Here is a 72,089-nt window from a genome sequence, read left to right on the forward strand (position 1 = left end):
GCTCATAGGTCCTGGAGGGCACACAGCATGCCCAGGGCTGCACTGCAAAGTCACCAGTAGAGAAGAGAGAGACTGTGGAACTGAGGTCCTGTTTTTATTGGGGTCCAGTGTGAGATACCTAGGGCTTCAAGGGTTCACTCTTTCCTGGCAATTTAAAAATATAAAAGCAACAATTAAAGGGTGGGAAGGGAAAAGCAGGGTCGCTCAAGCGGTCAGTTATCTAGGTCACCAGGGCTTTCTAAAGGTGGAACTGGTCGGGCAGGGCAGCCTGGCCCTTTATCTAGTTGTGTAGCCGCAGTGTATGTATTCAAGATGGGAGTCTGGAATGGATACCTTGACAATCAAGCTTACTGTCAGACACTTATATTACCATTAAAAATGCTAATTGTCAGACTTAACAGAACACCAACCCTTCCCCTTTCCCTTGGAGGGGCATGAGGACTCGTAAGTTCTCCTCTCTCAGCAAATTTCAGTTGTAACAGTACAGTGTTATCAACTATAGTCACTATGTATACATTAGATCCTCATACCTTATTCATCTTATAACTGAAAGTTTGTACCTTTTACCAATATCTCATGATTCTCCCCACCCCCAGCCCCCAGTAATAATTTTTCTGCTCTCTGTTTCTATGAGTTTGACTTTTTTGTTCGTTTCCACATGTAAGGGATACCATAGAGTACTTGACTTTCTGTGTCTGGTTTATATCACTTAGCATAATGCCCCATAGTTTTCTCCTCGTTGTCACAAATGTTGGGATTTCCTTCTTTCTCATAGCTGAGTAATATTCCATTTTATATGCACACCACATCTTCTTTATCCATCCATTGAACACTTAGGCTGTTTTCGTATCTTGGCTATTGTGAATAGTGCTGCAATAAACATAGGGGTGCAGATATCTGTGTGATAGCCTGTTTACATTTCCTTTGGATTTATATCCAGAAGTGGGACTGCTAGATCATACGGTAATTCTATTTTTAATTTTTGGATGAACCTCCATATTGCTTTCCAATATGTATTTAAATATGTTAAATACATCATTTTTCTGAAGACATCCCAAATCTCAGCATTTCATTTCAGATTTTTCAGTTCCAACCTATTCTTTATTGCAAATCCTTTTGAAGTCACTTTGTGTCTAATAAATACTTTGGCACTTTTAGGGCTTAGGTTTTGCCGTGTGAATAATAACTAAATTTTCCAAATGAAGAAAAAATAAGTCTTTTAACTATTTAGAAGTTCTATAGCAATTAGGATGGCATGGAATATTTGTAATGGTTTTCATGGATTTGGGTATTTTTGCCTTCTATTGAGGCATAACATGGACTCAGCAAAATGCAGACATGCTGGAGATGCATTGCTCAGTGAATTTTAACATATGTATATGCCTGTGTAACATGCTCAAGATGTTTATAGAACATTTCCAGCACCCAGAAAGCCCCCTGCATGCACCCTCTTTCCAGTTCATTATCCTCCAGACCTCTCTCTGACCTCTATTATGACCTCTCTCTGGCCCCTGTAGCCATAGATTAGCTTTGTCTTTTCACACAGCTTTAAAAAGAATGTCCAGTTTGCATCTGTCCCTAATCCCTGCTGCCTCAGCTGCTGGAATCTGGGCAAAGGGGAAGAAAGACTGAGGCTGCCAGCGCCAGGAAGGGGAGCTTGAGGACTGAGGCAGGGAAAGAGCACGCATCCCTCAGACCCCTGAGCCAGGCTCCTAGATCCTGCCAGTCCAGCCAAAGTTAAGTATTAGAGGCCTTATAAACAATTAAAATAATCCATTTTTGATAAATGCATAATGTGGAAAGTTGATCATTGGATGAATTGATTGTTTAGTGTGTTGCCTCGTGGTGAATTATTCACTGGCTGCAGACTCAGGTGAGACATTCTGCATCCATCGCAGCCTCTCTTATAACAGCCAAGCCATGATACCCACTGATACCCATTAAAGGCTGGCTTTGGAACTGGGAGGGAAGCAAGAGGTGAGCTGCACAGGCTTGCAGAACTGCACCCCAGGACAGCTCTCAGTTGTGCTTCATCCACCAGAGAGACTGACAGCAGAATCAAACTCAGGGGCTTCACGGGGAGAGGAAGCTAACGGCTCCTGACTAAGGAGGGAGGGGACCTGCAGGGACAGACCAGGGGCTAAACTACAGTCCCGAATGCCAAGGTGAGGGCGGCCTTGATAACTCCAGGTAAAAAGCCACAGTTTGATATCAGAACCCATTTGTCACAATGATGACGATAATCAGCTCAGACTCCGTGTAGAATTGGTAAAACCTTATCACACATTGTTTGTGTATGTGAACTGAGCAAAACAGAGGGAAACAAGGACAACCCGAAGTTTTCAGGCTTGAGCAGCTGAATTCAAGGTAGTGTCATCTGCTAACTGGGAAGATCTGTGGGAAAAATAAAGATCTCAGTTTTCATGAGGCTACATTTGATTTTCTCACAAGATGGCCAAATGGATATGGCAAGGAGGCAGTCAGATTTGCACGGCTGGAAGTGAGAGGAGAGAGATAAATTTAGATTCTTCTTCAGCATATAGATGATATTTAAAGTCATGGGGTAAGAAGTGTTTTTAGAACTGTGAGTCACAAACCATTAGTGTTATTGAATCAATTTAGTGGGTTAAAACCAACATTAAAAAAAATGAAATAGAAAAGGTTATAGTGTATGGAACAGAAACATATCAGAAAGAGTCATATAGACGCATAAACTATTATTTTGTGAAACTAATTGGAGTATATGTATTACAGAAGTTATACACATGCACATACACGTACATATATTGCTGACATACTTGTCATTAAGAAGCGAGTGAAGAAAAGAGTCCAGAACTCAGTCCTGACTGACACAACACTTAGAGATTTTGCAAGTGAGAAACTGGGAAATAATACTGAGATGAAATAGCATGTGCTGGCATAAGGAAAACGAACTAGAAGGAGCAGAGAATTCGGGAGAGAATGTTTCAAGAAGCACAGCATGCAATTATGTCTAGTAATTCTGGGAGGAAGGAGAGATGAGGGCAGAACTCTGCCCATTGATTTGGTCCCCTGGAGATTGCTGGGTCCTTGGAAGAAGTCCCTTGAGTGGAACTAGGGAAAGAAGCCATACTAATGTGGGCTGATGAGAGAAGGGGGGTGAGGAAGTGGAGACAAGGTGTATATAGAAGTCTTCCCCAGATTTGACTCCAGAGGGGCTGAAACTGAAAGGGTAGGATGGTACAAGCTGGTTTTATTTTAAATCAAATAATAATCTAAGTAAAATTATTTTTAGAGATGAGAGAATATAGGGCATATTTGTATCTCTACTCCATTCATTCTAGCTCTGATACTAGTTTTTTGGCTTAGACCAAAGACGGCAGTATAGATGGGTGGGTGGAACCCCTGGGTGGGTGGGAACCCGGGTGGGTGGGAACCCCTGGGGCAGTATTGAGAAAGATTATGGGGCTGTTAGGCAATACATTGCTATCCTGGACTTAGATTGAGATGCTGGAAGACAGGTAAATGGAAAATGATTTTAAAGAGGTATGACAGTGTTTAGTGGTTAGAGTTTGCTCAGTAGACTTAACAACAAAAAAAAACAGAACAATCTCATTCATTGAACAAAAATGTTGAATAACTGTGTGTCAGGGATGTACCAGGCAGTGTTAAGAAATGAACAGAAGGAAATAAAGCTATGGAGGAACTTACAGTAAAAGCAGGGAGGCAAGGCAGGCGCACAAAACTGATAAGTAGCTCATAATTTCATGCCTAAATGACAGTAGAGAAAGTAAATGCTACAAAATGGGATGGGATGATTAAAGTGTGCTTCAGGAGTTAAGGAAAGGCTCAGAGGGCGGTGTTTTTTGAACTGTGAATCTCAACCCATTAAAGCATTGTGTTAGTTTTCTAGCGCTGCCTTGACAAAGTGCTATACCCTGGTTGACTTAAACGTTTAACAGACATTTATTTTCTCATAGTTCTGGAAGCTAGAAGTCCAAGGTCCAAGGTGTCAGCAGGGCTGATTTCTTCTGGAGCCTCTCTCCTTGGCTTGTATGGCTGTCTTCTTTTGGTGTCTTCACATGGTGTCCCCTTTATGTGTGTCTGTGTACTAACCTGTTCTTATAAGGACAGCAGTCATTGGATTAGGGCCCACTTCATTATACCTGAATTACCTCATTAAAATCTTATCTCCAAATACAGTCACATCTTAAGGTGCTGGGGATTAGAACTTCAACATATAAATTTTAGGGGACACAATTCAGACTGTAACATAGCATCATGAGATCAATTTAGTGATTTAAGACCAGCACTTAAAAAGAAGTAGAATAGATTAAGAGATAGAAAAGGAAATGATCAGTGTGTATCCTATAGAATCATGTTAAGTAATTTCTTTTTATAAGTTCTAGTAAAAACAGTAGTTGAAAAGTCACTATCATAGAGAACCCTGGAGTATAGTAATCTGTGTTAATAGGTGGAGGGAAAGAGGGAAGATTATTTGAGAACAGCATGAGTAGAAGATAAGAGGATACCAAAGAGACTAATAAGATATCTTCTTGGGAGAGAAAACACTCACCTGCTTAGAAGTGAACTCTTAAGCCAACATGTAGTTAGACCTTAAGGTTGGATCATAGTACAATCTTGAAAGATAAGAACATGATTTTTATCCTATTGGCAAAGGAGGATATAAAGCAGTAATGAATCTGGTACTCTATCAAGATTGTCAGGTGAATTAGAAGGGGGAGGGACCAAAGCAAGAAAATTATTTGGAAGCTGTTGGGTTCCTCCTGCATAGATTGAGAAAGGCCTAAAATAAGCTGGTGACTCTGGCAATAGAAAAAAGAAAGATAGCCACTGGATATATGTCAAAATATTTATACATATATCAGTAGGATTTGTGGACTGAATTAATGTAGGAGATAGAGGAAGACAACTAGTGAAGGTGGTGGTGGGGGGATTATTTCTTCATTTTCTTGGTTTTAAGGAATTACATAGAAATGTGTTGTCCAAGATAGTAGCCACTGGCCACATGTGGATATTTAAATTAAAGTAATTAAAATTAAAAAAATGTTCAGTTCCTCAGTCACATTAACCACATTTCAAATACTCAACAGTCCTGATGTGATTATCGGCTTCTGTACTGGATAGTGTACATACAGAACATCTATCTGCACAGAAAGTTCTATTGCATAGCCCAAAAGAGTGCTTCCTTGTGGAGAACTTTATTCAGAACATGCTAGCTGGACATCCATGCTTTCTATATTCAGAGGCATTTTCAACTATAACTCTGATAAAATTATTTTATGGTCACTAAAACAATCCATCTGATCTTTTTTTAAATTTTTATTTTGGTATCATTAACCTACAATTACAGAAAGAACATTATGTTTGCTAGGTTCCTCTCTTCACCAAGTCCCCACCACATACCCCTTCACAGTCACTGTCCATCTGCATAGTAAGATGCTGTAAAATCACTACTTGTCTTCTCTGTGTTGCGCAGCCCTCCCCGTGCCCCCCACGCACTATACATGCTAATTGTAATGCCCTCTTTATTTTTCCCTGCTCTTATCCCTCTGTTCCCTCCCATCGTCCCCAGTCCCTTTCCCTTTGGTAACTGTTAATCCATTCTTGGGTTCTGTGATTCTGCTGCTGTTTTGTTCCTTCAGTTTTTCTTTGTTCTTATACTCCACATATGAGTGAAATCATTTGGTACTTGTCTTTCTCCGCCTGGCTTATTTCACTGAGCATAATACCCTCTAGCTTCATCCATGTTGTTGCAAACGGTAGGATTTGTTTTTTTCTTATGGCTGAGTAATATTCCATTGTGTATATGTACCACATCTTTATCCATTCATCTACTGATGGACATTTAGGTTGCTTCCATTTCTTGGCTATTGTAAATAGTGCTGTGATAAACATAGGGGTGCACCTGTCTTTTTCAAACTGGGCTGCTGCATTCTTAGGGTAAATTCCTAGAAGTGGAATTCCTGGGTCAAATGGTATTTCTATTTTGAGCTTTTTGAGGAACCTCCATACTGCTTTCCACAATGGTTGGACTAGTTTACCTTCCCACCAGCAGTGTAGGAGGGTTCCCCTTTCTCCACAACCTCGCCAACATTTGTTTTTGTTTGTCTTTTCGATGAGGCGATCCTTACTGGTGTGAGGTGATATCTCATTGTGGTTTTAATTTGCATTTCTCTGATGATTAGCGATGTGGAGCATCTTTTCATGTGCCTGTTGGCCATCTGGATTTCTTCTTTAGAGAACTGTCTATTCAGCTCCTCTGCCCATTTTTTAATTGGATTATTTGCTTTTTGTTTGTTGAGGCATGTGAGCTCTTTATATATTTTGGATGTCAATCCTTTATCGGATCTGTCATTTATGAATATGTTCTCCCATACTGTAGGATACCTTTTTGTTCTATTGATGGTGTCCTTTTTAGCTTGATATAGTCCCACTTGTTCATTTTTGCCTTTGTTTCCCTTGCCCAGGGAGATATGTTCATGAAGAAGTCACTCATGTTTATGTTCATGAGATTTTTGCCTATGATTTTTTCTAAGAGTTTTATGGTTTCATGACTTACATTCAGATCTTTGATCCATTTGTAGTTTACTTTTGTGTATGGGGTTAGACAGTGATCCAGTTTCATTCTCTTACATGTAGCTGTCCAGTTTTGCCAAAACCAGCTATTGAAGAGACTGTCATTTCCCCATTGTATGTCCATGGCTCCTTTATCATATATTAATTGTCCATATATGTTTGGGTTAATGTCTGGAGTCTCTATGCTGTTCCACTGGTCTGTGGCTCTGTTCTTGTGCCAGTACCAAATTGTCCTGATTACTGTGGCTTTGTAGTAGAGCTTGAACTTGGGGAGTGAGATCCCCCCCCACTTTATTCTTCCTTCTCAGGACAATCCATCTGATCTTAAATCATTAGCTCATTAGTCTATTATAAATCCTACCCTTAGTTTTCATTGTATGGAATTAAGCCCCGTACAGATCTAATTAAGTTCCCAATACTCTAAAAGAGGCAAGAGGAAACAATCATGAGGCTGTTTTAAAACTATTATTATTTTTTCCATTTTATAGCAGGAGGTGTATGGTTGTATGGAGAAGTTCACTAATTTGCTCAAGGCCATTTAGCTAGTAAGCGACAGAGGCAGGACTTGCACTCAGGTCTTTTGACTAATTCCACTGTTCTTACGAGTTTTAGCCACCTCTTCACAGGAATATGCATCTCAGGTTGCTAGCTGACTGAGTGATAGGCTATATCAATTAACTCAATTGTTACTGAGAAACTAATATGCCCTAAGGATATACTTTCCTTTTTTTTTTTTTTTAACCTGCTTTGAAGGTGGCTGGTATTCAAAAGTTTGGTGTGTAATCAACACTTGGGAAAACTGGTAATGTTCAAACATTTCACTTTATTACACTAGCTTAGTCCTATCTAATATCTACCATAGAACAGCTATCTGACGGAGTTTGTCATTATCACCTACTGAGATGTATTTTATTGGTAGGACCATTTCCACCTTTATGGACTCACCAAACACCTCAAATTTAATTCACCAAATATACCCCAAAATACAGAAAAATCACATGTTGGGCCACTTCACTCATGAAGTGGACCTGTATGCCAACTTTTTGCAATTTTTTTTTCAGGCTTGCAAGTAGTGTGATTTAAGATTCTTAATGAGGTAGATTGCTGCCAGAAAAATATTTGGTTTTATTTTGTAGGGGTATACACTTCAACTCACATGTGGATGATATCATCCCATGTGAGATTTCTCTAATTACTAATACACATGTTCTTCCCATTCACAGGCACTCATGGTGTGGGAATAAAAATCCTGCCAAAATTTCATTGAGGCCATGAGTAACTTGCTTTTCCAGATGTATCACACATACTATGTTGAGAATTATGTCAGAATTCATTTTTTTTGTAGGTTTCAGCAATAAGAAGCCCAGATTGCATTCCTGGGAGGCTAGGTAAAGGACATTGTATAACTGGAATGTATTTCTGCCTGCTTCTGAAAGAAATCGATGAAACAAGGAGAAAAAAATTTTTTAAATTGCTTCCACAATCCCATATCTCTAATGCCCATATCCAGGGGTTACCCAAAGCCAAAATCCCTCAAGAAATTGGAAGACATTGAATTCAATATGTAGTAAGACTCAGAATTAGGAAGAATGGTATTAATTGTACACCTCAGAGTAGAGAGTAATATGAAATAGTATTTTCTCAATGCAGGATATTATATTTTCATCAAGATACTTTTAAACCATCAACTTTTCTGCTTCTGACAGATTTTATAGTTTCAGGGTCTGCTTATCAGAGATAACAACTCCATTAAGGGATTTCTATGCTAATGCTGTGGCCTTCCTTGTCACATAAATGACACTAGTTTCACTTCAATATTCAAACCCAGGTCTCAGTGTGTGTGAAGCTGCCTGTTTCTTGGTTCCAGATAGAGGGGAAATGAAATGTTTTGTTTGGTGAATTAGAACAATTCCTCTCAGGGACTGCTGACCTCGGGAGGTGCATCAGATTCCTATTGACTAGAAGTTTCTGTTCCTCTGACAGGAGCTCCTTTGTACCCTTCTGTATCCACTTCTAATTGCCCCGTTTTGATACAGACAATCATCTTTTCTTTTCCCCTGGCAGGTTAGGCATCGGTCTCTATCCTGCCTCAGGCCTCCACCAGCCTGGCCCGCTGACAGGGAGCAGAGTCTGTGACGCATCTTCCTCCTGGCTGGGTCTCTGTCTTGCAAATATCTTTCTGCTTCCTTCATTGGCCCCTTTTTTCCTCACACTTAATGTCTGTGCCTGCAACTTTTTCCTCCACTCTCTTTTCTCTTTGCCTGCCCTCAAGTAATTTCATTTACTTAATCTCTCTACCTCACTTGTGGATAGTTGGCTTCTGTATTCAATTCCAGCCTTAAGCATTCGTTCACTGTATTCTTCCATTTTTTAAAACTTTTAATGGAAAATTTGATGCAAACATCAAGTAGAGAGAATGCAATGAATTCCCATGCCGCCATCACCTCACTTAAAAGTTACCAATATTTTGCCAATCTTGTTTCATATATACCCAATAACTCCTGCAAATTAATAGTTCAATCTAGAAGCTTGATTATATCCCAGTTCAGTTTTCTAGGAACAACTATCTCATACCCAGGAGTTGCTGTGTATTTTCTAATGCATCATGTAAGTAGGCATATAATAACTTGTCTTATGTTACTAATGCTAATGTTGGTCATTGGGTTCTCTTATTCTCAATCTGACCTATTCATTGTAAAGTTCCCCATCAACCTAAAGACTTTAACACCTTTTAATAATCTTTGTTTAGATCCACTCTCTCTTGAGGAGTTGGAAAATAGTGATTTTTCTAGTTACTTAATTTTCTCTTTATTTACTTGGAACTCTGTAAGACCTTTCCTTGATCAATGATTTAATTACCCTGAAATATAATTTATATAAGAAAGGTAACATGCATATTTTATCTGTTCCCTTTTTATCAGTTCTCAGAGTAATTGGTGATGCAGCAACTATCAATGGTGATGAGATTTTTAAACTTAGTTTTCTGAAGGGGTCCATTTCATTCTGATTCCATGGAATATATGTATTTTTTAATATGTGGCCTGCTTCATTTCACTGCAGTCATTGTCATTTGGTTGTTCGTACTGGCGCAGATCAGGCTGAAGGAGCCCCTTTGCAGTGGGATTGTGTCCTTTCGACATGATACCGTTTGTTTTCTCTAGTTTTCTTGCTTCATAGCGCAACAGGATACCCCAAGCAAATCTCACACATTCCTACCCCAGACACATGGCAGTGTTTTACCACAGAGTCCTGTTTTAGAGAAAAGTGGTATTTAGAGCCATAATATGTGATTTAGGGTCACTGCTTCTCGGCCTTTTCAATGGAAAGAACGAGGAAATACCCTCCACCCTCTTCTTTTAAAGGCAGAATGATGAAGCATACTAATATTTCCAATTTAAATATAACCTTTCATGACTTCCACTCAACTTCTTTGGTTTTATATTTGTACCTCATTTCTCTTACTCTCAAAATTTGATTTCTGACAATACCAACCCAATTGCTCATTTGCTTCATCATATACAGCACCTATAATGGTTTGAAAATAACAATTCCATTTTTAACAAGTCAACAACATTGTTTTAAATTTGGTTGCAGTTATTTTGGTTCATAGAATACTTCCTGCTAGGGATCTACAGTTAAAGCACTATATTTTAAAGCATCGTGAAGTAAATTATTTCCCTGTTTTTGATCATTCTACTGAAGAGATATATAGTCAGTCAGGGGTATATAAACCAGTCAACTACTTTGGTCTGGTTTTAATTTTTTAGGGAATTTTTTCCTTTAATTTATTTAATTAATTTTAGATTATGTACAAATTTTTATATATCATCAAAGTCAAAATTTTGCTTTTATTCCTGTCTCATACATCTTTCATTGGTAACACTTTCTATTAATTATTATTATTCTTTCATTGAATCATTGTGAAAACACTAAGCAGCTATTGTATAAATTTACATTCTTTTTTATATGAAAGTGAACTGTTAATACTTCTCTGCACTTGCAGTTTTTGCTTAACTGTATATATTGGAGGTTACTAGTGTGTAGAAGTCTTCCTCGTCCGTTGTCATAGTTGCAAAGAAGTCCCTTGAGTGGATGTGTATAAACATAGTTTATTCAACCAGACCTCTATTGCTGGACATTTGGGTCTTTCTTGAATTTATAAGCAAAGCTATAAAAATCTAAGAAAAAAAAGTAAAGGAAAAAGCTATAGAAAGCTAAATCAATACTATAGCAGCATTATTTATAATAGCAAAGGACAGGAAAGATGCAAATGTCCAGCAGTAGAGGTTTGGTTAAATAAACTATGTTTATTCACATCTACTCAAGGGACTTCTATGCAACTATGACAAGGGATGAGGAAGACCTCTACATACTAGTAACCTCCAGGATATACTGTTAAGTGTAAAATGCAGTGCAGGACAGTATTAATAGTTTGCTAACTTTTGCATAAGAAAAGGGGGAGTATAAATTTATATGCATAATTGCTTAATTTAATATTATATTTTTATATTAAATATAAATAACATTTGTATATCATGTGATATATTAATATGCTATTTTATATTCAATGTAGCAAGCATGAATATTGCCATATATTAATGTGATATATTCTTCCTATCATTTTTTTCCCATTGTACCTTTGAAATACATCCCTAGAAGTAGGATTACTAGGTCAAAGGGAAATGAATATGCATGTAATTTGGTTATATTTTGCCAAATTTTCCTCCCACCAATAATACATGACATTATTTGCTTTCTTACAGTTTTACCAAAAGAGACTATGGATTTTGCCACCTGATAGGTGGGAAGTGGTTTCTTACAGAGGTAAGACTCGTATTTCTTATTTTAAGTGAGGCTAAATATTGTTTCTTGTGTTTAAAGGACTGTTGAATTAATTTTTCTGTAAAGTATTCTGTGAACCCATTCACATTTTCTGTGTGTGTGCATTACTGTTTTGTTTTTATTAATCTCAATTTTTAGGAGTCCTTCATGTATTAAGTTATAAGTATTAGTATTAAGAATACTGTCCTTTTCTTATAAGTTGCCAAAATGTTATATCCAAATTTATCATTTATCTTTAGACTTAGCTTATGGTGTTTTTTGTCATTCAAAGGTTTTCATCATTATATCATCAGATTTATTAATACTTTAATTTGCTCCTGGATTTTGAGTTTCCTGTGTTCTTTCCCAGTGGTCATTTCATGTATACATTTAGATCTATGATTTCTTTCACTTGAGCATTTTTAATTCAAAATAAATATATCAAAAATGAATTTCTCCTCTTCCCCTTTTATCTAGAGTTTCTTCTCTTGACTTACTTATTTCTATCAGCTCACCATTACCTCCTTGCCATTTGAGCCCAAAATCTCCTAGTCATTTTTGATTTCTTGCCTGCCTTTCTTACCTCTGAATTGATTTCTTAAAATTCTACTTGTGATCTTCTCACCTGGTAGGAGAGAATTGCACAGAATATTGTTAAGATTACAGAAAAATGTTGTAAAATTCAGACTGATGGAGGATTGGATATGAAGCCTATTTTGGTTTAAAAGTGCAATTAACCAAATATAGTATTTACTGATCAGTAATACTCAACTGGAAGAACATTTTTATTTTCCTTAAGTATGATAATTCAATTGAACTAATAATTAACAGACCCCAAATTCTCTGAATGGGTCTCAGGAAAAATTTAATCAGTGAGAAATAACTTTTCTTTTTTTTTTGACAGTTTAGGTAAGATGGACAATTCATGACCATGCCTACTTCTGATGAACATTTAAGTCAGGGGTGGGACAATTCAGTAGCATATCTTGTTTGTTCTAAGGTCAAACATCCCTGAGAATAATTGCTCAGTAGCTTCCAGGTCATGGTTCAGTAGGAGTCATCAACATCAAATCTGTTCAGTGACATCTAGTTTGTAGAAGACACCATAGAACAAAATGTCTCGGATCAAGAGTATATGAATAGGGGTTTGACAATTGGTGTTGCTTCTGTGTTTTTCTTTTCTGTCTATTATTACCCAATAAATTAGCTCATTTTCTTTTTTAAACCACTTGTGAAGCTTTGAAATTCAGTGTGGGAAGCTTGTGGTCAATTAACATAAGGTATTGCTTAATTTCTAAAAGAAATCCAGATGTCCATTGTTATTTGGTAACTGATTTTTAGGACAGAATAAAGTTTGTAGAGAACAGATATGGGAATGTTGTCAGTGGTTTGTATAGTTTATAAAATGTAGTCAACAAGAAGAGAATATTACTTTCATAACTATTTAATAGTTCACATGATTTTAGGATTACTGATGATGCATCCAAAAATTATGAGCAGATTTACAAGTAGGCTATCAAGACAATGTTAATTTTCTTTCATGTTAACTGAGCAACAGCTTTTCACATTTCATTTTATTATCTTTACATTTGCAAAAAACACTTCATGACTCTCAGAAATTGAGCAAAATGAGGATAGCTTTAAAGAATGGAACATAAAAGGAGAGTTCTGACAAGAAACAGCAAAGATCTTAACCAGTGATATTTAGAAATAGAGTTAGAAAATTTTAGAGTTAAAAATGTGTACTTCAAACTGACCATTAATTCAGAAAACCTTTGAAACTAATAAGAGATTATTTGTGTGATTTCACAAATAATGATGAAAAGTGAAAGTCCAAAGGCATAAGGATATAATATAAACCAAAGCATGTAGGCATATCATTGATAGTTAGCTTTCTACTCAAACACTGCCTGACTTTCCATTTTCTTCCATTATTCTTCTCCCAATCATTTTGTGCCAGTCAGTGCTGTATAATTTGTAGATGATTTGTGGTTGGCAAACAAGTAACATGCATAGAATCCATTCTAGTCCTGGTCTTACGTATGATTGATGAAGCCTCAGTGACACAGTTTCCCCCAGTTGTCTAAGCAAAGCGCTGGACTTCTAGACAAGTTTCAGATAAGTTTGCTCTGTGTAACTTTGTTTGTGGGCTATTGTTTATGAAGCATCTGTTTATACATATTATCTGACACGAATAAAACCAGAGTAAGGATATTTATGAATTACATTATTCTGAATTGCATAACAGAGTTTCTGGAATTTCCCCATGAAACAAAAACAGTCTAAAAATAAATCTAAAGCTTTTTTCGTTCTCAAGGATTTCTGTTTCCATCAATACAATGAATTAGATAAATTGAACGACTCTCCTAATTGAAACAAGTACAATTGTAGATAAAATATGTTTTTGGAATCTTTTAAAAGACACTGATAAAAAGGAAGGAATATGCAGAGGCAAAACCTAAGTGAAACAGGACTGCTAGAGGGCAACAAGTATTGACCCTGACTTTTATTCCATAATTATCTGTGCTGAGAACTTGAGCTTCCCTTCTGAAGTGTACAAGCAAAGGGGATAGAGCCAAGGCTTCAGAACTATGTCAGGTGGAGAACCTACCAAGAGAATTACAAATAAAGCTGAAATCCCAGAGAATTACATTCTTCACAATCTCTACAAAGGGATGAATAATAAAGAATTGTCATGAAGAAGGGGAAAGCAAGGAAATGTAACTATTTTTACCTTGATAAGGAGTGGAGGAAACAGTAATCTCATCTGAGAATTGTAACTAAATTCAGCCCTCATGAAATGGGTGATTTTGATTTATTCTGTCTATATGGTCTGAAGAAACCTGGAGCTGCAAATTTAAAGCTGTGCATGTTTGGAAGTGATGACAAATTAGTGACACAAGCAAACATAAATTTGAAGAAACTTAACTTCAACCCAGGATTCAGAGTTTCTAGCAGAGAGGAAAGTGAGCAGCCAGCAGTAAAAAAAATCACAAAGGACACACGGTCTCATGAGAACAGATTAGACAAGAGACACTGGGACAGACCCATAAGGATGTCTTGTATTATCATAAATTGAATGTAAAATAACTATGGAATATGTCCAAATAGGTTCAACATAAGCTTGAAAATTAGAGCAGATAAGAGTATAGGAAACAACTTGGAAAAAGAGTCTTCTATAACTTACAGAAATAAAAAATGTACTAATTAAATGTAAAAATCTATGGGTGGATGAAGCAGATTAAGCACACCTGAGGAGAAACTCAGTAACTGGAAGATGGGTGTGAAGAAAGAAATCCAGGATACAGATCTAAAAAGACAAGGTAAAGGGCATTATGCAGGGCAGATTAACTCCTATGGTTATGAAGGAAAAAAGTGGTGAAAGAATATATGTCCTATATATAATTTTAGAGGAAAGTAATAGAAATTAGATGGAAGAGGAAATATCTAAAGATAGTGAATGAGAATTTATCAGAATTGTTGAAGGGCACCAATCCTCACATGTAAGAAACTCAATGAATTACAAACAGGAAAAAATAACCCACATACATACATATTATCATTAAGTAACTGAATATCAATTATCAAAGAAAAAGATCTTTAAAGAAGAGAAAACAATAAACTACCTACAGAGGAACAGAAGTTGCACTGATTTCAAAATCATCAGTGGAAGCCAGAATGGTATCTTTAACATGCCAAGAAAAAGATTAGTCAACTTAGTATTTATCCCCAGGAAAACTATCTTTCGTTAATGAGGATAACATACAGACATGCCAGAACCAAACAAAGGCTGAAAAATAATCATCAAAAGACACTTACTAGAGGAAACAATATATTGTTCATATAGTAAATAATGAAGAAAAATAATGGAATGACAAGCAATATTTGGGATGGAGATCATCTGAGGGGGAAGGAGTTAAACAGGGGGTAACCACTCAGGGACTTCAAAGATATTGGTAATATTCTATTAATCTTGGTGCTGAGTTTATGTACATTCATCGTCATATTATTTTTTAACTGCACATTTAAGTTTTGTAGATTTTTATTTACATGATATGTTTCACAATGTAAAAATAAAAAATTACTTCAATGGATAATAAATTAAGGAGAAATTGGTTTCAGGGTAAACAGATTAAAATATTTATGTTGTAATAGTTTGGGTAAATATATTTAGTGGTTCATAAATTTGCAATTTAAAAAAGTACAAATCTTTACAGAAAGCAAAACTCATTCATTCATCCTTTCAGTGTATCTTTATTGATCCATTTCTGTCAAGTACTGTAATTTTTCTATTTAGATTATTATTTGATTAAACAATATATATTTATTTTAGATACCTAAGATGCAATATTTTTAAAAGATTGCCTGAATATATTGGTCATGCTTAACTGAAAGGTAAAGTAAAATGGATACTGAGAGAACATAATTAAATGACAAAGAAAATTACAGAAACAAGTTATCTTACAATATATGTAGTCGATCAAGGAAGATGTCTGTGAAGAACTGATAGCTTAAATTTAAGAACTAACTTCTGACCAACACCCTCATTTTCTTACAATATTCTATCGTGTGTATTTCCTTCTACCCCCAGGTCAAGGTACTCCACTGTATTATAGTCCATCTCCAAAATACGGGTATTGGGTTTCTCATAATGTCACAATCAGCTGCTGAAAGTACGTAATGACTTATGTAATTTTTCCAGTATTCCCCTAGTGCTTAAGTGTCTTCAATGCTGGGTGCATCATGTATGGAGATCAGACTTTTCAGGGGGTGGCTAAGAAAAGCAGAAGCAGCAGGAGTCCGTTGTAGAGAAGAAACCTCTGGGTGCATATCATCCCCAGCATGATATTTTAAGGCCCAGACAGCTAATACAGAGAAACAGGAAATTTGGTAGTCAGGAAGACTCAAAGAAAGAATGTGCTGTCCCTCACATTATCCCTCAGTCACTCAGTTGTATGCTAATATTCCGTTCAGGGACATTTAGGGGAGAGAAGACACTCAATGCTTCACAAATTAAAGGAGGTAACCTGAAGTTTGACACAGTTTCTAAAAAATACACAATTATTTATGAGCACAGGAAGAGCAAAAAAGAATTTAACATTTTCCTGTGTCCATGTGATAACCCAAATGTTATGTTAGGAACTTCGTTTGCAGGGTTGTTGCACCACTTAAGAAATCCCATGGAGAGCTGTGAGGCATGGTGCTCAGAAAGAGGCCAAGTATTTCTGCTGTTTACTGACTAGCATCATTTTCCCTTTTTTCTCATAGTACTACCTGAAGTTCTTTGGAAGAACACCTGTTCCCTATGTGGTTTGACTAACAATGACCTGCTCCACCAGTGGAGGTGCGCCTGGCCTGGTTTCCGTTAACACAAAGTGGCCCCGTATTCGCATTTGCCCTGGAGTAATCCAGCTGTGTGCTCTGTACTGTCCCAGGGAAGACTGGGACTTGGGCTTCTTCTCTTCCATGGGACCAGGACAAAGATTATCCCTGACCAAACTCTATCAGGCTACTCAGAGCCAGAGTCTAGGCCCCCTCCTTGGGCTTGTCCTCAAGAGCCGAACTTCAGCAAGAATCCTGCTAAGTCAGTTTATCATGAATCCCATGCCTTTCATCTCTGATGACTTTCAATATCTGATCACATTTCTTCTCCATCGCCATCCCCCAGGTGATACCTGGTCATCCTGGTGTGCCTTCAACAGGAATCATATCAAGTAGGTTTAGCCAGAATCCCCCTTACCTCTGATCTTTCCTCCTAGTGATTTTCCATCTTCTGGCCCCTTACCCTGCTCCCTGCCTATAAATCCCCACTTCTCCTTGTGATTGGAGCTGAGCCCAGCTGCTCTGCCCTACTGCAAGACCCCACTAATGTAGTCCCTATGCTGCAATAGTCCTAAATGGAATCTGCCTTATGGTTTTAACAAATGTCCAAATAATTTTTTCTTCAACAGCTGATATAGCCAGGGGTGCTATTTAGGGGGAGCTTACAGAAGAAAATTGAAGAAAAATAATCCACAGGTTATGATGATGGTGAACCTCTGGATAACCCAGCTTGGGAACAAGTCTTTCTTTTTTTTCCTTCTTAAAGTAACTTGGATGAATTCTGTTGCTTTGGTCTGAAGAATTCTGAACTAATATCAGCAAGCGGTATACGAGTAAGTGCTAAATTGGATATTTAAAATATGGTTGCCTTGAAATCTCTGCTTGTCACTCACTTTGGTGCTTTCTGGGTCCTAAGGACAATTAGAAAAAAGTCTGCCTTACCTCTATCCACTTGGGAAAAACACGTCAAAACATAGATCTTAACCATTATTTTATTCTGCTAGTCCTGGTCGGTACATGAAGAGAGAAAATACTGAGCTACAATTCAATACATTATTTGGTAGCGATTTTTGTTCAAGTTTGCACATCTCTTTTGCTGATAAGAGAGAGGCAAAATAGGAATTAAAGGCTAATCAAGGCTCAGAGGAAGAAAGGATGAATAAAAGCAGAATACAACTCGATCAAAATATTCTGATAATTGGATTTTCTACTTCTGACCTTTTGGAAAACCAGAGTGTTACAAAAAATCAAAAAGGTAGCACTTGTGGATTGATTTTGCTGGTAAAAAGAACCCAAATTCCTTTGTTCTAGAGAAGCAATGTTAACTAAACACCAAAACCCCTGACTACTACAAACAGCTGGTCGCTCTGCGTGTCAGGATGAAATCGCACACACATAGCAATTAGTCACTGTAGACATTTGAATGACATTTTTACAGGCCCTTTCTCTGAACAATGAAGGATTTTCATGCTTCACCTGCCTTTGTTAAAGTGTGACCCAAGGACATGTCCATCAGTTGAAGCTTATATGTCATCTGTATCTAAGGAAAGGAATAGGGGCTTGGGGCTTCCAAGTGGGGGGTGAAGGTCATGCACAGAATGATAAGAAGGGTGGAAGTTTGGTAATTAGATGTTTGCCCTGCTATACAGATAGGTCTGGGGTAAAAATCTATCTCTGGTAATAGCTCTCTTTCTGGGCCAGCCTCCCTATCTAAATTCTTTCAGGTGGTTAAGGGTGAGGTAGAGGTTTTCTTGAGGCTGCTAAGTCCTGATTGCCTTCAGCTCAAAATAATCCACATTGCAAAGTAGCATATTTGGGAGTCACATATTTTGCTCTTCTTCACCGGCATTGATTTTAATCAACAAAGATGTGGCAAAAAAATTTTTGTAAGCATTCATCATTTCTCAAAGTAAACCTAATAGGGAAAGAATGTGCCTCAACTTTTGTAAACAGAAAAGCAGGTGCAAAGAGAGATGAAGTGCCTGTTGATGTCAGAGGCAAGATGTGCTATGTAACGAGCTGGTTAGTTCTTGGGGTCCTTGTAGAAGTTCAGGTCTATTCTTGGTGTTTCTTCTGCCCACTCTAGAATCACTGAATTTACCCAAATATTTGAAGGTTACCAAATATGGAGGGGAGAGGCCCAGGAGAAGCCCATGAAGTGGACAAAACTATCCTCAGGCCAGTGTTTCCTGAGGAAACTATTGGCTTCTACGGCCCACCCCCACCCCCCTTGTCCACTAGGAGGAACCATTCTTGAAGGTAACAACTGCTGCAGGGAAATGATTTTCACTCCATAAAACCTGGTGCTTTGTGTCCTCAAGTTCAATGGGGCGTGCGTGCATGCGTGTGTGTGTGTGTGTGTGTGTGTGTGTGTGTAGATTACCCTCAAATCAGAATTAGCCCTTGGATACAAAGAAGTTTGAGGTATGCATCTACACTTGTTTCCACAGCAATGACAGTTATCCCCTGAATTTAGTCCTTTAATGTCAATTTGATGCCTTCACCATAAACTTCAAAATTTCTTAACTAATGCTTATTCCATTTACAACTTTTCAGAATTCTAGCAGGCATAAGTAACCCTACACCTCACTGTGTTCAACGAAATGAATGGTGAGCTTTTTGGTCAATTTTGGAAGATGTAGATAAAGATAATAAAAAGGAGCTGACATTTCCTTGTTTGTTAGTTTTTCTTTTAAAATCTATTCTGTTTTTCCTCAGGAGTATATGAGGCCATTTGAATAAAAATTATGGTAGGGTAGAAATGTGCCTGAAACAGCACAATATTGGACGCATTTATTATGTGTTAGTACCTTGCCAGTTCTTGATGATGTCGGGTTCAGTCACTCGCTTTCCTGGATTGAGTCATTTCTAGTGAAATCCCAATTCTAATTCTGGGCTGTGTCAAGGACCCCTTAAAAATTCAAATGTTCAAATAGTCCCTCTTAGTTTAAAGTCTACCTGGTATTATTTTTAAAGTACCAAATTTTGGCCACAAACTGTGCAGATAATTATTTTTCAAAGCTCTCAGGGAATTCTGTTGACATTTATACTTGATATTCAATACTTTAAAAAGATTTTCTTCCAAACTCCACATGATGATAGTGGTAAAGAGGCAGGATCCTTTATATTTCTTCTTTTGAGTCCCAGAGAAGAGTAAGAATCGTCCTGAGAAGCAATTTAGAAAGGACACACCATCCCCAATTATACAAATCCCAAATAATCAAGGATGGAGCCACCTATGGTCCATAGCTCCCCAGAAGAATTTCTGGAAACAATTGAAAATCCTAGGATTTGAGGCCTGGAGCCCTGAAAGCAGCAGATCATGTAGATAATGGCTTCCTTCAAAGGAATTGTCACTTCTCTCTTGTCCCTTTCCTTAGTCATTGCTGCTCTTCTCTTTTGCCAGTTTAATTTTTACTCCAGGCAAACCTCCTGTGAGGCAAAAAAAAAAAAAAAAAAGAGGGTAGGAGACTAATTAGTGTGTCAAGGGGAACTAGAAGGTATGCTGAGAAATTCAGAATCTCATTTTCCTTTTCCCCCTTAGAATTGATTTTGCTGTCACCACTTAAAAAATAACAAATGGATGTGCTTCTATTATTTGATGGAGATAAAGTGCTTTCCTCCTCTCTACATATAACTAACTGGCTGTAAATTCTATTAACCAAATATGTATTTTAGAATCAAGATTATTAAAAATTCTGCATAAGTCTTAAATAGTTTGTTTATGACCATGGAATGATTTTTATTTGTTTATATATGTAATTAGGGCAAATCCAGATAAAAGTAAGGTAAAAAACATATAATCAGATTAGAGGGTTTGCCAGAAAAGTAATGATTTTTTTCAAAGCGATGCATTAAAGGAGGGAAATTTTGCAATCTGTTGTTGAAAGTGTTCTATTTATATCTCTCATTTGGTTGCAGATTAAATCAGAGATATGACTTTTTGTTTGTTTTTAATTCACTTTTAGACTCCTGTCCTGGTAGAAAGTATTGCTTATCTGTGGTATGTGATAGTTGACAGAAAATTTGCAATAAGAACTCTTATTAATGTTTTTTTTTCTCTTACTGATGAAGTGGGTGGGCAGGCACTAGCACTTTGCATAAACTACCTTTATTTAATACTGAAAGTTCTTTTCGCAGGACTTTAAACAACTAGGTTGAAAACAAATGGACTTTTATCAATTAACAATAATTATTTACCTTCTTCAAAAAAGTGAAAGATGATGGTTAGGAGTTAGAATAGAAATTTGATTCCTTTCCATTGCTGTCTTTTTTAAATTAGTATTCACATCCTTCCCAGTGGGCATGGGGATATGGAAAAGTTAGACTGTCTTGCCAGGGCCTCACTAATTGAGGTGTTCTGGTATTGAGCAAGTCAGTGTTAACCCTATACTTGAGTTCCATTATTTTGTAAGCTTTGCTGGTTTCTGCTCTCTTGTTTCCCAAGTGATCAATTGCTGTTGTAGGCCTGTTTGTTTCTAACTGGATTGTTTTCCTGAACAGTTTGACTCAAAGAGATCGATGTATTTCCCTTCTCCTTTCTCTGGAATGGTACCTTGATCTTATTTTATTTTATTATTTATATTCATTAATTTGATGCAAAGAATTCACAGTCTTCCTTTTTTCCTCCCTTGCTTCTATGTAGAAACTTATTTTAATGATGATACACTATATTTGGTTAACAGCAAATTCACATGCTCTATGAATGAAGGCATTCTGTTCCCACCATGGGGAGTTAGCCTTTTCTTTCTTCTCTTTTTTTCTGTCTTTTTCCTTCCTCCCTTCCTTCCCTCCCTCCCTTTCCTTGCCTATTATATGCCAGCTGTGCTTCAGGAAAGTATATTTCAGTTCTTAATAGGGGAGTCAGGGCAGGCACCAGAAGGCCTTGAATTAGGAACCCAATCACCCAAAACCTCAAAAAAGAAAATTAGGCAGGAGTCCTTTAAGGAATGGGTACAATTTTCTGTCAGTCCCTTAAAGGTCTGGTTTTCATCATCACCTGTGGAAGGCTGGACCAACATCTTGCTCTTTTCACAGGACTTTAAACAACTAGGTTGAAAACAAATGGACTTTTATCAATTAACGATAATAATTATTTGCCTTCTCCAAAAAAATGAAAAATGATGGTTAGGAGTTAGAATAGAATGACTGAGGAATAATACATATTGCTTAAGGTTTTTGTGAGGATTCATTTAGAGATCACATTTACCCTGGACTGGGTCTCATTGACGGTAGGAAACTTGTCTTCTGGACCTCTCTGTGCTCCAGGATCTAATACAGTGCCTGGAACATAGTAGGTGCTCAGTAAACATCTAATCAAAAGGAAGAGAAAGACAAGGAGCCTACAAGAGCAGGATATTAAAGAACTGAGTCAGAAAGATAAAGGAAAAATGGAAAGAACACAAAAGGATAGGGGAGGCATGGAGCTGGTCAGGACCTCTGGTCAAAATAGTGAGTTACCCTGGAGCCACGGTTCCCTGTTCTCACACCTCCTGGGGAGGGGCTCTTCTTGCCCTCTTTTTCTAAAGCCCATCAAAGTCTAAATTGCAAACACAGGATGAAAGTACACAGTATTAGCATACTGAGAAGGCCTCTTTTTAAATGAGTTCATAAGCCAGACCCGCTTTACGCTGTCAAACACTGGTGGTAGTTTGTCCGCATATTCCCATCTCAATCTATGGATTCAGGAGAACTACAATTTCAGTGCCACCACTCATACTGATCCACATGAGGCAGTCACTAAAGTTGTCCTCTTTCTCATCATCCCACTTATTTAGGCTAGCAAGCACTGAGAAGTGGTGGTGAGTTCTGTTTTTTGTTTTGTTTTGTTTTCTCAGTGATTTTTATTAATCTGCATTTGACAACTTGAGAAATGTTCATGGGTTATAGATGGCTAGTTCAGAAAGGTCACCTAATGTCAGCTCAATCCATGGTGTATTGCAAATGAATCTTGATGGCAGTGCATGGCATTTTAGTGGTTTATTTATCATAAGTTTTGAATAGTTCTCTCATACATCACCCTACAAAATCCATCATGTCTTGAGGCATTTGGGGGAATCACCCTCCTCTGTTTATATCAAGATCAAGAACTTGATGTTATCATGGAATTTTCTGTCAAGATATACTTTTGATGCTTATTAGTGTCTCAAAACTCAAAATAATAAAATCCACATAGATGAATTTAAAAAAGGCAATACTATAAATGGGAGTGGACATTCATGTATGAGAAGGCCCTAATTAAAATGCAACTAACTAAACAATAGAAATCTCAAAACAAAACCAAATTTTAAAAACCCCAAATTTTAAGGTAAATGAAAGACTTGGGCATCTGTTGGGAAGAGGCAAGTTAAATGAGAACATTTCCATCCAGCCCAGAGCCTCCTCTATTTTGGGGCTGTCATCACAGCAGTTCTCTGGTCATCACTGTGCACTGGCTGGTCACTCTAATCACACATCTAATCAAAAGGAAGAGAAAGACAAGGAGCCTGCAAGAACAGGATATCAGGGACTGTGACCTTGAGCTCTGAGAAGGGATGGCAGCTGTACTCCCTTCCAGCCATTCTTTCAGATCCACAGAGGAGTCCCTCCTTGGGACGCTGAAGCACAGGATGGTGAAGTGGCCCAGCTTGCTGCTCTCCTTTCCATAGCACAGGTAATATGTATGCTCAGGTCTATCAACTTCATGCCCTTTGTGCATATGAAATTCTCAGATCAAGCAAGGAAATTTGATCTTTCTGAATGGGCATTGAACTGCAGGGGCCAAGGGCAAGCCACCCCCAAGATGTGCCATCCTGACATGCAGATAATTTCAGAGCTGAACACAATCAAGGCCCAAAAGACTCAAAAAAGTTTGACCCCCACCCCAAACTGCATAAAAAGAATATAGATAGAGGACCTGATACAGGAAGAGAGCTCTCACCATAGATAACTCTATCCTTACATAACCCAGGGTGGTAGACAGGGAGAAATGTGCCTTTAAAATTTTGAAGTCTGTTAAATTCCTATGTCCCCTTGTTTCTGTGTGTCCCAGAAGCATTTGTTTACCAAACATTTACTCTTTGATATTCCTGTGAATTCCTTCCCTCTTCCTTTGACGTCCCAGACCCCTACCCATTCTCCTTAGGTCAGGCTGCCATACATCCCTCATTTCCACTGACTGTCTTGGAATCTCTTGTCTATGGATTCCATGTGTAGACCTAATTAAGCTTTGGCTTCTTTCTCCTGCTAATCGGTCTCATGTCAATTTGATTCTTAGATCAGCTAGAACCTTGAAGGGTAGAGGAAAATTTTTCCTCCCCAGCACAACACAAGAGGAGTATTAATGAGGAAGGTATAAGACATGAGATACAGTATCAGTAATTTTAATCAAGCACCTACTATGTGCCAGCACCATGCTCGGTGTTTCCAAACATGTAGTATAGGTGATCCTCTGAAACCTAGCCAAAGTGAAGCCATTTTGTTTAAAAACACCATTTTAGAACAAATTGCTGGGCTGCACTCCTGGACTACAGTTCCAGGATCAGGGTGGTACTCCTCTCTGTGAAGCTAGGGCAAGGCACAAAGAATGCAGAACTGCTTTGTGTCTGAAGAGAATCATGTAGAAAAGAAGGAACTCCATGACTGCCTGCTTTCCTAAATGCAATGATGTGTGTTCCTGCAGGTAGCACCCTTTCCTCCTTCTCTGATAAAAGCTAGCCTAGCGACAGTGGGGGGCGGTGACTTCAGTAGAGCCGCTGCCCAAATGTTGTCCACCTCCCCCTAAGTAACCCCTGAATGGAACTCAGTGACTCGCCAAGCTGGACTCGTCCAAGTCATTCTTTGGCCCATTGGGTTCCCATGCAATTTGGGGGTGGCATTTCCTTTATGTCCCTCTAGGAAATTTTCATAACAAAACAGAACAGGAAACATGGTAGCTACAGAGGGTTGGCACACAGCTCTGCATATTGATTATTGTCAAGGTGACGGAGAGAGTGCAAGTCCTACAGTAAATTAGGTTGAGGATCTTTCTTGTTTTTGTTTTCCTGGAAATGTCAATGTAAAAGTTCGGTTTTGGGGAATAATTCACTTACTCTATTAGAGGGATAAGTGATAGGTCTTTGCTAAAGCAAAGAGAGCACACAGTGCCACTGAAAATAAAATGCCCTTGGATTCTATCTAACATTACTCATAAACTTGTGACACGATGTTTCCTCTACCTTATAAAACAGCATTTCCTCATGCTGTTATAAGGGCTGAAAGGTCATATAGCCTTTGGTTTATTATTCAGAGCTTTCAGAGAAGGGTTTAGTATTTTTAAACAATATTTTCCCCTCCCCTCTACATTAGAAGCATGTCAGATTGGAAAAGCCAGACTAGGATAAGCTAAGGTGTTTCCTTTCCCTATGATAAGGAGCAAATTTTTCACTACTAAAAATGAAACATTTACTCTGAAAGAGACTGTGTTCTCAAATATCCCCTTATTTGTCTCCGTAACAGCCCTGTGAGGTAAAATAATGGAGTAATTATTACTGTCCTCTTCATACAGATGTGGCAACTGAGGCTCAGAAAAATGAGATGTCTTGTCCAGTGTCATTCATGGGTTCATTGTGTGGCTCAATAAATATTTGTAGTCATACAGTAATTGGCAGAGCACAAAATACAATTTGATTTCCCAGCTATGCTTTCCCACTAATTTGGGATTCCACCAGCTTTCAAATAACAAGATTTGAAATATTAATTTGTTTAAATCTGATTCTCTAGGATCTCCAATGCAAAAATGTCTAGGATGGAAAGGAAGTATCCCTGATTCAGATCTTATAACACTGATAGCCGTATAGCCAGGCAAAAAGCTCAGCCTTTGGAAGGCCCTTTCAATAAATTTTCAAAATGATATCTGTCATCTTTCACATATAGAAATTGACAATGAAATGATAATATATAAATATTCCTGGCTTATTTACCAACAACCTCAAGAAACATTTACTTTGTTCTCCCCATTGTGCTAAGCCTTTATCTCATCCATCTTAGATTTGCCCTGTCAGCTTTGTACTTGTGACCATTGGTTTGGTGGTCACGTGGTTTAACAGCAAAGCAGAACTTCTTCATGGAGGGTGTCCTTCCTGGATAGAGAGATCTGGGTCACTGGGGGCAGGCAGGGTGTACTGTGTTCAGTTGGTGGGTGGTAGCATGCCAAACCGAGATCCTTCTCCTCTGTCTCCAGTGCGAACGCCTGCTCATCAAATCTGTTCATTCCCCTGTTCTTTTGGAGGTTAACAGGATGGACCAGTAACAAAAGAATGATAACATGTATCTTTGAAGAACACTTCTCTTAGTGACAGTGTTTTAAAATGTTGCTTGCCTTCAGGTTTCCATCACCCAGCTCCAGAGTGAACATTGTTTTAGTAACTGCGCTCTGCTGAGCACCCTGATAGATGCTTCTCCCCCGTGTGGGCCGAAGAAGAGCCAGCAAAAGGAACGGGGCAGGAAGAAGGAGGGACAGAGAAATCCAAACAATGGCACTTCAAGCCCTCAGTAAACTTCTCTGTCATCTTTTCTGATAAATGGAAATGTATAGAGTGCTTTTCTGTTTACGAAAGAGCATCTCATTTAATGTTTTTTAACATTCGTAAAAGTTCTTATCACAAGGGAAAAAATATGAAACTGTATGGTGACAGATGTTAACTAGACTTATTGTGGTGATCATTTTGCAATATATACGCATATCAAATCATTATGTTGTACACCTGGAAATGTTTGATGTCAGTTATGTCTCAATAAAAACAATTCTGAAAAATAATTGTATGATTCTGATATTATCATTCTAACATCCTCCCCTTTTTAGTGATTGTCCTAATTCACCCAGCAGGTAAATTGTAAAGGAGCACCTCCATGCAGTTCTTTTTTGACAGCTGCACTTTCCTCTACTCTCCTTGTCCCTTTACTTAGCATAAGAGCTTCCTCAGGGCAAGGGCTGTGTCTTCAACAGTGTGACCTCCCCTCCCAGTGGATTCAGTCTATGCAGAGTCCTAAGTCAGTAAGTGCTGTCACCCGGCAGATGGGTGATAGGATTCTGGGTGTTAGTACAATGGTATGTTTCCTTTTCACTCAGTGTGGCTGAGCAGTCCATCCGCTCAGTGCATGGCTTGCTGCATTCATGGCAGTAGCTAGCCTTTGGCTAGAGGACCAGTCTTATTCAGAAAGCCATCTTTCCGTCTCCCAGATACATGTGGCTTTCAACAGAGTTGTTGATTTTCCAGCATTTTAGAAGATGATGAAGTTTTCATATCCATGAAAATAAGACAGCAAGTGCTCTGGTAAGCGGACATGGTAATCTAGCTAAATTTAGTCTGTATGATGAATCATCTAGAGACTGTTACTTGCTCTGGGTCATTAGCTGTTTTATTTTTAGAAAATCTGTATTTTAGTTAAATCCATTTGACAGTACAAAATCCAAGTGGATTCAGTCCAAACTAGGTAATTATTGGTCAGCTAGAGGTGATTATCTCTATCCATGAGCTTGCCTGTGGGTAAGAGGCTCTATGCAAGACTTCTAAGCAATTTCTTCTGCAGGACCAATTTAGTACAAATGATGATTTTTCTTGCATTATCTTAACTGTGTTGTCTTTCTGGCTCTTCTTGAGGAAAATACATCCTCTGGCCAAAATTCTTTCTGAAACAGTGAGGAAAAAAAAAAAGAAGACTGGTTGTGCTAAGCTGATACCAACAGACCCAGCTGCTATAGCCTGGCTTCATTTTGAGGTGCCCTTTTTTTAGGATTACTTTACAAGGCTTTCCAGGACAGCTGAAAAAGCTCTCTCCACAATTAGCAGGGAGCTCTCACAGGGTTACTCTTACTCTTTTAAGTTTTGTAACCCTTAAGGAAAGTTCAGAAGAAATATTGGCAGTGCACTTCTCTTTATAGCCATTAACAGGAGAAAGCAAATGCCACTGTATTAAATGGCTTAAGTCGGACCAGGCTGGTTTGTTCTGTAACAGGAGGGTGGGTGCTCCGTATGGCAAAGAGAATTTCTCATCTCCCAGCTATGTGCTGTCCCCTGGTCACCAGCTGTTTTTCTGTTGTTGAGCAGCCAGCAGCTCCTTCATCCGATGGACCCTTCATTGAGCCTCTGCTTCCTTTGAATCTTGCCTCACTGCCATGATGAAATACAAAAGGTCCTAATAAATGTGTCATCAACATCACATGCTTTAGATCTTCTAGTTTTCACTATCTGCTTAAGCATCTTAGCAGGAGAAAGAAGAAATGCCTATCATTTAGACACTGCTGGAAAGAAACCCAAATTTCCTCAATAGCTGCTGTATGTATTTCAGAAAATGTTATTTTGAAACCCCTCTGATGACCATGTAAGCCCATCAGCTTCCTTCATTGATCACTGGCCCCAGACAAAACGTGTGGCTTTGTATAACCTTGAAACACAACTTTGATGATGCTCTTCTATCTATTGTTGTTGAATCCAAATTGCAACAAGTGCAGTATGTTTGCACCACTGAAAATGTGATATGGTAAAAGAAAATTAAATTAGTGTAGAATGGGTCAGCTAATATAACAGTCAACCATGGGTGGAGTTTTCTAGCATGCTTATTTAATCTTTCTGAATCTCAGTTTCTTCTTTAGGTAATAGGATACTATGTACTCCACAGGATTACAGAAATCATCCGACATGATTTAGAAACCAACCAATATTTTGAAGTTAATAATTGTGGGCCTACTTACCAATGGATGCATTCATATAGCCTAATCTTGTCAGAATTTGGTGTTTTTACAGGGGTACGTGACTAGGGCCTAGGAGTATTGTACATGTGACCATTTCTAATACTAGCAGTGTGACAGGTACGGATAGAAACTTAATCTATGCTGTGTGAGCAGGCAGTGGATGAACTAATAACTGAGAAAAAGTAACATCAGTACAAAAGAACAAACATGGGGTTCTTGGATCATAAAGCTGGAAGGGATCCTAAAGATGATGTAATGTGTACCAGTTTATAGGAAAGCAAGGTCTTTAGATATTCTGGGACCTGTTTTAGGGTCCTCCCCACCCTGCCCCTGCCCCTGCAGTTAGTCACAGACCTGGGCCTACCCCTAAGTTTCCTGACCTGACTGCTCAGCCACCCACCCGTGTTGGCACACTGCCATTATAACATGGTCTTCCAAAATGCTACATGCAAGCATGTTGGGTAAATATGAAATGTTACCACTTAGGAGAGGGGGATGATCTAGAACCCACAGACAAAATGCTAACAATTGTATTGCACGGTGCCCTTTCCTGCCATTTGCTCCTCTGCTCCTACCCCACCCACTCCCATAAGAAGAAGAATTGGCTCAGCTCCTGTTTCTTTTCTCACCTCTGTCTCTGTCTTTGTGGTCATCTCAGATAAATTCGTGATTCTGTAGGCTGGCAGGGAACACGGAATCTCTCATGCTTCCATCTGGTGGGAAACATTCTGCATCCAGGATCAGATTTTTGACATTCATTCTAAAGATCTTGAATCCTGGTTTTTACAATATGTCCACATTTGACTTGATCAACTAAGACAGATCGTTGGTAAAGTGACAGTCAAATAAACTTCTAGATTGAAGTTCAACTGTTGATATATATAGTAGTAAGAATGGAGCCCATCCTGTTGTAACCAAATTAATTCTACTTTAAAGGTACAGACCATTTCCCAAGATTCAAACAAATCTCAAAAACTTATTCTGAGGGGAAAACAGCTATTTACAAATAACTTGACCAAATAACCCTATTAACAGGCCTCAACTTCCTGTAAAACAGGGATAATAATCTATTAGTTCTGCTGAAGGGAGAATCCAAAGAGATAATGAATTGAATGTATGGTGCTTGGCATACATTGTTTAATGAAAAAGGAAAAGCAAACTTTTCTTTATTCAAAACAAACAGAATTTGAATAAAGAAAAATATCTCATTTTGTAAAAAATACAGAGAGGTGATATTTATAGGTTATGTTGGATAGGGTGCACATGTGAGCTTGTGTTGTGTTAACTACTTTGATCAGAAAACACAGAATGAGTCAGCCATGAGGTCAGCTCACTGGTCTGTTTCTAACTCTGCAGGGTGTGTGCTGAGATACCTGAGCTTTTCCAAGTAGGAAGCAAGCCACCCATTTAGGTCATATTTTATAAGTGAATATTAAGAACATTTTTGGTTCATTAAGTTTTCAGTTAGAAAATAGCTTAAGTACTTCTAAGTGATATTTAAATTCAGGGGACACTGCCTGATTCCAAATTCCCCTAACCCAGTCCCTGGAATAGCTAAGGTTCTCATTACTGAATTACCATTGCTAACTGATTCCTGGAATGGTCTGGATCAATGTAGCACTGGTGTTAGATAATGGCCCAAAGGTACAGAAAGTCTATAAACAGACTCCATTTCACTTATTAGCTGTAATGGCTTACAGGTAAAATATAATACCATAGAAAAATATAACTGATTAGGATGGATATTTAGAAAAAAAACAAGCTAGAGATGGTACAGATTTTCATTCTCTATCACATTTTAATAAACTGCCTTTTCTAATTTTAGTATTTTATTTGTGTCTGTTTTATCTGACTCATTTTAAATTGGCAGGCATGATTATTTAAAAAAATAATAATAACCAGATTTATTTATTAAAGAAAAACTCATAGTTTTCTAAAAATAATTTGGAAATGGAAACATATCTTAATTAAGCAAATTTTAATGGAATAAGAGTTACAGACTCTCAGTACTGAAAAGATGGCTGAGTTCTTTTAAGATTATTCTGATTTGAGAGGGGAGAAGAGTGATGACTTTGAATTAACTTGTTAAATAGCCTAAAATATAGGGAAACTGATTCCTTTCTTTCCTCCCCTCCCTTACTATGAATCTTCTCTCTTTCTTATAAGATCTGATGATGCCAAAAAGATGCTCATTCGGGTTTTAAACTATTTCCTTTCAGTTTCTGCGCTATTAATTAATCAACCTTTGAGTTATATGGTTGGCTAATCATCCTGTCCAAGATTTCATTTCTATATTTAAATTTTAAAACTTCTCATCATCATAAATCATCCACCTATTTATTCAATAAGCATCTGTCACTTCTTGCTGTTTCCCTGGGTTATGAAGCTGTAAACTTGAGTAAGCCCTACCTCTATATTCAGGGAGTTCATGCACTTTTATCATCTGTCCTGGTCCAAGTCATTCCAGGGACACCCACCCAGGGAGAGTGCCAGGTGGTCACACCCAGGCTGTAGCTGCTGATTTTATTTTGTTTTCATTATGAGCCTTGACGCCTGCTGGTGACATTTTAGTACCTTCTTTCTATTTACTTGGCTAGAAATTGACTATTGAATGCACATATTTTTTTAAACAAAAGTGAGGCACCACTTTCTAAGGATACGATAGGCAGTTTTTCTCCAGAAATAAGGCTTTGAAGTGTTAACTTTTTCCCCTCAATCTGCTACTAACTCCTGGCCTATTCTCCTCAATTTCTTCCACTGCAAAATTCTATTAATAAGTCTGCTGAGAGCTGTTTGATCATTTGTCAAAACTAAAATCAGCCATAACATTTTCAGTTTTTGAACAAAGTAGCCCTACTAGGTTTATTACAGTAGGGTGACTTTTATCTTCCTTCAGATTGCCTGATGCAAAAACTCTGTTTTGCAAAATTCTAATCAATCACTAATTCGTGAGCAAATAATGGGCAAAAAGATCTCAGTATCTAATATTCTCATTTTCACATTAGGGGGGATCTCTGATTTTTATGTAGTGAAATATATTTATTGTAACAAATCACCTATCCCCATTGTATTTACAGGAATATACTTTCAACAGGAAAGACAAAACGTGACAATGCTGTTCCCCACCACATGATAAGGCATCTATTAACAAGCATTTTATTTTATTTGTTTTCAAAATAGACAATTTAAGTATTTTACCATTTTCCACGTGAATTACAGTTTTACATTTCCATGTAAGCTTGTTCATGTAATTGTCCTATAATATCTTTCCAGTAAGTTAGTCAAAGCAATAAACTATTGAAATTTGCAAATTCCTTTTAGTATAGGGGGCATATGTTTAAGCAGAGCACACAGTTCCCCATCCTCAGGGGTCCTCACTTGATTGGCTTTGAATATTTAAACAGTCAAACTGGTTATGTCATTGCTTCAATTAAAATGTAAGCCATATTAAGTACATCAAAGCCACTGGAGGCATGATTTAATCAGTTCACCCATAGTAAGTGTTCTATAAAGAAAGTGCAATCACTTTAAAAAGACTATTTCAATTAGATTATCTAGCTTAACTTTCTATAAGAATCCTTTATAAGATAATTTGGAAAGGTGGTCACCTAGCTACCCCTTGATTATGTCAAGGGATGGAGTGACTCACTACTTGCTTATGAGGCATTCCATTCTAACATTGGATAGTACAAAGTCCCTGCCAAAGGTACTAGTTGTGGACCCCGCAAAAACAGAGGACAAGTCTTCCTTTTTCTCAGGACTTTTTCTTAAATATTTGGAGAAATAACTGCTTCTTTAATATTTGAATGGATGGAACATATGCCGATGGAATCGAGCTCCTGGCTCATTATTGTCTGTATTAAGACTTTTCCAGGGTTCGGAGTAGCTATTCAGGAATGTTGGCTGAGAAAGTTTAAACACCGTAGAGGTTTTCAGTCCCGGTCACAATGAGGTAAGGGCAAAGAGGAAGGCAAGGGCATAGTGTACTGTGGCAGACGGGGTGGGTCATTGTGATAGCAGGTAGCTGGGCAAGGGCAGAAAGGTACAAGCCTAGTAGAAGTGAGGGTCTAGAATGATTTACATGCAGAAAGCCAGAACACCCTGAGAGTCGTTGCTTGTACAACTCTCGGAATGTTTGTGCTTGAACCTTGAGTATGTGGTATTCAGAGATGCTACAACAGACAAGTTGGTGGTAAGCTATTAGGGGAAATCCTGAATTCAGTAAAGTTAAACAGGGTTCTTTGTTCCAAGACTTGTCAGTCCTTAACCTTCTTTAGTAGACAATCATTCTCCAAGACAGGAGTGAAACTCAATGTTTCAAAACATCTCCAGCTTGAAATCCTGTTTTTTTGTAAGCAGCTTGGGTTCATTGGTTCATCATTTTGCATGGCCACCTTCTCTGGGCTTCAGGGTCCTTAATAATTGCTCAAATAATTAAAATCATCTTAGATTGAGAGGAGACAGAGTTATTCTATACCAACGCATTATGCAAATTATGAATTACGTTACTTACAATAGTTTTCAAAACTGACTGTATATTAGAACCACCAAGGGAGACAGTCAAAATACCTGGGCCCTATCTCAAAATCAGAGTCTCCAGCATGGAGACCTGGAATCTGCATGTTTTAACAGGTTTCCAAATGTCTTCTATTCAGCCATTCTATCACTGACATCAAGTCTACAAGACCTGTAATTGGTCACTTGACCTATCTCTAGATACATCATGAGCAATACAGAGGGTTAGGCACTTGGAGATTCACAGCAGACCTAAGTCCTATGTTGCCTGCTATTTGCTCTGTGGCCTTGGATGAACTTTTTAACCTTCCTAAACTTTGATTCCCTCATCTACCTAATAAAACCTTCCTCAGAGTATTTTTCTGAAAAATGAAAAAAAAAAAGGTAAAATACATTGTTTCACGGCACATCCTAAATTCTTACATAATACCCGGAAACTGTTGTTATTATTTTCATAAGTATGCTAAAATTAATTAAATATAGAGGAAGAGGATAAATGGTTTAACATAACTTCAAAGTGTTTTTAGTTCAAAGCAGATGGGCCTCCTAAAAGCCAGGTATCTCTTCCCTCAGTTTATAAAGGACAACACCCGCTGCCCAAAATAGGAAAGTCACATGTTCCAGGCTTTGTTTTCTTCTCCTGAGAAGTTAGGCTTTGACTCCCACAATGGCATAGGTTCGATACAACTTGAAAAACTTCTGTGCATTATGGGATATGTCATTGAACAAAGGCTAAAAAGTATATTGAATGTTTTAAGGATCCCACCTAAAGATAGTCCCTTTGCCAGATGCTGACGAGAGTTCCAGGATTCTGCCCAACAATCTCCACTTAGCTTCTGTCGTGGTGTGAATGGATAGGAGCTCACCAGCTCCTGAGGCAGTAAATCTCATTTCTGGGGAAGAGCAGCTGGGGAAATTTCTCTCTTGCAGTGGGAAGCCCCAGTAGCCTGGGCATTGGAAATTTCTTTCTACCAGAGCAGACACAAACTTCTCTTTGAATCAGTGGGCAGAGTTTTCTCCTGTCAAACTTTTTATTGCGAGTATGTCTTTTCAAGTTTCTGCTTTATACAGGGGTTTCTGTTTAAACTCCCTGCCTCTCTCTGGAACCAAGATCTTAAATTCCATGACTGTCTCAGTGTTAAAGCCATCTGCTCTTAGGGCAAATTTCTGGGATAGTAGCAGTCTTCTTCCTCATCATCTCAATCTTACCTGAATTTGCATTTTTTTCATCTTTTCTGTCCCATGACTCCTTTCTTGTAAGATTTCCTGCTACAGTTTACAGTGGTTTGTCTCTCTGCTATTTTCTGACATCACCCAAAAGGTCTTATTCTTTTTCAACATGACAGCCCTTTATCTATTTGCAGTTAGTGATGTCATTTTATTTCCTGTCCATGATTTAACATTCATGATTACTCAGTGTACAATGATTGTAGTCCATGTTCTTTAGATTCTCTTTACGTTTTCAGTTGAAAAAGTGACTTACCTTGAAGTCACTAACCAAAGCCTAATGCCTCAGGTGTGTTTCCAACCAATGTAAATAGACTAGACTCTTCCCGCCTTTGTTCTGAATGCTATTCTTCTGTTAATGCAATCCATGATGGTACTGGTCCACTGTGATGGTCCTGAGATCTGTTGACCTAGATTAAATTTAGTCAAAGAAATTTCTTCTATGTTCTGCTATAATACTGGGAGAACTGATGTTTAATTTTGACTGGTTTCGGTCAATTCAAAGAGATTGAAGATATATGTTAATTGCATTGATTTTTGGAGGACTGTGTGACTTCTGTTATCTATTTGAAGTATTTTAGTGCAACTATGTAGGAACAAAAATATCCACAAGTCAAATCTGTGAAATTAGTTCAGACACCATAATTTACCAAGTGTTACACAGGCAAAATGTACGTGAAATGTATTCAGCATGTAACTGATTTGGCCTTTTCACTTTTATTGGCTCAATTTATAGATTTTTTTATAAAGGTCAGTGTGTTGTATTTTCCATTTTGGTTCTTTTAAATTTCTTTGTCACTGGCCTTGTGATTATATTTGAATATACAAAATATTCAACTTACCTTCTTTTTCTGCAAATTTTTTCTCCCACTAATGAAAACTGACCTCTACAAACAGTTTGAGATCTATTTGACTTAATTCAGCAGGTTTTCATTTTTAAAAGAATAGGTGGTGCATTTACTGCCATCTGGTGGAGTATTTTAGAGATGAGAGAAATAGCAACTAGATTGATTAGTTAGAACAATAAAAGTAACCAACAAGGTAAAATTTCTTCACCCAATCAGTATATTCATTTAACTGGAGCCATTGCAAAATTAATCCAGGTCCACATGAAACAAATTAATTGGAACCAAAGCAAAAAATGTTTTTCAATCATATCTCATCTTTTTGCTATTACTCTCCCAACTGTGTGGCAATACTTATATAATTCAAATTTGTTTGCTTAGACAAGGAGGTAAAAGTCAGGAAAACCAAAACTGAAAGTTTCTATTTTAGATTTTCTTAATTTTTGACTCCATGTGTGTTTGTGATTAGTCTTACTTTGTTTTTTTGTTTTTTTTTTTTCACTCTCATCTGAGTTTTACAGGTTGGTCTATCTAACACCCCAACAAATCAAAATCAAGTATATTTTATATTGGGATTTTTCTCGCCCTATATTCCTTCCCCTCCCATATATTCTTCATATTCCTTTCATTTGTTCATAAATAAATAGTGAAGATTCTAGTCCCATTTTTGACAAGCAAGCAACTGTACCTTTCATTCTCAGATTACATGTCTTTATAATGACAGGGATTAAGTTGTTAATATTAAATGGTCTCTTAGAATGCTGAGATGCCTTAAAGTCAAGAACAAATTATATTGGTTTGACCAGTCAAATCCAATAGAAGTGTTAGCATTTTACTTGAGACACTAAAAGCTGGTAACTTCAACACTAGACTGAACAAGTAGCGTTCCTCTTAATCACGTGTCATGGACAACTGCCTAGTTTATCATTTAAAATGTATACCACATTTCATCACCATACAAAGTTATGACAATATTATTGACTGTATTCTCTATGCTGTACTTTTTCATCCTTGTGACTTACTTGTTTTTTAATTAGAAGTTTGTACCTCTTAATCCCATTCAACTATTTTGCTCATCCCCATACTCCTCCCTTCTGGCAACCATCAGTTTGTTCTCCATATTTATGAAACTGTTTCTGTTTTGTATAGAAACCATATGGCAATTGTCTTTCTTTGTCTGACTTATTTTACTTGGTATAATTGTAGCTCTGGGGTGGAAGAGGGGTGTTCCCAGGCCAGAACAATTCCCCACTATGAAACTGGCAAAACTGAAATAAGTCAAGAAAAAGGGTAGGTTGGAAGAAAGGTTTTTATCCCTTACTGTCACTCAAGTTCGCCAGCCAGGCCCGGGCCTGTCTGTCTCCTCTGGTGGCTGCTCATGTCCTACTTCCCCTGCCTGCTCCTTTTAGCAGGAACTCAATGGGCCAGACCAATTATGTACCAGGAATGGAAGGGAGGAGAGAATGGCCATTTGCTCTCCACCCCTTGCCCTGGAGGCTGCAGGAGGCTGCATCAGGAAACACCTATTGATATGTAAAATGACTAAGGCCAGGTGGGAGATTCTGGAAATTCTCCCAGTTAGTCCACAATAACATTCTGTAGGTCCATTCATCCATCCCTGCTATCACAAATAGCAAGATTTCATTCTGAGTAATATTCTATGGTTACATCACACCTTCTTAATCCATTAATCTACTGATGGATACTTAAGATGCTTCCATATCTTGGCAAATATAAATAATGCTGTAATGAACATAGGAGTGCATACCTCTTCTCAAATTACTTTTTTCATTCTTTTTGGATAAATATTCAGAAGTCAAATTGCTGGATTGTGTAATATTTCTATTTTTAAATTTCTTTGAGGAACCTCAATACCATTTTGCATAGTGGTTGCACCAACTGACTTTTCTACCAACAGTGCATGGAACCAACAGTTCTGTATCCTCACCAACACTTGTTACTTCATGTATTTTTGATATTCGGTATTCTGACTGGTGTAAGGTGATATCTCATGTGGTTTTGATTTGCATTTCCCTGATGAGTAGTGATGTTGAGCATCTTTTTATGTGTCTGTTGGCCATCTGTATGTCTTCTTTGGAAAAAATGTCAATTTGGGTCCTCTGCCTATTGTTGCATCAGATTGTTTTTAACTTTTTGGTGATGAATTGTGTGAGTTATTTATATATGTTGATTATTAACCCCTTGTCAGATATATCAGTTGCAAATATATTCTCCCATTCCAGTAAGTTGCTTTTTCATTTGGCTGATGACTTCCTTTGCTATGCATAGCTTTTTTAGTTTGACGAAGTCCCAGTTGTTTATTTTGCTTTTGTTATCCTTGCCTTATGAGACAGATCCACAAAAAAATACTGTTAAGGCTGATATCCAAGAGTTTACTGCCTATGTTTTCCTTTAGGAGTTTTATGGTTTCTCTTACATTTAAAACTTTATTTTGTCTTACATTTAATTCCTTAATCCATTTTGAGTCTATTTTTCTGTATGTTGTAAGAAAGTAGTCTAGCTTTATTCTTTTGCATGAAATTGTCATGTTTTTCCAACACCATTTATTGAAGTGACTGTCTTTTTCCTATTCTATATTCTTGCCTCCTTTGCTGAAAATTAATTGGCTATTTGGTGTGAGTTAATTCTATTCCGTCATCTATATGTCTTCTATGTGCCAGGATAATATTGTTTTGATTACTATAGCTTTGTAGTATAGTTTGAAATCAGGGAGCATGTTAACTCCAGTTTCGTTCTTCTTTCGTAAGATTGTTTTGACTACTCAGGGTCTTTTGTGGTTTCATAAAAGTTTTATGATTTTTTGCTTTACTTCTGTGGAAAATGCCATTGGTATTTTGATAAGGATTGCATTAAATCTGCAGACTACTTGGGTGATATGGTAATTTTTATAATATTAATTCTTCCAATTAATGAGCATGGAACATCTTTCCATTTATTTGTGTCACCTTCAATTTCTTTCTTCAGTGTCTTATAGTTTGCAGCATACAAGTCTTTCTGCTTCTTGGTTAAATTTATGCCTAAGTATTTTACTCTTTTTGATGCAATTGTAAATGGGCTTTCTTTCTTAAGTTCTTTTCCTCATTATTTCTTATTAGTTTATAGAAATGAAACAGAATTTTGTATATTGATTTTGTATCCTGCAACTTTATTAAATCAATTTGTTAAGTTCTAATTGTTTTTTGGTGGAGTCTCCTGCTTCCTTACCAACTTGTATTATTTCTTTTTCTTTTATTTTTTTAAATTTCTTTTTCTTGTCTGATTGCTATAGCTAGGACTTTCAGCACTATGTTGAGTAACAGTGGCAAGATGGGATCCTGGGCTTCTTGATCTTTCAGGAAAAGTCTTTAGCTTTTCTGCATTAAGTATGATGTAACTGGTGCACTTGTCATATATGACTTTTATTATGTTGAGATATGTTCCCTATACCCACCCTTCATTGAGAGTTTTCATGATAAACATGTTAAATTTTGCCAAATGCATTTTCTACATCTACTGAGATGATCATGCAATTTTGAGCCTTCATTTGTTAATGTGATGTGTCATATTGATTGATTTATGCATATTGAACCATCAAACCATCTTTGCATCCCTGGAATACATTCCACTTAATCATGGTGTATGATCCTTTTAATGCATTGTTGAATTCAGTTTGCTAATATTTTGTTGAAGACTTTTGCATTTTGTTCATCAGGTGTTATACTACTTTTATTGTTACTTTTTGTATCAACATAATGAATCTGTATTAGGTTTAGAAGATATTCATAAATAAGCAAACCTATAATAGGAGAAGATAGACAAATAAACAATGATTGCAATATACCTCGGTGGTTCATCAATTTTAATATCCATAAAAATCAATTTAATGCCTGTTTGATAACAATGAAGATTCTTGGGCCTTACTCCCAGAGATTCTAATTTGATAAGTTTGGGGTGAAGCCATATATCTGTATTTTTCAAAATCATTTCAGGTGCTCCTGTTGCAATGGTAGGGCACATTAGAGGACAAACTTGATATTGAGAAGGATGTTATAAAAAAGGTAAGCACAAAATATAACAGAAGTCATGTTTAACTCCACTAGAAGTGTTTAGTGAAGCTGATTAGGAGTAAAGCAAGAAAAGAATGAATCCAGGAAAAGGTCTAAAATTCTGAGCAAAGGAATGAGAATTCCTAGTGGGAAACTTATTTTGAGGGGATAGCAAGTAGTTTAGTACTTCGTATAATTCAGGGATGAAATTGACCACATATTTAGGTGTAAAATATGTGTCAATAAATTTCTAATTGTGACAAAGCTTTGTGATCACAATGCAATTCATTTAGATATCACTAATTTATTTTACAACTACATATGTATGGAAATTAAAAACAGATGTTTAAACAATTCATAGGTCAAAGAAAAATTCATAAGAAAAATAAAAAATGACAAAACTGACTTCTAATGAAAGTGCTACATATTGGAACTAGTAGGAAATACCTAAAATAGCATTTAGAGGAAAAATTAGAGCCTTAAGATATGCATTTTAAAAAGCAGCAAAATGAGCTTGAAAATTAAAGTGGAAGAATGGAAATAATTAAATATAAATAAAATAAAATAAATTAAATATTTTATATAATATTCACATAATTAAAATTACTAATTTAAATGAAAATGCCAATCAACTATTTATAATATATAAATTAATTGAATATTAAATATTAAATATAAGCTATTGGAAGTTGAGTCCAAATACAGCAGAACAAGAATAGGATTATTATATCAATTTACAGTGTTTTTGGTAATTAAAAAAGACATGCAAATGATGCCAGGGGTTCTTGTTTGTGGAGTCAAAGAATGAACTTAGCAGTCAAGGTAGGAGAGCTAGGGAGACTTTTATTGAGAGATACAGTGAGAGGACAGACAGAGCTCCTGGCGTGAGCCATGAGGGGATGAGAGCCCATAGTGGTGGGTTGTCTAGGGCTTTTATAGGCAGTTGGGGATATTTGGGAACATGAAGAAAGCTTAGGGGTGTGGACTTGTTAAGTGATCCCTGAATACTAAAAATTAACATAAGGAATTTCCTGCCTTGATTTCTCTCTGGGATAGCCGGGTCTTGGTCTGGGAGCATATCAAAAGGCCACCTGCCAGCTCCCAAGGTGGGCTGAAGTATTGTCTGTTTGCTAAAGAGTAAGTTAAGAATCTTACTTGTTAAACTTCCTGGGTGTTAAAATGCAATCTTATCTTTAAGGTGGAATCCTTCCTGCCTTTTATTGTGTTGTTTACAACTGGGTCTGCATGCTAAATTAGTTGCCCAGTTTGCAAAATCACCTCATCAGATCTGAAGGAGTAAAGACAGCACATAGGCATGGGCCTTTTAGCATGCTAAGGTGAATCTTACACATGATTACAAATGATTAGCATAATAAAAACATGTGCTACTCTTCTTTATCTGGGGAATATTAACTGATCTCACTGAAGAATAACTCTAGAGCTTAATGTTTAACACAGAGTTTTGGTAGGGGGTTTCCTTGCATGTAGTTACATTGTTCTGACTGTAAATATTTTACCTTGCTTTTTCCAGAGGCCCTCACCCTATTCTAAGTCCAGGGTCCCTGTCTCACAAATGCACATATACATATATTTTTGACCTATGAATTATCAAAAAATATGGATTATTAATTATTTGAATCAAACCTCTGAATTGTTCAAACAGGAAGTTTAAAAAATAAGGGCTGTAGTTGTTACTATTGATTTCTAAATCTAGGCCAGGGTTTGTAATCCAGCATAATGTGATCCCAATTGTATGCAAGAATATATATATTCTTTTTTGAAATGCATTTTCATTTAATTATTCCCTTTTTTGAAGTGCATTTTGAAATGTATCAGTTACTAGACAAATGACATTATTAAGTCACAGCTCTCAGTGTGATGCATAAGATTACTTCTTAGAGTTTTCCCACCTAGTGATCAGAGGAAAGAACATATTGCTATCAAGGTGATGGACAAAGATCCAGTCCTATATGTGTATGTGTAATAAAAGTATCTTTTTTCATTGTTTGTTAATAAGGTAAAGAAAAAAATTATATCCACAGGTGTTGGTATTCACAAATAAATGAATGAATTTTTGCAAAAATCTTCAACCTCAGGTGATCAGCACAATACCATTTTGATTTCTCATAGCAATTATAAAAACAAGTTCTGATAATTAATACTATTAAGATAGAGACTACCTGACCCCTAATATTCCTGAATACCCACTGTAATGCTATTGCAGTAGCCCTTATCTTTATTAAAATCCTGCCCTTAACACATGACACGCAAAGAAAAATATCTGCAGCAAATTATGGTTCATAAACATGTGTATAATGAAAAACAGCATCAATAATGCTGAACACTCAACTCCTTTTTCATTGTTGCTGTTAGAAATCTTCTGACAGTGCAGGTGTTGTGAACTTTGGAGAATCTTGAGCAAGGCAAGAAGCCTTGAAGAACTGGTTTAAGAGCTTGGAGAAGGTAACTATGAATGAAATAATTCACATAATAGTTCTTGTATTGTTATTCTTATTCTGGTATTGTTAATATACACAAAGGAATGAAGGATATTTGAAACAGTAAATATATGGGAAAGTTTTAAAGCTTTTAAGACTATTTTAAAAGAATTTCAAAGATAATAGGCTTTTAACAGCAAAAGTAACAGTATTTTGGAGTCTATAACATATGTAAATGTAAAATCATGACAAAATAACAAAAAGTCCAAAAACAGAGAAATGGAAATACACTGTTGTAAAGTTCTGATACTATGTATGAAGTTGTATATTATTATTAGAATGTAGAAGTTAAAGATATGTATTGCAGACTTCAGGGCTACCATTAAAAAAACCCAAAAAAGAGGTTTAGCTAATAAGCCAACAATGGAGATAAAGTGGAATAAACAAAAATACTCAATTAATACCATAATAGCAGGAAAAGAGGAAAAGAGAAATAAAAATTAGGTAAATAAGCGGAAAACAAATAACTAGAGGGTAAATTTAAACCCTACTCAATCAACAACTACATAAAAGCAGTATAATTAAAAGGCAGTGATTGTCAGACTGATATAAAAGCAAGAACCAGTTATATGCTATCCAAAAAGCCCAGCTTAGCTATAAAGGAACAAAGTTTAATGGTAAAAGGTTGGAAAATTATGTACCATAAAATGCTGATCAAAAGAAAGCTTGAGTGGTTATGTTAATATCAAACAAAGTAGATTTTGAAACAAGGAACATTCTAGGGATAAGGAGGGTCATTTCACATTGATAAACATATCACATTAGCAAGATAAACCAATCTTAACATGTACACCCTTAATAACAAGCCTCAAAGTACATGAGACAAAAACCAATGGAACAGAAAAGACAAACTTACAATTATATTTGGATATAGTAACACCCTATTCTCAACAATTAACAGAAGATGACAAAAAATCAGTCTAGTTCAACACAATAGTCTTAAATGACAGTGTCAACCTATTTAATCTAATTGACATTTATAGAGCACTTCACCCAAAACAACAGAGTGCACATTCTGTCTAAGTGCACATGCAGCATTTACCAAGATAGGCCATATTCTGGGACATAAACCAAATCTCAAAAAACTTAAAAGGGTGGAAATCTTAAAAAGTATTTTATTTAACCATAATAGAAATAAATGAAAAAAATCAGCATCAGAAACATATCTGGAAAATTTACAGATTCCTAAACACATTCCCAGATAAGGTGTGGGTCAAAGAAAAAGTTTACATGTGGAAATAGAAAATACTTTGAACTAAATGAAAATTAAAAGCACATAATGGGGTTTATAATCTATGACTGAAGTAGTGATGAAATGAAAATTGAAAGGAATAAATGCTTATTTGGTAAGACCTCAAACCAGTGATACAAATTTCTACCTCAAGAAACTAAAGAACGAAGAGTAGAGTAATCCCAAAGCAGGCAAAATGAAGGAAATAATAAATATGAGTGTGTAGTAAATGAAACAGAAAATAAAAAAAGAATATCAATAAAACAAAAAAAACAGTTGTTTGAAAGATAATACAATAGAAAAAACTAGAATCAAACTGATGAGGAAAAAGAAGACATTGGTTACCAATAACAAGACAAAGGAAAAGACATCACCACCGACCATTTGAATGTTAAGAGTAAAGGAATAAAACGGGCAACTTCAGGGCAATAAATTTGCATCTTCTGTGAGACAAACAAATTTCTTGTAAGATAAAAATTGCAAAAGGTATTGGTGAAATCTAACACACATTTAAAGGAGAAATAACATGAAACCTATAGTAATCCTTCCTGATAATAGAAGAAGTCTCTTCTCAACTCACTCTATGAGGCATTACCCTGATACTGAAGCCAAAGACAGACAACACAATAAACAGGAAACTACTAATCAATATTTCTCATAAATGTAGATGCAAAATATTTTTTACAAAATTTAGCAAATCAAATTTAGCAATATATGAAAAAGAGGATAAATCACAGACAAGTGGAGTTTAGTCCAGGAGTACAAGATTGGCTCAACATTTGAAAATCAACCATTGTGACTGACCCAATTAACAGACTAAAAAATGGAAAGCATATGAACATCTCAGTAGATGCAGTTTAATCATTTGATGAAATTCAACACTTATTCCAAAAGAAGACTCTCAGCAAACCTAGAAAAAGAACAAAATTTCTTCAACCTCACAAAAGGGACCTACCAAAAATGTAAAGCTAACATCATACTTCATGGTGAAAGTTTGGATATTTCCCCCCAGTAATACAGGAAACATGGATAAAATGTCCACTCATAATTTTCTATTTGACATTATATTCCAGGTCTTAGACAATTCAATTAAAGAAGAAAAGAAGAAAGTATATGGATTGTAAAGAAAAAAATTAAATGTTTTCATTTATAAACAGCACGGTCAGATATAAAGAAAATGTTATATCTACAAAGTGCTACAAAAAAGGGAGCTATTGAAAAGTTAATAATATTAATAAGTGAGTTTAGCCAATTTGCTGCACACATAATCACTAAATAAAATCAATGGTGTCTCTGTTTCATGAAAAAATGGACATTGCTGTTTAAAAATAATACCATATGGCCTGGAGAACATAGCCAATGATTCTGTAACATATTCCTATGTTGACAGATAGTAACTGCACTAGTTGGGTGAGGACTTAATAATATGGGTAACTGTTGAACCACTGTGTTGTATACTTGAAACCAATATAAGATTGTATATCAACTACACTTCAATAAAAAAATCTGTTCATAAAAAAAACAAAGGAAAACAATACATATGAACTACTTAGAAATAAATTGACAAAGTCTGCACAGTACTTCTACTATAAAGCTACAAAATATTTTTGAAAGAAATTAAAGGAATAAATGGAGAGTTATACCATTTTTCCCATATCAGAAGACTCAGTTGTACTGGTTGTCAATTTTCTCCACATTGATCTGTATGTTCAGTGTGTCTCAATCAGAATCCCATCAGGCTTTATTGGTAGGAAATGACAAGCAGTTTCTAAACTGTCCATATGGAAATGCAAACTGTGACTAGCCAAAACAATTTTTAAAAGGAAACAAGAAGTCGGAAGACTTGTACTCCCTGATTTCAAGACTTAACCCTAAAGCTATAATAATCAAGACAGCATGGTGTTTGGATGAAAACGGATACATACATCAGTGCAGTAGAATGAGGTATCTATAAAGACCTAATTGATTTCCAAAAACAGTGTCAATTGATTTCAACAAAGATGCCAAAGTAATTCAAAGAGGGAAAAGATCTTAAGACCTTTTCAACAAATGATACAGAAACAATCAGGCAGAAAGAAAGAGAAAGAGAAATTGCATCTGGGCCTTTAGCCCTTAGCTCACACCATCTACAAAAATTAACACAAAATTGGTAATAGACCTGTTACAGAAAACCTGGACTGGATTGCTGACCTAAGAACCAAGTGGCACTCGGATGTCTTGGAGGGTGGATGTTTATTTCACACCAGCGGGCTCAGAGGAGAGTGATCTCCAAAGGTCTGAGCCCCGAATATAGCAGGGCCATGCCTTTTATGCATTTATTATAAAGCTAAGGGGTAGTCAGCACCCAGGAACAATTGCAGTGGGAGCTGTTAAGTCACAGTAGGTGTATTCAGGATGCTAGTTACATTTAATCTATTTCTGTAAAGGTTACTCAAATACCATATTATAAACTAATAGGCTTCCATGACCACCATCAGCAAGCTGTTCCATGCCACTGAGCCCCGGTGGGGGGGAGAAATCACTGTTACATTGTTTTAATCCCAAGCACCCAAGCACCCAAGCACCTTGTGGCTCCTCTACATTCCTGAAGCCTCAACAGAAACCCTGTTTACTTGGCTTCCTTGGCTTCCCACCACCCCTGCCAAGAGGGGGAGGGATTCGAGAACTTTCTGAGTATTTCCTCATCAGATCTAAACTAAACCTATAAAACATCCAGAAGAAAACATAGGATAAAATCTTTGTGACCTCGGGTTGGATAAATATTTTTTTTAAAAAAGGACTAAAAAAATTAATAAATTTGACTTCATCATAATTAAAAAGTTTGACTCTTCAAAAGACACTTTTACAACAATGAAAGGGTGAACCAGAATCTGGGAGAAAACAAAAAACACACATCCCATAAAAACCTTTAATTCAGAATGTATAAGGAATTCTCAGTGCTCAATAAGAAGACAGAAGACAACACAGTAAAAAAATAAGGGTGGATAGATTTGAAAAAAAAACCCAGAAGTATACAAATGAAAAGATTTTCAACATCCTTAGTTATTAGGCAATTTCAAACCACAACAAGATAGCATTAGCATTGCTAAAACTAAAAAGATGGACAATAAATGGGTAAAAAAATTGTCAATAGTCACTGAACTGAAAATTTGAGACTTGTGTGTTTTACTATTCATAAATGTCTTCATTTAAAATGGCCTTTTGAGAAGTTTGATTACCAAGATGTTAAGTTGAACAAAGAGGTTTTAGTCATTCATATTTGAAAATGAGAACTTTCACCCTTAGCATTTCATTGTGTCCTAGTGTTTCAATGCATTATTAATATTAATATTAGCAGTAGTAGAATAGAAGTAGTAGTGGTAATGGTACAAATAGTAAAGACAGAGTGTTTTGCATACATATGAAATATGTCCTCCCAACTACCTTGCTAATTCAATCTGTTTTGTTGCTGGATCTGATGTAAGCTAAACATTCTTATTATAATTTGGGTTGTGGACATTTACAAGGGGCGCATGATCAATATAGGATCTTTATGCTGCTGATGAGTTAAAATGTGCTACCACAAAAAGACTCTACAAAAAAGGAGCAATGTTAATTTTCAGCTTTCTTCTTCAAATGATAAATAAGGTTGCCATTCAGGAGAAAAAGAAAGTTCAATGCAATATCAGAAAACACAATGTATTGTGACATCCAGTTAGAGCTCTTAAATTGGTTTTGTTTCTGTTTGTTTCCTAGAAAAAGAAGTACATGAAGTAGGAAATCCAAAACTGGTAGTGTGGTTCCATGATGACACTAGAGACCCTGGCACTTTCTATCTTCTCACTCAGCATGTAATTAGAGTCTTCACACATGTCTCCTCAGGCTTGAGAAACAGCTGTTCCATCTCTAGCAAGAGTGCAAAGGGCCAAGAGCCAAAAGTGTTAGCTGACCTGATTTAAAGAGCTTTCTGAGAAGCCTCACATGATGACTTCTGATTACAAAATGACTTTGTTCATTAGCCGTAAGAATGTCCCTAATCATGCCTTCCTGTAAAGGAGGCTAAGTCATTTCTTTTTTTAAGTAAGAAAACAGTTACATCACCGCAACAATTGGGAATCAGATGGTAGAAAAAGGGGGAAATGGGTATTTTACAGGCAGCAAAGTGTCTGCTACCGGCTCTCTTGATACGGGGTTTTGACTGGCTGTCTTATAGTAAAGACCTAATTAGTTTTGGGATCTTTATCTATTAGGATTTAGTTTAGAGAATAATCCAACCATGTCTATAGTAACCTCAGCTTTTCTTTGAGGGGTAAATATTGCAGAAAAAGTGAAAGAATGGTTTTCTGAGGTGTGGAATGGCTGAGGACTCTGCACCAACTATAATGATTGTATTCCTTCAGATTCTCCTAATCTTGATCTTTAAAACATTAAAGAAAGGGGTTTCCTTTTTTGCAAATAAAACACATGGATTAGTTTACCCCTACCTAAGGCTTTTAAATATATGTCTGAATTATGCCTATTCAAAAATGCAAATTAATAAAAGTACCAATTATTTAATATTACTATTATTTTTTACAAGCATATGGGTACTTGGTAAATGGGCCTCCTGGAATATTCATCAGTGAGGAATGTTAATCTAACATGATTGCTTACTGTCTCAAAAAGGAATTAACTTAATTTATCAGTCAGTGGATTGTGAAATAATTCATTTACTTTAAGGATGATAAATATTTTCAAAAGCACATGTGATTTTTGAGAAAAATATAGATACATTAAGAAACAATGAGGAATCAGATGTATTGCTGCCACATGAATAAATTGACAATAAAAAGAGGTTGAGAAAATCTGGATTTGTTCTTTATTCCTCTACTCTGATTTTCTAAGGTTTACAGAAATTTACTTTGACTCTCCATAATGTCAAAAACATCCTGATGCAAAATGAGAAAGGTTTTGATAGTTTTGAGACATAGCTTTCATCTGCACATCAATTGTCTCTATGTTAAGAAAAGAAATGCCTGTTTCTAACCCACTGTGAAGAAATTTTTCTTTTAAAGCTTGAATTCTTTAGCCAAATTGGTTCCATTGCATAAACAATATACAAGTTCACCGTTGGAAAAAGGACATCATTGTCATCACTTTGGACCTCTTTTCCTGTTCAAAACAAAAATAGCTTCCCAACCGGAACTGGTGTGTAGTAGTTGTAATTAATAGAGTTTTAACTTAGAATAGATGAGAAGAAAAACAAAGGGAAATAAAATTCATACTGGTTGCGTATGCTAGGCCCTTTCACATATCTCATGTAGGAAATGCTGACTTAGGAGCCAGAAAACCTAGTTTTAAGACCTAGTTCTGTCATTAACTAGGTTTGAGATGTTAGACAAATGCACATTCATGCTCGGGCCTCACATATTTCAGTTTCAACATAGGGATGTGATACAACTGACAGCTAAAGATGTAGAATCAGTTCATTTTTCAATGAGTCTGTTTTCTCAAAGAGAAATGTGGAAATGACATGGAATCAAAATAACTTCCTTTGTTATTTAGTATATTTATGAAAATATTTCATATTCTTCAAGAACAATCTGATGGGACTCTCAAAGCAAGGTATCACTTGGGTTTGCATTCAGCCATAGCTGAGCTGAACTTGACTGGCACATCTCCCCTAAATCCTAGGAAAACTCAGTGATTGCTTACAAGGAATCAGTATGGATTAGGCTTGAATAATTGACCAACTAGAGCCCATAGTTTTTCCAGTTGACTAAAAAATATTTGCCATTTTCTTAGCATATACTTTTTTGCTAGGCACTGAGATTTTCATGTATTATCTCGAATCTGCATAACAAAACCTCAAAAGTGAGCATCAGCAGTCCTATTAGAGGAAACTAATTCTCATAGAGGTTAAATAATTGCCCATGGTCAAGTCATTGCTAAATCCCAGAGATGAGATTCAAACCCAGGTCTAAACTTCAAAGCCTATGCCCTTCCTTTCACATGTTGTAGCTTCTGTCAGTTCCTAATCTAGGAGGGGTGTTGGGTTCCTAAAAGGTCACTTCCCGGACACCACTGCCTTTGACAAAATTCTAATACCCTAGCATTTCCAGAGTGGTATGAAACTTGGAGAGTTCTAGGAGAGTGCATTTAAATACACAGAGTATAAAGTGGTTTAGAAAAACCACAGAGCTTCCTCACATAAGGCAAAGAATTGTGGCTGGGTTAACATTTGAATGGAGCTTGAAGGAAAAGGAAAGTTGATAGCGTGGGAAGCAGAGGCAAATGGGAATACTGAATATGCTCAAGAGACACTGAGATGTCCCTACCCCCAGAATGTGCAGAGAGTTGTAGTTGGGCAAAAATATTATAATATTGTAAGGCAATAATATTCAAGGAAAGGAAGGCAAAGCAAGACTTAATGTGTGCAGGTCATGTCCCAAGCCCTCTACTGAGTTCTTCATAGTTAACATTCCAAAGCCCTTTGAGTTGACATGGAGAATGTCAAGACAAAGAGTGGTGTTTGAATTATTTGATCATGACAATCCACTGAAGTCTTTTAAAAGGAATGTAACCATATTAGAGCCAGGTTTTTGAGAGATTACTCTGTCAGCCCTCTGCTAAATATATTCATCATAAAGGGGAAAAGTGGAAAAAGGGCCTGTTAAAACTAAATGGAACTCTGATCCATGGATGTATGTACAAACTTTGGATATACAAATGCTTTCCTCTACCCTATTTCCAAGTAATAGCATGTTTTTCAATTTTAGGGCTATTTATTTTTAATTTATGACAATAATTTTAATGGAATAGTGATAGTTAATATTTTCTGAGCACCTCTTTATGTGCTATAGTTTAAGGGCCTTATATACATTTTTTCAATGTATATAAAGGCAGATAATTGGTCTCATTTGATAGAAATGGGAACTGAAGTTTATACAGATTAAGGTGCATGCCACAGACCACGCAGCTGGTACATGCTGGTGCTGGCATTTGTACTCAGCCGTGAATCCAAAGAGTTTGTTCCTAACCACTGTGATACGAAAAGAATGGACCATGTAAAGAAATGTCCTGCCATTTTGAGAAAAATTTCCTTCCTTTTTAGGGCAGTTGAAAATTGGCTTTCGAGGCCTGGAAAGTCATGAAGCTAACATTACGTTAAGAGTGTTCCTGATATTATTCAGACTGCTGGAGATAACCCTCTAGGTTGAGAGCCAGTGAAACAGGCCCGCTAAGAAGGAAGAAAACTTCAAGATTCTATTTAAAGGAGATCTAGTAAGAATCACTTTGAAAATAGGAACTGGAGGCAAATGTAACAGTGAAGCCCATCAAATACCCACTGTGCTTCCAAAATCAAGATCCAGCTGAGAGAGCAGAGAATTAAGGAGGGAATCTCTGTGCCAGCAGCTGGGTGGCACTGCAATGTGGCAAGATAAGGTGAGAATGCATTAGAAGGACTGAATCATTCTACTCCCTGGGCAGCTTTCTGAGCTTAAAGATAAGGTTTAATCGTTGAACTCAATTTTCTGTTAAGGTGACTTGTTGAAAGCTGAAGATAAGTGCAACTCGATCTCAAGTCTCAGTGTTAAATAGTCTTGTAAGTGGCATTATCCACAGTCTGTGGGCACATGGATCCTCTTGGAGGCCAGACTGTTCTCACTGTAGTTCTCATACCTGAAAAAGATCAGAGGGTTGTTTCAGGTGGCCTCATGGCTGTCAGTGTTTTGGTAAATCCACCACTGGTTCAGTTTCTGCATCTATAATACTGAGGACCAGTTTATCATTAGGATAAATTACAGTAGAATTTGTTCGTGCAGCAGAATTTGTTCATGTTACCCACATGCCTAGGAGGCTGATATATAGACCAGAATTCAGTTATTAATTTTAAAACCTCAAACCTTTTTTGAATGATTCAGAATATAAATAATGGGAGGCTGGGTGGCAACGTGGAGAGAACAGATGGTCTAGATTTAGACAAAACTGTTTCTGAGAACCTAGTTTAGCTAGATGACCTTCAACAAAATCTTAACAGCTCCAAATTGCAGTTTGCCCTGGGAAATGGAGAAGATATTATGTCATAAATATAGTTTGACTCTGGGATACAGATTTCAAAGGCAAGGAGCACACGGGGGAGACACACTGCAGGTTCCTAAGGCTAGTCCCAAGCATCACAGCTGAGTCCCAAGAGAAGTAGATATCCAAGTATGGAGTAGCAGTAGGTGTGGTTTAGGCTAGGAGAGCTCCCAGGAGTCTCAGTCTGGTGGTTGGACTATAGCAGTACAGGAGGGATCTCTCCAATCATAGAAAACTCTAGGCTGTAGTATTCTTCACCCTTAAAGTACAGAATTGTCAAGGCATTAAATTAGGGCTCTGGTCAAATGGCGCTGGATTCAGGGTCTGACTCCAGAGACAGAAGAGTGACAACATGAGTCAGCGGAGCTGGGGCAATTTCAGATGGAATTCTGTGCACTGAGCCGTTCATTATTATTATTATTATTATTATTATTATTATTATTATTATTATTATTACTATTGGAGAAGAGTCTCTTCTGCAGCCAATCCAAGCCCTAACATTTGATTCCAATTTCTGCTGCGTGATGGAAACAGGGTTGCTACCTTTCTTGCCGTCTGTATGGCTAACTCTGGGCAACTGTCAAAGATTAAGTGAGGAAGGCAAGACAGAATTTATCAGCATCAGAGTAAGCCTTATCGAATAGTAATGAGACTTGAGGGGAATTCTGAAGAAAATCTCACAAACTGCATCTCTTCCTAGTACCAGCAACGTATCACCTGGGGCCACCTGCATGTTGAGATCTAAGCAATGTTGGTCCTGCACTGCCCCAATTTCCCAGCCTGTGAAGTTGCACACCAAGATTTCTCTGAATTCCTTTCTCTACTTTCAAGAGGATACATTTTTCTTCCTTTCTTTCCTCCTTTATTTCTTCCTTCCTTGTTTGCTTTTTTTCCTTTTTCTTCTGGATTACCAACCTCTGTTCTGCATAATTATGGCCAACATAGGAAATTCAGTCCCTTCTTCAAGTTGAACACACACCTACCCACACAAAGACTTGCTCACACAAAGTGATCATGACCCTGGTAGACTTTACTAGTGGTTGTTGGGAGTGAGTGAGTGGAGAGGATCACATAACAGCTTTGGGAAAATACTTACCCCAACCCAGGTGATTTCCTTACCTCTCTCTTCATCGTCCCTTCTTATTCCTCTTTATTTTTCCCATTTCTTTTTGCAAAGTACTCTGTTCTCAGGCAAAACAGTTCTCTCCCACATCCATTATAATGCCCTTTGCTGATTTCATGCTCTCTGCAAAGTTCTAGTCTTTCTTAAGGTGACATAAGGTGGTTTTCTGAGGACCATTTTCTCCTTGAAAGAAATTCTATGTGACCAGTAAAAATAGTAAAACAAAATTGACCTTATTTTGATTTTGATCCGAGTTGATTTAAACAATCATTTTCATGTGTACTGATGACCAAGATATGAGTGTTTAACTGATCCAGAACATTTCTTGAGTGATGCTAAGTAAATACTGACTAGTATTTTTTTAAGCCAATTCCCTTTTCATTGAAAAGGTTTTACTAGTCTTTACCTAATGACAGTCAAGTTTCAAATAGCCAAGTTAGCTTTCCTTATATTCACTACATTTTAGATAGAAGTCTTAGTATGGATTTTAGAAGTTCTCATCAGCAATACTTTTAATAAAATATCTATTAGATTAAGATCCTTTCTAGAAGGAATTCCATGGGAGACTGGCATATCCTTTATGTACTGGCATATTCTCTGTTGAGTACAATTTCTGAGAATGACTTTAACCTTCTCCCTTGGTTGATATATGGTGGCCCTTATATAAAATTGGTGATTCCCTGTGCTCTGGCCATTGCTTCCAAGAACGATTTTACAATAACTTTGGTCAATTTAATTGTTGCCATGAGTCTAAATGAAAGTACAATTGACAGAGATTCAAAAATGTCACTTCTGATTTTATTGTGAGAAAACAGTGATAATTTCATCAAAATTTCTGGTGTGACTCTACCAAAAATAGTCTGTTTCTATGCATAGGAGAGTTCACTTTTGATATGCTCCATCGTGATAGTGGCCAGGCATATTTTTAGAATAAAAGTTACCTTATTTGACTACATTAACAACAAAAATATTTTATAACTGAATTATCCAGGTATTGAAACCTAGGAAAAAGAAGGTAAGAGAAAGTAAACTATTCAGTAGGTTAGAATAAAAGAAAAGTATAATATATTGTATATCATAGTTGAAGCATAAAACTGAATTTTTATAGAAGTGTTCTTCTGGTACCTACCTAGAGATATCTTTGGTGATTTCAAATATCTCAAATAATTTGCATAGTTTACATTAGAATTTCCTGGAGTTGGGAGACTTGTATGGAGAAAGTTGATGCAATATCACAAAAGGAAAAATTAATATAAAACTAAAAATTTTTCAAGCATGTCCCAATAATCTGCTGCTGCTAATGCCAGGGCAAAAGCAACCTTTTCTTGTCATCACTAGTTTGAAAGGTGGTGCATTTACTGGCCAAAACTTTGTGGGTCTACTTTTTTTTAAAGATTCCAGCACATTGAGTAAAAGAAACTATTAATTATTGGTGGTATATTATTCCACTGATGGATGGACAGTCTTAGTCATGCACACATTTCCCACTTAAATTCCTTAAACAAAGAAGTATCAGCAATAACAAAATTAGTTCAAAATGCAGAGTTGATGTAAACAATCATTTACATGTGTAAGATAGTTCCCTGCTGTTTCATCTAACCATAGGGCCCCAGCCATGCTGCCTTATGGGCAGGCTATTCTCTAGGAGCAGGTTCTGGGCTGGCACAGGATGGGGGAGACCTGGCTGTGTGCTTCCTTTCTTCCTCTTGGGAAAGGACCAGGAGACCAAATCAATGAATACATGGCAACCTGGATCCCAGCCCAGGGACCCTAGGAGATTGGTGTTATCAGATCCCAATCCTTTAGGAAGAGTCCTTCTCAGGGTCAGGTGGAGCCTGCCAGGTTCTTAATAAGGAAAGATGGTGCAAGCTGGTCCTGAGAACTGTAAGAAGAGTTCTGGTAGAGTTGGGCAGGAAGAAGAAAGACTGGAAGGCCTCAGTTCCCCAAGCTGGCTAGCTGACACCTCAGGGCTGGTCTCCAATCCTACAGAGAGCTAGTCTCAGAAAACCAAGATCTTAGTAGAAGGGCCATTGAGGCTGGGTCTGTGTATGAAGTTGGGTAGATGGGGGAGGAGGGGGTCCCTCTGATACCCAAGGAGAAATTCCTTTCTGAATCCCCAGGAGTGCTTCCAGACCCGTGCTGCTCATTTAGAGGGCCTCCTAACATACCAAAGGCCTGCATTCCAGTGGCCCAGAGCCTGATATTAGTGCAGGATCCAGGTCCAGGTTGCAGCTATCAGAGAACTATAAGTCTGATACAGCTTATGGAATAATTTGAATATATTGTCAATGAAATTATATACTGCCACCTAAAAATTGAATGTTGGAAAAGTGAAATATGAGATTTAGCCAAGGTTACAATAACATGTTTATATGCACTTTTTGTTCTTACTGTAAAAAATACATTCTCTCCTGCCATCCTTGGGCTGGATTTTTTTTAAAGACCCAGGTGTGCAGTATGTTATGTAGGAAAGAATTTGTTATTGCAACCAATACATCTTACTTTATGAGCCTGGGATACCAAATAAGATCATATTCTTTTTCGTATTTAAAGTAGATGATGCTGAACCCGTCTCCCACCTGTAGCAAGAATATCCTTTTCACTGTCTGGGATATCTGTTTTATGACAACTACAACAACCTTAAGGATTTTTTTCCAGCCCACCTGAGTCCATGAGTCAGGCCTGGTTACTGCCCTATTTGTTACTATACTACTGCCATACAGGATTGCTAAAACTCAGCTGGTCATGCCATCCTAATATCTACCTAGTCTATTGAAGGGCACTCAACCTTAAATAGAACAGGTAGCCCACGCTGACCTGGTAAGCCAGTAAAATGGTGCAGTCTGGCCTCTCTGCTGAGGCACTTCCAATGGTAGGAATGAGCTAAAACACACACATGGGTGTATTAGTTTCCTAGGGCTGCTGTAACAAATGATCACAAAACATTGTAGAACAGAAATTTACTGTCATGGTTACGGATGCTAGAAATCTGAAATCAAGGTATCAGCAGGACCATGTTCTGTGGAGACTCTAGGGCAGGATCATTCTTTGCCTCTCCTAGATTCTGGTGTTGCTACAATCCTTGATTGCAAGCCATGCTCCTTGGCTCAGACATGCTTCATTCCAGTCTCTACCTCCATCATCACGTGGTGTTCTCCTGAGTGTGTCTAACTTTGGGAGGAAAATATGTTCCCAGCCTGGGACAAATAACCTTTGAAACCAAAATCAGTCAAAGGGAGAAATAAAGTGGGAGAAACCCATTTATTGCTTATAAGCAGTCATCTACTTCTGCTTGCCCATGTCTCTTGCGACCCAGCTGAAAAAGGTACAAACTACACCTCTCCAGTCCTAGTGCATGCTCACTCCCCACCCACCTTGTAATTACCTACTGATGTGGAGTGTCCCAGTGTCCTGCACTTTCCAGACAGCCCAATAAGATGGTTCTGTTGACATGGCATCTTTCTACATCTGCTCATGCAGCCTGACAACCTCTTCTATGGATAGTGTATTAACCTCTCAAGTTAGATGCCTATCTATATGCTTGTGAGAGGCATGCTTAGATTCTAAAGAAATTAAGAATTTAAAAAACATACAGGAAAAAAATCTTAGTCTAGTTGATATAAAGAATTCATTAATTTCCTTAATCATTTAATCCCATTGTCCAATATAACTTTCTGTGAAGACAGAAATGTATTTCTGTACTGGCCAATTCAATAACCACTAGCCACATATGATTACTGAGTACTTCAAATATAGCTAATGTGGCTGTAGAACTGAATTTTGAATTTTATTTAATTTTAATTAATTTGCATTTAAATTTAAATAACATGTGACTTGTGGCTACTGGATTGGACAGCACAGTTGTATTCCTTTATATTCTGTGGTGAAACAGTTAAACATTCAAAGTCAAATGATCAAACTGAATTCATTTGTTATGGTGAGGATTTTACAAAACCTTAAGTAGAAAAGAATAAAAAGCTGACGAACTTGGATATGAGAGTCTAACCAAATAGCCCCAGAGCAGTATGAGCAGAGTTCGTCATCATTGTGTATTGTTAGAGATTAATACCTCCATCTTTCTAGCTCTAATTGTTCTTCAAGAACTATGGAAAATCTGACAAAGGTTCAAATATTGGAGCATATTTAACCAAGTTTTCTAGAAACTGGTTGAAATCCTAGAGAAGAAGAAGACTGACCCTTCCCTGATGAGTACTTCAGCTACTTGATACAATTTTGCTTGGCTCTCATTTTAAGCTACTGCAGCAGTAAGAGATAGATTAAGGAATTATCTTGGCATTTTGAAATTGTCTCTTAATTTCTCTGAGTCCAATAGAGTGTTTTCTTCAGATAAATTGCTTCATTAGCATCCATGTGCAAAATGTTATTTAAACTTTAAAAAGAGAAAATGTCGAAGTTGAAGTAATGCATCTGATTGGGAGATTATCTTGCTCCTGAGCTGGAAATGCAAATAAAGCAAAGAAAAAGAGAACAGTTAAGCAGAGAGACATATTATTGACTCCAGAGAGTGCTTCCATCTTAAGGCCTGGGGGAAAATATTTTCTTATTCCACACGAAAACAGGAGACTTTCTAGAGAACCACAATCAGCTTGATTCTCAACTTTAAGATATTCAGGGTTCTGAGTTCTATATATCTCTGTGGTAATCAAGAAATCCTTGCACATAAAAGTTTTAAGTCAAGGTAATTGAATCTGGAAATAGATAATTTACCTTCCTATCTTATGGATGGTTCTAGAGAAAATGTAGGTGTACCGAGTAGACAAAGAAAAGGAAATGGATGATGTGAGAAACCCTCAGTCCTGCTCCTTTCTGAATTCTCCCTCAAGGACCATGTAATCTCCAGTTTGTATGATTTTTGAAAGTCCATACATTTACATAATGGCTCTCCAGTTATTCCCCCAGTTTCTTTAGAATATGATTGTAAATAAAATATTCACTTTCATTAGATAGGAATCAACGCCTCTGAAATGTAAATGTTGGGCAATTTCATTTATTTAAACAGAATACTGAATCTGTGTGTCCATGGTAAAGAAGACAGGCCTCTCTCTTTCCCCTCTTTGCCTTCCTCCTTATCATATTGCCTTCTGAACGTGGGTGGAAATTATAAGACGATTGCTGAGAAAATATACTATTTTTGTATTTTGGCTTTCAAAGTATTTGTGAAATCTTCAGTTTCCAAGCCAGGCTTGAATAGGAGCATTGTCTGATTTACATGGTAAGATGGGAAACTCCTGGTTATGAAACACTCACCCTTCACTGTTACCCAGTCCTCATTTTCACCTCTCTACGACAAGAATGCTTTCCTTTTCATGCACAGATCTCCTCTTATTTATCTTATTAAGTCCTTTATTTTGCACAGAGATGAGGAGATGTTTTACTGTTCATATTACCGTCACTTGCCAGGGAACTGATTTATCATATGTGACACTAGAAAAAATAAAACGCTACTTTATATTCATGAAGTTCTCATTTGAGCTTTCTAAACAGATATAATACAATCTATCTAACCTCTCCAGGATGTTCTAGAGCCCTGCCATTTTGTGACATTTTCTATCCTGTCTAAGTAGGAGAAAAATAGTATACGAAAGAAAAAAATTCTACAAATAAAACTGAATCAAATATTTCTTAGATAAATGGAAGCTAAAAGGAATTAGAAAGAGATGTTTTAGTTCCTAAATTTAATTTTATAATCAATCAGAAGATGGAACAGGAAACTTTGACCTGAAATTGAGGATTGTCACAATATGTCTCTCAAGTGCAAATGAATATCCATACTGACAAACAAGCAAACAAAAATGAAAAGACACTCATCAGTAATAAATGGGCACATTCAACTAGCAGAACCTGTCAAGAACCTCACCTCTAGACTTTTAATGTTCCAACTCTTTTACTTTTCCTTAGGTACCCTGTAAATTTTGACCATATTACATCTCTCAACCAAACCAAAAAAAAACACATGTATCTTTTTAAGGTTTCATTCTTTTAATTAATGCCCTAATGTTCAAGATGTCCCAATGAAGCCAACAGAATGAAATACCTTTATATCTCAGTTTAAAGATCACTTTCTTACAACGGACTTGCCCAGTTTCCCAGATTTGGCTCAGTTCTCCTGCCTGGTATTTCCTCTGTGTTTTCCCCATAAAAACTTTGTACAGCTGTACTATATACAGTTATTTTGCAAATATTTGTTTCATGTCTGTTCATAATTAGACTAAGCTCTGTGATGGAGACACTGCACTGGTCTTGTTCTCCACTGTATAGTCAGGGCTGAACACAAGTCCTCCTGATATATATACTGTACTTGTTATAAAAACACATTGAATTAGTGAATGATAATTCTTACAGTCATCTTTAATGTATCCAAAACATTTGACATTTGCATAAGGATAGAGGGATTGCTCCCTCTGAAGGGAATTGGCTTTAGAATAAACCTAAGCTGGCCCAGTACATCACATTTGATTCTATCAAAGGCCCTGGGATGTGTTCTTTTATATTTGTAATTGTATCCTGGAAACAAGCAGAATGAGTAATATATGGCTAATTTGTGTGATGAGGCCACAGTTAGGTTTATTCATTCTGTGCCTAAACTAATTCTTCTTCCAGTAGAAGCTCAAAGCTGAGAAAAATAAAAACACTAACAGGGAGAGGACAGGATCACGGACCAGGAGCTGAGCCAGCACAGGAGCCTTGAGTTAAAATCCAATCCTAAAGAATGTTCTGCTTCAGCAGGGCACGCCAAATAAAATGAAATAGGGAAAGTTCGTTCTGTGAAGGGTGAATTTGAAAAACAGCTTGTTGGTAAACATACAGGCTAAGTGGCTGATGAATCTGGTCTTCTGGAGTGTTGAATGCTGGCTCTCTTAAAATACTAGTAAAAAGCCCTGATGATCAAGCAAATATAAGTTTATTATTCCTAAAGTCAAGGAGAAGGGAAGGCAAAGTCAGGATACTTTTGAGGCTTTCCAGCACGGTTTAAGGGTTAAGACTGGGTAAGAATCATGACGTGATTATGAACAATGCTGCAATAACCATGGAGTACAGATATCCAATGTATGGAAAGGAACTGTCAGTGGATGATTGGACAGAGAAAAACTGGAAACATGGATGGGCCTCGAGGGCACTATGCTTCATGAAGTGAGCCAGACTGAGAAAGGCAGCTACTGTATAGTATCACTTACATGGAGTCTGAAAAAAAAAAAGGAAATCATGAAATCATAGAAACAGAGTAGAAAAGTAGTTTCCAGGGGCTGGGGTTGGGAGAAATAGGGAGAGGTTGGCCAAAGGGTACAAATTTTCAGTTATACGATGAACAGGACTTATTGATCTAGTGTATAACATTGTGACTCTAGTTGATAACACTGTATTGTATAATTGATATTAGCTAAGAGAGTGGAACTTAAATGTTTTCACTCACCTCCCAAAAAAAGGGTAAATATGTGAGGTGATGGATGTGTTAATTAACTCATTGGAGAAATCCTTTCACAATATTTATGTATATCAAATCATCACGGGGTAGATTTCAAATGTTACAATTGCACTTGTCATTTATACCTCCGTAAAACTGAAAAAAATATAATTGGTGGGTAGAGCAAGGCAAGGGTTTCATGGGGAGGTTTCTGAGAGTCTTGAATAAAAGTCATTTGATGCTATTTATGAAAAGCCAGACAGTCTGATAATAAGTGAAATGGGATTTTGGAGGAGTGTCCAAAATGAATGATGACATTATCTGCAACTTTTGTCTTCATGGGCAAGAGTTCCCTAGAACAGTGCAGTCCTGTTGATGAAGGCAGTCGACTAGTTAGGCCCCATTAACAGTGGACAGTGAGTTGTATGGGTGTGGAGGGTTCCAGGTCTCTAATCTTCTTGCTTTCCAGCATTCTGTTTTAGCAAAAAGAGACCACTTGGAGGAGCACTGGGGAAATGATGGTTCCCGAGCACAGTGTTAAGAGTCAGCAGTGGGCAAGGGCTGCAGTACCTTTCAACTTACCTTACCCACTCTATCATGAGCGAGACTTAGTCCTCCATGGCTACGTCAGCGTGGCTATTAGAGCTCATGCATTTAAATCCCGTTCACTCCCGTGTTTCAAATGAAATAAAGATAAAGCAGTAAACAGGTCCTAGAGCAGGAAATGAAGAATGAATGGCAGATGCTCCATCTCCGTGTTTAATTCATGGGCCTAGGGACTGCCAGTAATATTTGATGGAGGAAATTATTTATGGTGGGAACAGATAACATAAATTTATAAGGTTAGTTATTAATGCAATATGCATAGGACTATAATAGTATAAGCAGTATAATATTTCTGATAGGTGTGTGGGGAAATGTTTTTAGTTGGGCCAGCTATAATTTTTTTGTCTTATATGCTGGGTTAAAAATGGCTAGTCCCATAATCAAATGATTACCAGATGAAGTGAATGTGAGGATTCTATTTTAAAACATGAAAAATGTTTCTAATAAAGTGCTTGTTTAATTTTTTGATAAATTGTGATTTGATAAAATGCATTAAAATGCTAAGCAAAATTCTAGAAAGAAAGTCAGCTTGTCAAGGACCCTCCATGGAATGGAAGGCTAACAACTCCTTCTGACCTGGCTGGGGTGACAAGAAAAACACATTAAAACTTGAATGGTAGAGAAAGGCAACTACTACACAGTGCCACTTACCTGGATTCTAAAAGAAAAGAACTCATAGAAACAGAGTAGAAAAGTTGTTGCCTGGGGCTGGGAGTGGGAGAAATACATGAACACACACCTGACTGACAGGGGTCAGGTAATAGCTACAGCATCTCACTGTTTTAAGTGATTTAGAGAGAACTGGACTGACTGGGGCACTGGGGTGGGTGCTGCCACCTGGCCCTCAAAGGACATTCTTCTCCCCCAAATGCTTCCTTCCATCTGAGGTGGTGGTAGGGAATCCGTGTAAAGTGGAAATCACAAACGTAAATGCCCACAGAGAGCAGGCACCCATGATATAAGATGGACGGGGCTGGACTGAGATGACAGGAAGGGTTAGGGATGCATGGTACCTGGGGAACTGACTAGAAGGGGCAGAAACTGCTCAGCTCTAGGTACCAGTGGGAATGTCCCCCTCCAGTGCCAGGTGTTCCAGCGCTGGAGGAAATGCTGGCGATTCAGATTCTCACTTAGTAGTTCCTGTTTATAACGCCCATTTCAATGACCAAAACTGAAGTCCCACACTTGTGAATTTGACTTTGTGAGCTTTATCTTCCTAATAGCTGAATTCTAAAGACATAGCAACCCCTACATAGCCCACTTTGTCCTTCGCCCCTCTCAGTGTCAGATAGCTGGCCACCGATGCCTTTTCATTGAATTTCTACCCCAGCCTAGGGCATCCTTTACTGCCTAAAGCAGCATCTGGATTCGTACTGTTTGTGGGGCATTATTCTTTGAGGACAGAGAGACCTTTTGTTCCCTATTAAAGATCAAAATCTCTCTAGTGATTGCCTTATTGACTTAAAATAAATCTCAGCTACTAGGAACTGATTAAGTAATAGATGACAGGAAGAAAGCAAAGCTTCAGGGAAGTGGTTCTACTGTGTAAAAGAAAGAGCCACTTGTTCAAAATGCAGATGGCCTGGATGCATGATATTCGAGTTCCAGCATCTAGAGGGGAGGTCAAACTGCCTGTTTAGTGAGCACTTCCACCTGGTTCTCATAGGTAGTTGTTAGAAATAAACAAACAGAAACAACCTAAGCAGTGGTTCTCAAACCTTAGTTTGACCCAGCGGGCTTGTAATATCACAAATTGCTGTGTCCCACTCCAGAGCTTCTGATTCAGGAGGTCTGGGTGGGGCCCAAGAATTTGCCTTCTGAGCATATTCCCAGGTGATGCTGATCTGCTGGGCTGGAGACCACAATGCATGCAGGGGTGTTGTCCGGAGTGAGCCCTGGACCTCTGGTCAGTGCACACAGGGGCTGAAAGGCAGGACAAGAGAAGCTGGAATAACGTCACCTGCTTCATACTGTTGCCTGGGATCTAGGGCTGGAGCCTGAACTTGACTGCACTGCAGAATCTGCAGATGGTTCATTCACTCACCAAATATTTATTGACACTTTCCATGTGCCAGATTCCATGCTAGGCATAGGTCCATCTGTTAATTGGCTTATTAAACCTCCAATTATGTAATTCAACAAGTATCTTAGGAGAATTTACCATTATCTGGGCCATGGACAAGTTGGTGGTAAGAGACAGTTCTCAGCTTCCAGTGAATCAAGAGCCCAAAAATGTTGGCTTCTCTGCTCTCATTCATATTCAGAAGATGGCTTGAAGAAAACAGTGGTTCTTTCTGGGTAAGCAAAACAAAAGACAATAGAGCTGGTCTGCTGTGTTATTCTGTGGCAATGATGTTCTGCATGGATCCCTGGAGCTCAGAGTGGGAGGCACTTGTGTCTGAACCACACTGACAGCTGTGGTCCTGCACGCCCAGCAAAGAGAGTGAACATTTTCCTGTTACAAGCAACTAGGCTTCCCACAGTCACCCTGTGCTTGGCAGCAGGCCCCCAGACACTTTTTCTAGAAATGTTGCCTCGCCAATGAGGACAAATGCATGTGAGACAGGCTGTCAAAATTTGCCTCCATGCAGTCTGCCTGCAATATTTATTAGCAGGCATCCTGTATGCCCCACGGGAGGCCTGCCTGCCTTTTCTCGGTGTCTGCAGACAGCGGGTAATAGAGGGCATGGGGGTAAGAAGCACAGATATGTCTAAAGTTATAGAGGCTGCCCCATGTTACACAAAGTAACAAATAATTCAGTTTTTAAATGTAAAAGCAGAGGCTGGAGAAGAACTGGGAGTCTCTTGGTAGTTCTCCAGTGCCTCCTTGGATTCAGACCTCTTTTTACAAACGTCGTACAATGACACTGAAGACAAAAAGGGACTCTTGATCCAGTCTGATTTTGTTTTCTTTTTTTAGTTTCTGAGTCTATTTTTACAAAGCCCACGAAGTAAATTATTATCCAGGGAAAAAGAATATCAAAAGTTTCGGATATGTTTAAGTGGATTGACTTCAAAATATATGTCATTTCCCCTAAATATCATTGTGCTCTTTAAATATTAATATTCAAAAGCACAGTTGTTTAGCTCACAATACTTAAATTGAAAACTCCTTGAGAACTGAACTGGCTCCTTCAGCTCTGTATCCCTCTGGGCCTTGCAAATGGTGGACATGCGATGTGTATTTGCTGAAGACAGAATGAAAAATGAATGGGCATTTAGGCAGTGTTGAGGAAGGAGGCTCGGGGGAGTCTTTGAGGTTTTCTTGCTACAGAATCAGGTGAGGACTTGTCCCTCACCTTCCAGGGTCACATTCACCATGCTACTTAAGTCAGAGTCCTGCTGACTTTTACTGGGAAGTTTAGATATTTCTTTAAGTTACTAGAGTTGAGATGTAAAGAGTCCAAGGAAAAGTGAGCTGTATGCAGAACATTAAGTATTTAATATAAACTGAAATTAAAAGTAACTTAGCTTTAATTTTCATTTCTCTGATAACTAGCGATGTGGAGCATCTTTTCATGTGTCTGTTGGCCATCTGAATTTCTTCTTTGGTGAACTGTCTATTCAGCTCCTCTGCCCATTTTTTAATTGGATTATTTGCTTTTTGTTTGTTGAGGTGCATGAGCCCTTTATATATTTTGGATGTCAAGCCTTTATCAGATCTGTCATTTATGAATATATTCTCCCATACTGTAGGGTACCTTTTTGTTCTATTGATGGTGTCCTTTGCTGTACAGAAGCTCTTCTGCTTGATGTAGTCCCACTTGTTCAATTTTGCTTTTGTTTCTCTTGCCCAGGGAGATATGTTCATGAGGAGGTTGCTCGTGTTTATGTCCACGAGATTTTTGTCTATGTTTTTTCTAAGAGTTTTATGGTTTCATGACTTACATTCAGGTCTTTGATCCATTTCAAATTTACTTTTGTGTATGAGGTTAGTCAGTGATCCAGTTTCATTCTCTTACATGTAGCTGTTCAGTTTTGCCAGCACCATCTGTTGAAGACACTGTCATTTCCCCATTGTATGTCCATGGCTCCTTTATCAAATATTAATTGACCATATATGTTTGGGTTAATGTCTGGAGTCTCTATTCTGTTCCACTGGTCTGTGGCTCTGTTCTTGTGCCAGTACCAAATTGTCTTGATTACTTAAAACCACAATGAGATATCACCTCACACCAGTAAGGATGGCTGCCATCCAAAAGACAAACAACAACAAATGTTGGCGAGGCTGTGGAGAAAGGGGAACCTTCCTACACTGCTGGTGGGAAGGTAAACTAGTCCAACCAGGGGAAAGCAGTATGAAGGTTCCTCAAAAAGCTCAAAATAGCAAGCGCTTTTTGGAAGCCTTGAAGGGACGGGGACCCCAGTGCTAGGGAGGCACGGTGGCGGGACTGGTGAGCGGGTGGCTGGGACCGGCGCCTGAGGACAAAGAATATCCCCCGTTTTTCCCTGCGGGACCGGTGGGCGGGTGCCTGAGACCGGCACTTGAGGACAGAGGAAATCGCGCGTTTTTCCCCTTTTTTTTTTTCTCTTTTCTGCGAGTGCTTTTTGGAAGCCTAAAAGGGACAGGGACCCCGGTGCTAGGGAGGCAGGGCGGCGGGACTGGTGAGCGGGTGCCTGGGACCAGCACCTGAGGACAAAGAATATCCCGCATTTTTCCCTGTGGGACCGGTGGGTGGGTGCCTGAGACCAGCACCTGAGGACGGAAGAAATCGCGCGTTTTTCCCTTTTTTTTCTCTCTTTTTGCCAAGTGCTTTTTGGAAGCCTTGAAGGGACAGGGACCCCGGTGCTAGGGAGGCAGGGCAGCGGGACTGGTGAGCGGGTGCGTGGGACCAGTGCCTGAGGACCAAGAATATTGAGCGTTCCTTCCCTGCGGGACCGGTGGGTGGGTGCTTTTTGGAAGCCTTGAAAGGACAGGGACCCTGGTGCTAGGGAGACAGGGCAGCAGGACCAGTGCGCGGGTGCCTGGGACCGGCACCTGAGGAAAAAAAAAAAAATCGCGTGTTTTTTCTTTTTTTTTTCCTTTCTGTTCCCTCTCTCATTGTTGCTGTTGTTGTTTTGGTTTGGAGAGTGCTTTTTGGAAATCTTAAAGGGGCAGGACAGGTCACTTAGACCAGAAGCAGGGAATCTGGGGATCTCTGGGCACTCTAACCCCCTGGGCAGCAGGGAGCACAGAGGCCCCTTACGGAGATAAATAGTCTCCTGGCTGCTCCCCCTCTAACGGGGCTCCACCATTTTGGAGGAACAGCCCCAGCCAGGCCAAGCCCACAGCAACAGTGGAGATAAACCCCAAAGCAACTGGGCAGGAAGCAGAAGCCCTGTCTGCGCACAGCTGCCCAGCACAAGCCACTAGAGGTCGCTATTCTCCCAGGAAAAGGCTACAAACCAACAAGAAGGGAAGCTCTTCCAGCGGTCACTTGTACCAGCTCTGCAGACTATCTCTATCACCATGAAAAGGCAAAACTACAGGCAGACAAAGATCACAGAGACAACACCTGAGAAGGAGACAGACCTAACTAGTCCTCCTGAAAAAGAATTCAAAATAAAAATCATGAACATGCTGACAGAGATGCAGAAAAAAATGCAAGAGCAATGGGATGAGATGCAGAGAAAAATGCAAGAGCAGTGGGATGAGATGCAGAGAAAAATGCAAGAGCAGTGGGATGAAGTCCGGAAGGAGATCACAGATGTCAGGAAAGAGATCACAGAAGTGAAACAATCCCTGGAAGGATTTATAAGCAGAATGGATAAGATGCAAGAGGCCATTGAAGGAATAGAAGCCAGAGAACAGGAACGTATAGAAGCTGACATAGAGAGAGATAAAAGGATCTCCAGGAATGAAACAACACTAAGAGAAATATGTGACCAATACAAAAGGAAAAACATTCGTATTATAGGGATACCAGAAGAGGAAGAAAGAGGAAAAGGGATAGAAAGTGTCTTTGAAGAAATAATTGCTGAAAACTTCCCCAAACTGGGGGAGGAAATAATCGAACAGACCATGGAATTATACAGAACCCCCAACAGAAAGGATCCAAGGAGGACAACACCAAGACACATAATAATTAAAATGGCAAGGATCAAGGACAAGGAAAGAGTTTTAAAGGCAGCTAGAGAGAAAAAGGTCACCTATAAAGGAAAACCAATCAGGCTAACATCAGACTTCTCAACAGAAACCCTACAGGCCAGAAGAGAATGGCATGATATACTTAATGCAATGAAACAGAAGGGCCTTGAACCAAGGATATTGTATCCAGCACGACTATCATTTAAATATGATGGTGGGATCAAACAATTCCCAGACAAGCAAAAGCTGAGGGAATTTGCTTCCCACAAACCACCTCTACAGGGCATCCTACAGGGACTGCTCTAGATGGGAGCACCCCTAAAAAGAGCACAGAACAAAACACACAACATATGAAGAAGGGAGGAGGAGGAATAAGAAGGGAGAGAAGAAAAGACTCTCCAGACAGTGTATATAACAGCTCAATAAGCGAGCTAAGTTAGGCAGTAAGATACTAAAGAAGCTAACCTTGAACCTTTGGTAACCACGAATCTAAAGCCTGCAATGGCAATAAGTACATATCTTTCAATAGTCACCCTAAATGTAAATGGACTTAATGCACCAATCAAAAGACATAGAGTAATAGAATGGATAAAAAAGCAAGACCCATCTATATGCTGCTTACAAGAAACTCACCTTAAACCCAAAGATAAGCATAGACTAAAAGTCAAGGGATGGAAAAACATATTTCAGGCAAACAACAGTGAGAAGAAAGCAGGGGTTGCAGTACTAATATCAGACAAAATAGACTTCAAAACAAAGAAAGTAACAAGAGATAAAGAAGGCCACTACATAATGATAAAGGGCTTAGTCCAACAAGAGGATATAACCATTCTAAATATATATGCACCCAATACAGGAGCACCAGCATATGTGAAGCAAATACTAACAGAACTAAAGAGGGAAATAGACTGCAATGCATTCATTGTAGGAGACTTCAACACACCACTCACCCCAAAGGATAGATCCACCGGGCAGAAAATAAGTAAAGACACACAGGCACTGAACAACACACTAGAACAGATGGACCTAATAGACATCTATAGAACTTTACATCCAAAAGCAACAGGATATACATTCTTCTCAAGTGCACATGGAACATTCTCCAGAATAGACCACATACTAGCTCACAAAAAGAGCCTCAGTAAATTCCACAATATTGAAATTCTACCAACCAATTTTTCAGACCACAAAGGTATGAAAGTAGAAATAAATTCTACAAAGAAAACAAAAAGGCTCACAAACACATGGAGGCTTAACAACATGCTACTAAATAATCAATGGATCAATGAACAAATCAAAATAGAGATCAAGGAATATATAGAAACAAATGACAACAACAACACTAAGCCCCAACTTCTGTGGGATGCAGCGAAAGCAGTCTTAAGAGGAAAGTATATAGCAATCCAGGCACACTTGAAGAAGGAAGAACAATCCCAAATGAATAGTCTAACATCACAATTATTAAAACTGGAAAAAGAAGAACAAATGAGGCCTAAAGTCAGCAGAAGGAGGGACATAATAAAGATCAGAGAAGAAATAAACAAAATTGAGAAGAATAAAACAATAGCAAAAATCAACGAAACCAAGAGCTGGTTCTTTGAGAAAATAAACAAAATAGATAAGCCTCTAGCCCAACTTATTAAGAGAAAAAGAGAGTCAACACAAATCAACATAATCAGAAATGAGAATGGAAAAATCACGACAGACTCCACAGAAATACAAAGAATTATTAAAGACTACTATGAAAACCTATATGCCAACAAGCTGGAAAACCTAGAAGAAATGGACAACTTCCTAGAAAAATACAACCTCCCAAGACTGACCAAGGAAGAAACACAAAAGTTAAACAAACCAATTACAAGCAAAGAAATTGAAACAGTAATCAAAAAACTACCCAAGAACAAAACCCCGGGGCCGGACGGATTTACCTCGGAATTTTATCAGACACACAGAGAAGACATAATACCCATTCTCCTTAAAGTGTTCCACAAAATAGAAGAAGAGGGAATACTCCCAAACTCATTCTATGAAGCCAACATCACCCTAATACCAAAACCAGGCAAAGACCCCACCAAAAAAGAAAATTACAGACCAATATCCCTGATGAACGTAGATGCAAAAATACTCAATAAAATATTAGCAAACAGAATTCAACAGTATATCAAAAGGATCATACACCATGACCAAGTGGGGTTCATCCCAGGGATGCAAGGATGGTACAACATTCGAAAATCCATCAACATCATCCACCACATCAACAAAAAGAAAGACAAAAACCACATGATCATCTCCATAGATGCTGAAAAAGCATTTGACAAAATTCAACATCCATTCATGATAAAAACTCTCAGCAAAATGGGAATAGAGGGCAAGTACCTCAACATAATAAAGGCCATATATGATAAACCCACAGCCAGCATTATACTGAACAGCGAGAAGCTGAAAGCATTTCCACTGAGATCGGGAACCAGACAGGGATGCCCACTCTCCCCACTGTTATTTAACATAGTACTGGAGGTCCTAGCCACGGCAATCAGACAAAACAAAGAAATACAAGGAATCCAGATTGGTAAAGAAGAAGTTAAACTGTCACTATTTGCAGATGATATGATACTGTACATAAAAAACCCTAAAGACTCCACTCCAAAACTACTAGAACTGATATCGGAATACAGCAAAGTTGCAGGATACAAAATCAACACACAGAAATCTGTAGCTTTCCTATACACTAACAACGAATCAATAGAAAGAGAAATCAGGAAAACAATTCCATTCACCATTGCATCAAAAAGAATAAAATACCTAGGAATAAACCTAACCAAGGAAGTGAAAGACTTATACTCTGAAAACTACAAGTCACTCTTAAGAGAAATTAAAGGGGACACTAATAAATGGAAACTCATCCCATGCTCATGGCTAGGAAGAATTAATATCGTCAAAATGGCCATCCTGCCGAAAGCAATATACAAATTTGATGCAATCCCTCTCAAATTACCAGCAACATTCTTCAATGAATTGGAACAAATAATTCAAAAATTCATATGGAAACACCAAAGACCCCGAATAGCCAAAGCAATCCTGAAAAAGAAGAATAAAGTAGGGGGGATCTCACTCCCCAACTTCAAGCTCTACTACAAAGCCATAGTAATCAAGACAATTTGGTACTGGCACAAGAACAGAGCCACAGACCAGTGGAACAGATTAGAGACCCCAGAAATTAACCCAAACATATATGGTCAATTAATATTTGATAAAGGAGCCATGGACATACAATGGCAAAATGACAGTCTCTTCAACAGATGGTGCTGGCAAAACTGGACAGCTACATGTAGGAGAATGAAACTGGACCATTGTCTAACCCCATATACAAAGGTAAACTCAAAATGGATCAAAGACCTGAATGTAAGTCACGAAACCATTAAACTCTTGGAAAAAAACATAGGCAAAAACCTCTTAGACATAAACATGAGTGATCTCTTCTTGAACATATCTCCCCGGGCAAGGAAAACAACAGCAAAAATGAGCAAGTGGGACTACATTAAGCTGAAAAGCTTCTGTACAGCGAAAGACACCATCAATAGAACAAAAAGGAACCCTACAGTATGGGAGAATATATTTGAAAATGACAGATCTGATAAAGGCTTGACGTCCAGAATATATAAAGAGCTCACACGCCTCAACAAACAAAAAACAAATAACCCAATTAAAAAATGGGCAGAGGAACTGAACAGACAGTTCTCCAAAAAAGAAATACAGATGGCCAAGAGACACATGAAAAGATGCTCCACATCGCTAATTATCAGAGAAATGCAAATTAAAACTACAATGAGGTATCACCTCACACCAGTAAGGATAGCTGCCATCCAAAAGACAAACAACAACAAATGTTGGCGAGGCTGTGGAGAAAGGGGAACCCTCCTACACTGCTGGTGGGAATGTAAATTAGTTCAACCATTGTGGAAAGCAGTATGGAGGTGCATCAAAATGCTCAAAACAGACCTACCATTTGACCCAGGAATTCCACTCCTAGGAATTTACCCTAAGAACGCAGCAATCAAGTTTGAGAAAGACAGATGCACTCCTATGTTTATCGCAGCACTATTTACAATAGCCAAGAATTGGAAGCAACCTAAATGTCCATCTGTAGATGAATGGATAAAGAAGATGTGGTACATATACACAATGGAATACTACTCAGCCATAAGAAGTGGAAAAATCCAACCATTTGCAGCAACATGGATGGAGCTGGAGAGTATTATGCTCAGTGAAATAAGCCAAGCGGAGAAAGAGAAATACCAAATGATTTCACTCATCTGAGGAGTATAGGAACAAAGGAAAAACTGAAGGAACAAAACAGCAGCAGAATTACAGAACCCAAAAATGGACTAACAGGTACCAAAGGGAAAGGAACTGGGGAGGATGGGTGGGCAGGGAGGGATAAGGGGGGGGAAGAAGAAGGGGGGTATTAAGATTAGCACGCATGGGGGGGGAGGGAGAAAGGGGAGGGTGGGCTGCACAACACAGAGAGGACAAGTAGTGACTCTACAACATTTTGCTAAGCTGATGGACAGTAACCGTAATGTGGTTGTTAGGGGGGACCTGATATAGGGGAGAGCATAGTAAACATAGTATTCTTCAGGTAAGTGTAGATTAAACATTTAAAAAAAAAAAAAAGAAAGAAAGAAAGAAAAGGGGGATTACTCCTTAACAGGATAAAACTATTGGTAAATCAAAGATCAACGCATGCTTTAAATATCCTTAATGTTGATCACTTAAAGGGTGTCAGATGATCAGCTATGGAGGTACTCTTTTCTGATAATATTCCTTTCTCTTAATTAAAAAAAAAAAAAAAAAAAAGCAGTTACTGTGTGCTGACCTCCAATGAGTTCTGCACAGTGGTATAGAGGGCATGTCAAAGTGTGGGCAAAGGGTCTGTTTGTTTCTACGCAGAAGATCAAGGCCTAGCTTGGATACCCAGAAAATGAACTAAGATACGATATGAGGAGGAGCTTCCGGCATCAGCACTCTCTGGAAGACTCGTGCCGGGGGATGATCATCAAAAAGCCTCCACAGAGATCCGGACGATGCTGCGGTTGTGGCTGCATCCAGCCCACCATCTCCTGGACTTGCCATAAGAAGGAGGAGGGAGATGTCTAGGCTGGCATGTGCATACAGTGAGACAACGAATTTGACTGGATATGTACTGTTGGAACTCAACCAGGAGTTGGGAGGGGTGCAAGTTGTAGCACCCCAAAATCTCATGACTATAGACTATCTATGGTTAAAAGAACATATGGGATGTGAACAGATCCCAGAAATGGGCTGCTTTAATTTGTCTGATGGTTCAAGTACAGTTGGAAAATATCCATCATATCATAGATAAATTTTCACAAATGCCTAGGGTGCCTAAATGGTTTTCTTGGCTTCACTGGAGATGGCTGGTAATTATAGATTTGCTTTGTTTATGTCACCGTATTCCTATTATGTCAATATGTGTGTGCAAATTAGTTAGTAGTTTAAAACCTATACATACTTAAGGTACTATACAAGAAGATATGTCAAAGAAATAATCAATCCTCCCAAGTTTCCTTCATATGCTACATCTATAGCTTTTCTTCTTCCTTCCTAATTACAAACTTTAAATAGAATTCGTGCCTCATATCGAATTTACCGAGTATCATAATTCCTCCAGGTGGTAAAGATACCTCGAGACAAGTGCTGGGCATAGAAGCCACAGGGCATAAATCTGCAAAGAAGTAAAAAGCTAACCTTTGCAAACAATATGGCTTCTCTCTCACTTACCAACTTTACATTTCCCTGTATGGCCCCGGAAGATGACTGGTTAGCCAGAGACGGGTAAGATTCCTCAAGGGAGGAACAACCTAAGACAGGCACAGTCGCAGGGGGGCCATCAGGTGAGAATTTGGGGATCAACAGAGGTGAGGCTCAGAACCTCACCCCCCCTGCTTTGAGAGAAATCTTCTGCATCCGTGGATGTCTTGCTGCCCTTGTCTAGCCTGGATTAATACTTAGTCC

The 72,089-nt window shown here is 37.9% G+C and overlaps 1 long non-coding RNA gene across 1 annotated transcript; it reads left to right on the plus strand.

The window, feature by feature from the left end:
* Positions 1–26,864: 26,864 nt before the first annotated feature.
* On the plus strand, positions 26,865–46,639 carry LOC140845761 (uncharacterized). The gene is made up of 3 exons (XR_012124648.1): positions 26,865–27,014; positions 41,439–41,528; positions 46,530–46,639. It is a non-coding gene; the product is annotated as an uncharacterized lncRNA (long non-coding RNA).
* The last annotated feature ends 25,450 nt before the right edge of the window (positions 46,640–72,089 follow it).

Source organism: Manis javanica, chromosome 13 (assembly GCF_040802235.1).
Source record: "Manis javanica isolate MJ-LG chromosome 13, MJ_LKY, whole genome shotgun sequence".
Lineage (NCBI taxonomy): Eukaryota > Metazoa > Chordata > Mammalia > Pholidota > Manidae > Manis > Manis javanica.